The sequence below is a fragment of the Trichosurus vulpecula genome, chromosome 2 (genome assembly GCF_011100635.1).
Source record: "Trichosurus vulpecula isolate mTriVul1 chromosome 2, mTriVul1.pri, whole genome shotgun sequence".
Taxonomy (NCBI): Eukaryota; Metazoa; Chordata; class Mammalia; order Diprotodontia; family Phalangeridae; genus Trichosurus; species Trichosurus vulpecula.
The window spans coordinates 135,540,609-135,612,697 of record NC_050574.1 but is presented as its reverse complement, the minus strand read 5'-3'; positions in this window follow the sequence as shown (position 1 = coordinate 135,612,697).

Below are 72,089 nucleotides of genomic sequence, written 5' to 3'. Positions count from 1 at the left end.
CCTAAAATTAGTGCTGGAATATGATTATTGAGCCAGTAAGTTTTCCAGTGCAGGGTGGGAGGGTGTGGCAGTGATTGTTAGGTAAGACTCCAACCCTCTTAGGATGGTTCTACTGTAGTAGTTTCATGTTTTTCTTACTTTCTCCAGTGTTTGTTCTGTGTGACCCTGGCTTCTGGCCCTCTGTGAAAAGCAGTGAAGAGCTCATGTAGCATGCCTGTATTTGGTTGTCTGTGTGTGGACTGGGAACAGGTCCTGTGCTGCCCCGTATAGTTCCCACACAGAGGATATCTCTGAGGAGATCTGAGTAATGGGGTAATGTTTTATAGATTTGGACTACAATCCAACTACCTGCAACTGACCACAGTCCTCTTGTCTCTCCAGAAGTGGGAATATTTTTTTGTGGGCGGTTTAATATGACAAATATACCAGGCTCTGTGTAACCTCCTCCTTCTTGTACAGTTCACCTGGGAAGGAGTAGTGCACGTGTTGAACACGTTAGAAGAACAAGTCAATTGGAATCAACAAACTTTTATCAAGTACCTACTATGTGCCAGGCACAGTGTTAAACAGCAGGATTACAAAGGAAGGCAGCCTACTCCTCCAAAAAAAATCCCTACTTTTAAAGAACTCATAATTTAATTGGGGAGACAGCATGCAAACAACTATATACAAATAAGATATATACAAATAAATTTGGGGAAAAATTAGAAGAGTTGAAGGTATTAATTGTAAATGTTGTGTCTCAGCCCATATGTATGATCATGAGAATCTTACCTTTTCCTCCTATGGCAGTGACCCACCCTCGCCTTGACCTTTTGTCAATTTTCAACCAATGGAGTGAAGAAACATCCTATTTTTTGGGCCAGCCTTAGATACTAATCCAAATACCTTTGAAACTAATTGGGTAAGAGCTACCTTTGACTTTGGGAAACTAGATGGCTGTACCTTTAATCAAGTGGTACCACTAATGGAGAAGAGACATCTCTTGATGGTGAACTATTACTACACTAAGGCTGAGCTACTGAGAATTTATCGACAGATGTAGAAAAGGAAGGATATGACAATATACTAGGCCATCATTGGATTATGTTAGTCAATTAGTAGTCCATTTGAACTGGAAGGAAGCCAAGCTGATCAAGATTTTCAACAGAAGATAAAACAATGATCTTTTTTTGTTTTGTTTTATTAATTTATTTTTAGTTTTCAACATTCACTTCCACAAGACTTTGAGTTCCAAATTTTGTCCCCATTTCTCCCCTCCCCCCTCCCAAGACATTGTGCATTCTGATTACCCCTTTCCCCAATCTGACCTCCCTTCTAAGACCACCCTCTCCCCCGCACACACACCCACACCCATACCCACACCCACACACCTCTTATCCCCTTCCCTTCTATTATCCTATAGGGCAAGATAGATTACTATATGCCATTGCCTATATATCTTATTTCCTGTCTGCATGTAAAAATAATTTTTAACATTTGTAAAACAATAATCTTTTTTTTGGAGGGGTGAAGGCAGGGCAATTGGAGTTAAGTGACTTGCCCAAGGTCACACAGTAGTAAATGTGTCAAGTGTCTGAGGCCAGATTTGAACTCAGGTCCTCCTGACTTCAGGACCAGTGCTCTACTCACTGTGCCATCTAGCTGCCCTCAACAATGATCTTAAGGATCAAAAAGCAGGGTTCATAGGATGCCAGGATTTGTCTGTACCAGCAGCAAACATTATAGAGTTGATGGTACAACTGAGGGCCAAGTTAAAAGAATGGAAGTGGTGTTAGAGTTTTACTAGAGATACCTGAAGGAACTTAAGGGATGAGCAAGAGAACCTGCATCTAATAAAAATGGGAACCAGCTAGAAGTCTCCCCAGTCACTTGGGCTGCAAGAGAATCAGTCCAGGTACAGACTTTGTTTTTAGGGGTGTTGAACACAGTCCCCCAACAGGATGCCAGAGGACAAAGACTCCATAAGTAGATGGAATTAGCACAAGGACAGAGCCAAAATTGTTCATTAATTAAGCAGGCATTTTTGGAAAGACTTTTTTGTGGACAGAGCCCCAAAAAATTGGAAAGGAATTTAAAGGAGAATAAGCACTTCCTTGCTATTCTTACCCTGTTGGTAGAGAAGTTTTGGGGTCTCAAGTAGAGGGCAGACTAGTGTAGGCAAAGCAGGTTGAGATAGATTCTGGCCTATCAGGGAGCTACAGTGCTAGGAGCTTGGTAAGAAAATAGGGAGTAGCTCTCTTTGATAAGGCAATGCTTGCCCATATGGCGACTAGGGCAGGTGAGTAGGTGGGTAGAGGTGGTCTGATGTGGTATGAAACCATTCAACTCAAGTGGCAAGGAAAAGGATTGTAGTAGAATAAGAGTTTGAAGAAGGATAACGAATATGAGGATGACTAGGTGACATTTGGATTTTCATGGTTATTATGACACAGTCACCATATTTATCAGGCCATGAGCATAGTTTTCCCATGTAATAATGATATCATCAGAGTCAGGCATAATAGAACTGCCAGAGGCAATTAAAGGCCAAGAGGACCAAATTTCTTTGGATTACCGAGACTTTCAAAATGTGCTTGCCAAAGAGAGACCAGTTCAGTAGCCATCCCACAGGGATTATAATTGCCCAGTTAAGAAGCTTCGAGGGATATTACTGCCCCATTAGTGGATTTATGGCTTAAAAGTACAATACAATAGAACTTTCTCTGTTTTTATTTGTATACACACATATATACAATACATATATGTGTATATATATATATATATACATGCATATATGTATACATTTCTCCCTCTCTCTCTCTCTCTCTCTCTCTCTTTCCCTCTCTCCCTCCCTCCCTCCCTCTTTCTCGCTGAAATGTGAATAAGTAGTTTGTTAAACCATCTCAGTTGCTGGCAAGTGTGTCCCCATTCTGTGGCCTTAAGAAATCAAGGGAAAATAGGGTCTTGTATTAGCCACAGGACTTTAATTGGAATGAGGTATAATAGAAGCTTCTTGAAATCATTATCAAATACCTACTGTGTGCAAAGCTCTGTGTTACATAATGGGAATATGAAGACAACAGTGAAATGATTCCTTCCCTCAAGAAACTCACCTTCCACTGAGGAATGCAACATGTATACAAATAAGTGAACACAATAAGAAATCCAAAGTAATTTCAAGAAGATTAGAACTCAACAGAAAGGAAGAGAGGAATTTGGAAAGGTCTCGTGTAGGAGATGACACATTAGCTATATAGGGATGAAAGCTAGGAATGTAAGAAGCAGAGGTGAAAAGGTAGCACATTCAAGGCATGAGCAAACACTTATGCAAAGAAATAGATGGGAGATGGAATGCTGTGTGCAAGTACCAGCCGGTAGGACACCTTGCCTTGAGCGCAGAGAGTGTGAAAGAGAGAAATATGAAATAAACCTGGGAAAGAAAGTGGAAATCAGACTGTGGAGGGCTTTAAATCAATTGAAATCATTTGGGGTGCCATAAATCTCAGATACCTAAAGTTGTAAGAGATACTATAAATACCTCCTGGGTTGGTCAATGACTCAGCAATATTTCAGGATGCAATTAATGATATTCTCATTGACTTTCTGAAACAATTTGTCATCATTAACATTGGTGATATTTTGTTATACCTACACCAAGACAAGTAAGGGAAGTGTTAGCTAAGTTGCAACACCATAATCTGTATTGTAAATTGGACAAATTCCCTTTTAAAATTAGGTTTGGGTGACATTTTGCAAATTTATTTCAGGACCAATAGGTTATATCCAGAGACCACACAGAACTGGGAGGTACCTCTTAAGTAAGCGTTCTCAACCTGGTGTCCAAGGAATGGGGAATGGGGAATGGGGAAAAAATTACTGCTAACGTCTAACTGAAATTTAGCATTCCTTTCAACTATTATAAGGCATAATTCTGAGAAGAGGTCCACAGACTTTCTCAGAATGACAAAGGAATCATGACACAAGAAAAATTAAGAACCTCTGGTCTAGAGTCAAAGTCCTGAAGTATTGTGACAGTATGAAGTATTTCCTCAGAAATTCCACTTTCTAAAATTTTAGAACATATTGCTAAATGGACAATTAATGAATATATAGAAAAAGAAGCAGTGATCACAAAAAAATATGGTTTCATTAAGAACAGGTCATGCTAGACTAACCTTGTTTCCTTTTCAGATCAGGGAAATTCTGTTACCTAGATTTTAGTAGAGCATTTGACAAAGTCATACTATTCCTATAGAAGAGATGGAGAAGTCTAGTCTAAAGAGACTTATATGGACTTGACCCTGGTTTAATGGCTAGAATTGAAGAGCTGTCATTAATAATTATAAGTCAACTTGTATATTATCCATTAATCTAGCAGTTATCAATAGAGTATGGAAACCTTTTTTCCCTGTTCCTTGACATCTGAAACCAGAAGAGCTCACAAATTTTCTTTCCACGATGCATATGTTCATATTTTTCTAGGATTTAGAGCTGGGAGGGACCTTAAAGAGCACATAGTCCAATCTCCTCTTTTTGCAGAGCCCAGAATAAAGTGACTTCCTCCAGATCATGAAGGGTATAAATAACATGAAAAAGGATCCCAAAATCTCAGGCTGTCTGACTCCAAATTCTGTGTTCTTTCCATTGGATCACACTGAAATCAGAGACCTATGTTCACTTTTGGTTCCAACCTCATGTCTCTGAACACGTTAATGATCTCATTGTAGTTATTCAGAATGGTGGTATTAGGATTTTAGGGTTGAGAGAAAAGGACTTCTGCTAGTAATAGTGTGAAAGGGATATAAAACCATCTATTCATGTTAGGAAAGAGATGAGAAAGACATGATCAGAGCTGTCCATTACAGGGAGATTATCTTGGCAGCAGTGAGCAGAATAAATTAGATAGGAGTAAGCCTGGAGGTAGGTAAGTATACTGTCTGAGAGCCTTTTACAACAGTCTGACCTTTCTTTGACCTGTTTTCCAGTCCAGTTGTTTTTGAAAAAAAATGCATATAAATATATATGTATATATATGTATTACATTTTTTCTTTTTTTTTTTTTGCATTTCTTGTCTCAGAGTTATTGTTTCCTGTTCAATTCTTCATCAAGGTTTACTATCATCTGTTCTAATGTATTTATTCTCCTTACAATTTTTTCCACTTGTTTTATTCAATTTTGTTTCTCTTGTTTCATTTTTTCCAACTATTATTCCAGTCCTTGTGGCAAGATGTTCTTTTTTCTGAGGCTCTTTTTGCAGTTGTAGAGTTACTTCCTGCATCCAGGTCTACCATATGGATTCTTTTGGTTCAAGGTACTCAACATTTTCTTCTGTTTGTTCATATCTCCAGCCTCAATTTCTAGATAGAGTTGTGCTTGGGGCAAACTCTCCTCCTTAACTCTTGGATGGTATGGCTTAGGTACTGTTTGATTATTAATTTGGTGACTAAAACTAGGTCCTGCCAATTGCAGAAATTACTTGAACATTTCTTTTTCTTTTTTTTTTTTTTGACTTGAATAGAGTCGCACAGTCAGCAAGCGTTAGGGATTGGCCTTTTTTTTCATTTTTATTTTTAGTTTACAACACATGGTTCTACATAATTTTGAGTTCCAGATTTTCTCCCCTCTCTCCCCCCTCCCTCCCCAAGACAGCATGGAATCTCATATAACTACCACGTATAACTTCGCATTGAATTAATTTATACACTAGTCAAGTTGTGGAGAAGAATTATGACCAATGGAATGAATCATGAGAAAGAAGAAACAGAACCAAAAACAAAAACAAAAGAAAAGAAAAAAAGGCGAGCATGAAGTGTGCCTCAATCTGCATTCAAACTTCATAGTTCTTTCTCTGGATGTAGATAGCATTCTCCATCATGAGTCCTTTGGAGTTGTCCTTGCACCTTGTGTTGCTGAGAAGAGCGAAGTCTGTCAGGGTTGGTCCTCGTGGAATCCATATATCTGTGGTTGTGTATAATGTTCTCCTGGCTCTGCTCTGCTCACTCAGCATTATGTCGTGTAGGTTTTTCCAGGTTGTTATGCAGTCCGTATCATCCCCATTTCTTATGGCACATTAGTATTCCATTACCTTCATATACCACAGCTTGTTCAGCCATTCCCCAATTGATGGGAATCCCTTTGATTTCCAATTCTTGGCTACCACAAAAAGAGCTGCTATAAATATTTTTGTACATATGGGTCCTTTTCCCACTTGTGTGATTTCTTTGGGATACAACCCTAGAAGTGGTATTTCGGGGTCAAAGGGTATGAACATTTTTATGTCCCTTTGGGCGTAGTTCCAAATTACTCTCCAAAATGGCTGGATCATCTCACAATGCAACAATGTTCCAATTTTCCCACATCCTCTCCAGCATTTATCATTTTCCTGTTTTGTTATTTTAGCCAATCTGACAGGAGAGATGTGGTATCTAAGAGTTGTTTTGATTCGCATTTCTCTAATCAGTAGTGATTTAGAACATTTTTTCATATGCCTATAGATAGCTTTAATTTCTTCCTCTGAAAACTGCCTGTTCATATCCTTTGACCATTTCTCAATTGGGGAATGGCTTGTATTCCTATATATTTGGCTCAGTTCCCTGTATATTTTAGAAATGAGGCCTTTATCAGAGATACTAGTTGTAAAGATTTTCTCCCAATTTTCTGCTTCCCTCCTAATTTTTGTTGCATTGGCTTTTTTTGTACAAAAACATTTCAATTTAACATAATCAAAATTATCCATTTTGCATTTTGTAATGCTCTCTATTTCTTGTTGGGTCATGAATTCTTTTCTTTTCCATAAATCTGATAAGTAAACTATTCCTTGCTCTCCCAAATTACTTATAGTATCAGCCTTTACTCCTAAATCATGAACCCATTTTGACTTTATTTTGGTATATGGTGTAAGATATTGGTCTATGCCTAGTTTCTGTCCTACCATTTTCCAATTCTCCCAACAGTTTTTGTGAAATAGTGAATTATTAGCCCAGAAGCTGGCCTCTTTGGGTTTATCAAATTGAACATTTCTTATGCTTGGTTCAGGCCCAAGCTTCCAGGGTGCTGGTCTGTAAGTCCAATCAGTAAGTGAAAGATCTTTTGAATAGGCCTCAGGTGGGTCCAACAAAGGGAAGCCTGATTAGAGGCAGGTCCACACCCTTTCACTAACTAGATGTGAAGCTCCAGGCCCTCAGGGCCCTAAGGGGAGTTGCTAAAACCAGAGCCAATGGTATATGCCCTAAGTTCTAGTCAATCAGATGCTGGCTAAGGCAGTATAAAAAGAAAGCCCAGAATGGAGAGCATCAGAGCAGAGGAACTGAGAGGGGCAGGATTGAGAAGCAGACATCAAGAGGACATTGAGGCAGTAAGAGCCACAGGAATCAGAATTCAGACAAAGGAGAAGGAACAGGAACTCAGAGTCTACAGAGCTGCAGAAGAGAGTGCTAACTGGAGAGTTAGGATTCATGAGTGATTGTTTACAGGAAAGCCCTAGCAGGGGTGGAAGGTCTACAGGATGACTTGGCTCCTTGCTATAATATTGTGTTATAATTTCTTTGTTGCCACATTGAGGTGGCTTACCGGCTTTGGAATATTATTGCTACTATATGGAATTGGAATTACTGGTCCTGGGATTGGATTCTCTCATATCTAAATAAATGTTGTACTTCCTCTGCTTTCTTTCTAGAGAATTTCTCATACTTCTCAATTCTGAACCATTCAGACATGTTCATGGTCATCTTTGAGGTCCTGAATCTTGCCCTACTGATATATGGTCTGGTTGTCTCTTGCCACAGATTGGATCCCTCTAATTCCCAGCACTGGGTGCTTGTCTGACCCTGAATCTTGCAGGATAGAGATGAGGACTCTTGTTCACCCATGCTGGATAATGGTCTGGCTCTGTCTCCTTTCTCAGATGGGGCCATCCCAGTCACTTCATATTGTTCCTGAGTGCTGGTCTGGCTCTGTCTCCTGCCACATCTCGAGCCTCTGGGCTGCCTGTACTAGTAGCTACTCTGGCCCTTTTTGTCCTTTATTTTCTACCTATTCTACTTTGTCTCTGTTTTCTACTTCTACAAGATTCTATTAGTCTTCTTGTGCAGTGTGGGATTGGATAGAAAAATTTATAGCTATTTCACTTCTTTATCATTGTTTCTTTTAGTGGGGTGTTTAAGGAGGATTTGGGCTCCTGTAGACCCCAGCATACACCCATCTTCCCACAATTCCCCACAATGATCAAGTCACAAAAGTCTTTAAGATGGGGACATCTAGGGAAGTGGTTATCCCAGTAACAGAAAATTTAGCAATATCCTTTCAAGTCATTTATAGCTCTATGGTTCTGTGAATGTATAAACTCCTTTCATGTAATACACTAAGGGTCTGCTTGGCACACAAGATACCAAAACAACTGGTTAATTTGACTAACAGATAACACACACACACACGCATACACATATACACATACATATACACATACACATACACATACACACACACATACACCGCTATTTTGTGGAAAAGAATCATTCATCCATCCCATTTTTGGACTAGTTTAAGACTAAGGGAATTCAAGAAAGGCAGCTCATCTGATAACCCCATGTTGAAATACTCACAGGTTCCCCTAAACACCCCTCCCCCCCAAAAGAAAAAGAAATAAAAAGAAAACTCTAAGAAAATCTGAGAAAAGAAGAACAGTGAATTTTACAGCCCATTCCCCAGGGCCCACACTGAACTTCCTTAGGCTCCAGGCTGATACTTATTTTCATTTCTACATTGCCTACTCAAGTGGGCAGATGTAACCATAACATTGCTGTGGAATGGATTTTTTGATGAAAGATTTAATAGGATCACCTCATATTCTTCTTTATGTACCTTAAGAAACAAGGCACCACTTTTCAATATCTTCTTTATTTTTCAAAGACTTAATCCTACCAAAGTGGTAGGGGGGCAATGGGTCATAGAAAAATGTTGGAATCTTACCCAACATAGATGCAGATGCTCAAGGGCTGTTGGTCAGTTGATATCTGCGAGTCGTTACCATTGATGCTGAGTCTGAACAGAGATAGGCGTATGAGAGCTATAAAAGAAGAGCTATAAGAAGCTGGGCTTTATGTGTAAGGAATGTTGGGTGTGTATGTGTGTGCAGGGGGAGGTGGAAGGGGGGAAGGAAGGGTTTGTGAAAAGAGAAAGACCAAAGAATTCATGATGAGAATATTTCTCGGGCTAGTAGGCTACATGAGGGACTAGATTTGAAGAACCAGGAATCAGTGGTTTGGATCATCCCATAGAACACAAAAATCATAACTGGATTTATATTTATAGGTTGATATCAAATTGACTAATATGACAGAAAATGAAAATGATAAATGCCGAAGGGAATGTGGAAAAATTGGGACGCTAATGCACTGTTGGTGGAGTTTTGAACTAATCCAACCACTCTAGAGAGCATTTTGGAACTATGCCCAAAGGGCCATAAAACTGTGCATATTCTTTGACCCAGCAATACCACTACTAGGCCTGTACCCCAAAGATATTAAAAATAGAGAGAGTAAAGGACCTATCTATATAAAAAAAGTTAGTAGTTCTTTTGGTGGGGGCAAATAATTGGAAATTGAGGGGATGTCCATCAATTGGGGAATGGCTGAACAAGTTGTAGTATATGATTGTAATGGAATACTATTGTGTTGTAACAAACGATGAGCATAATGCTTTCAGAAAAACCTGGAAAAACTGACATGAACCGATGCAAAGTGAAGTAAGCAGAAGCAGTAGAACCTCGTACATAATAACAGCAATATTGTATGATAATCTAATGTGAATGACTTAGCTATTTTCAGCAATACAATGATCCAAGACAATTAATGAAAATTAATGAAAAATGCTATCCATCTCCAGAGAAATAACTGGTGGAGTCTGAATGCAGAGCAAGACATTGTATTTTCACTTTATTAATTTTTTTTCACATTTTTTTCTTGGTCCATATTTTCTTTCATAATATGACTAATATGGAAATATGTTTTGCATGATTGCACATGTATAACCCATATAAAATTGCTTACTGTTTCTGGGAGGGAGGAAAGGAGAGAATTTGAAACTCAATTTTTTTTAAAAAATGTTAAAAATTGTTTTACACGCAATTGGGGAAAATAAGATATCAAAAAGTTATTTTTACAACATATCTGCAGGTTGAAATCCTTTTGTTTATTCATTTTCCTGCTTACCAAGGATTACATGTCAACCTTGCATTCTGCACACTCATTTAGGAAGAACTTCACTATGCCTTTGAGAAAGCCAGGCAGCCAGACAGTTTGCAGAAGTGTTATTTCACAATTTGCATATCTGTTATTTCCCAATGCCTCTGACAGTGGTCCCCAATATATCTGTCATCAAGCTATGGAAACAAACAACAAAAATATCTTCAAAGCTGTTCTTTGGATAAAGTACTGGGTAGTGTACTTCATATCTCTTTGCTATCTATCAATTTGTGAGTCAGGTGACCTTTCCTTATTGATAGCAGGGCTAACTCCTCACTTAAAGGGATATTAATACCCTGGCCATTAAAGATTAAGAACTGTTTGCATTTGAATGGGAAAAAAACCATGTCACATATCAGCTTGAAGCCCTTTTGATGAGTACATTCTGCTAAGTCTGTGGAATGGAAGCAATGGTCCTGGTAACATGGTTTTCAAACCATTTAAGTGTCAGAAAGTTAGTGAAAATTCCTGATAAAATAGGAGTCCTCTGTCAAATGCTTATACATAAACATACATGGTCTTGTGATTCATTGTCCATTCACCTACAATCTTAAAGGACCACAGCTTTAGAGTTTAGAAGAACCTTTGAGTTTATTGAGTCTCATCCCCTAAATTACAAATTAGGAAACTGAGGTACAGAGAATTTTAGTGACTTGCCCAAAGCCAGATGGATAATAGGTGGCAGAGTGACCCTAGTCCCTCTGGCTCCAAATCCAGTCCTCTAAAGTATTACAAAGGAGATTTAAATGCTCATGGACCACATTGTTGAAGGCAGATAGCCCCTCGGAGTGAATGTTGAAATTCTTAAGTGTGAGAGATAGCATGACATAGCGGAAAGAGAACCAGGGGTGGGGGGAGAGTCAGATGACCTAGGTTTCATGCTTTCATAGAGGTGGAACTGGAAGGAAATTTAGAGGCTGGTTAGTCCACTCTCCCTCCTAGCACAGTTGAGAAAATTAAGGCCCAGAGAGGTTTAAGTCCCTTGTCCCAGGTCACCAGAAGAATTTGAATCCAAATCCACTGACTAGAGTCACACTAGAGACTTCATTGGTGCGAGGGGCTCGAGGATAAGGAGCCTCCCTTTACCAATGCAAGTGGGAACTTTCCTTGCATCTTATGGTCTTAGAGGTGTCTGGGACACTGAGGGAGGTCAAGACACTTGCTCAGGTGCATACAACCAAGATGTGGCAGATTAGGCTGGACTTGAACCCAAGCCTTCCTGACTTTAAGGAGTGCCCTCTACCACATTGCCTCCTAAATCCTAGTTCTGCTACTTATTATCTGTGCCATCTAGATCATTTAACTTCCCGAGCTTCAGTTTTTTCATCTATAAAATGGGGCTAACATAAATACATGTACTACTTGCCATACAGGGTGGTTGGGAGTATGTCACAAGAGGATATGATATAAAACACTGTATTGACCAGTGTGAGTCATTTTATATTGTGGCCAAAATTATTCGCATTGAAACATATTACAAACTACAATAGAAGTCCAGAAGAAAATGAGAACTGTTGGTAAAGAACTTTACATATAATGGTTTTTAGGGATATGAGTTCATGTGTGTGTGTGTGTGTGTGTGTGTGTGTGTGTATACATGTATATATACGTATACATGCATAGGATACATGTATATTATATGTTTTATGATACAAATACGTATGTATGCATATATATACATCTATTAATTCACTTAACCTGTAAAGCAAAACCAAGTTCCATCTTGAAAAAGATGCACAATATCCTGCCATACTATGATTCATTTCAAACTTATATTAATGCTTTGCCTTTGCAAAATGCCATATTCTTCTAAAGAAGTACTATCACCTGTGAACCTGGGATCCAGGGAAATTCACCAGGAGATTGTTTTTAACTGGTTTCCAGACAACGGTAATTCGGGTTTAACATCAATAGATGTTTATTATTTGTGAAACATTTGGTTTAAATATTAAACACTAAAGCTACCCTTTCTGAAGTCAGAAAGAATGAAGAGCCAGATAGAAATGTTTTTACCATACTCCTCTGGTCTTCTTCTTCGAGAGCTCCTGTTACCAAGGTTGCTGCTTTCAGCTGAGGACAGTGTCCCAAGCCAGGAATGTCAGCTAGGATTAAGAAAATGACGCAGGACACTAAAACCCAAGTCAAACTATGCTCCCCTCCCTCATACCAGCTACACAGAGCTAAACCAGAAGTCTTACTTTCATTGCTGCCCTGACTTTTATTGAGTCATAGAGTTGAAGAGATAGAAGGCATCATATATGTATATATACATATTTGTGCATATATGCACTCATACGTACATTAAACTTAGGGCCTCTTAACATGAGATCCATGAACTAGTTTTTTAAAAAAATTTTATAACTATATTTGAATATAATTAGCTTCCTCTATAATCCTATGTATGTTATTTTATGTATTTAAAAACATTATTTTGAGAAAGGGTTCATAGGCTTCACCAGACTGACAAAGGGATCCATGACACAAAAAGGACTAAGAACTCCTGATCTAGTCCAATTTTTTCTTTTATTGATGTGGTCCCTGGGACGTAGCATCACCTAGCTATGCCCTAGTGGTTCATGGTTTGTTAGTGACAAAACTAGAACTCATAGATCCACAATAACAACTTACATTTGTATAGGCACTTTAATTAAATTAACTAATGTGAACCTCACAATTACCCTGACAGGTTGTTATTACAGATATCATTGTTCCATTTTATGGATGATGAAACTAAGGTTCAGAAAAGTGAAGTGATAGTCTGTGGTCCCGAAGCAAATTAGTGTCAGAAGCAGGGTTTGAATTCAAATTTTCCTGATTCCATGTTCAATACTTTATTCATTGTATTACACCATAAGCTACAAGGGATCTCAGAGGCCATAAGGTCATAACATCCTACATCTAGAGCTGGGAGGGTTATCCAAGGCCAGCTAGCCCAAACCCCTCATTTTCCAAAAAAAAGGAACAGATGCCCAGAGAGGGGAAGAGATTTGCTCAAGTTCACACAGATGATAAGTAGAAGACCTGGAATGTGATCTCAGGAATTCTGACTCAAATCTCTCACTATTCCTATCTTATTCCAAATCAAGTGTCCTTGTTCCCAGGTCAATGTCCTTTGCAGGTCAAGATAGAACATGCTTTTAGCCTGCAGAGAAGGTAGAGCTTCTACTGGTCACTGAAGAGCACTTCCTAAGGCATAGATAAGAGGGATGAGAAAGAGAGAAAAAGAAAGAGGAGGGAGGAAAAGAGGAAGGAAGGGAAGGAGAGGAGGGAAACAGGAAAGGAGGGAGAGAGGGGAAGGAAAAGAAAGAAGGAGGAAGAGGGAGAGAAAGAGAGAGAGGGAAGGATAGAGAGAGAGAGACAGAGAGACAGAGGAATAGAGATAAAGAGATAAACAGAGATAGAGAAGAAAAGGAAGAAACACAGAGAGCAAGAGAGAGAGAGACAGTGAAAGAAAATAAGACAGAGAGAGAGGGCAAGAGACAGACAGTAACAAAAAGAGATACACGGGAAGAAACAGAGACAGAGAGACAGAGATAGAAACCGAACAATATGTGTGTATGTAGTTCTAGATATACCATATATGTCTGTGTAATATATATATATATATATGAGCTTATACACATACATGTACATATGTGTATATAATCTGTTCATACATAGACACATATACATATGTACATTCCAGGTTCTACTCTTGACCTCTAAAATGAGCTTCTCTTGTAGAGAATGGGGGAGAAGGCATGACTGGATAATCAATAGTTCACATGAAAGGGATCTAGTGATTTCAAGTGAATTTCAAGTTCTGAGTCAAATGACAAGGCAGTCACAAAAACTAATGCTGTCCTAGGCTGCATTGAGAAGCTAGTGTCTGGAATGAGGAAGCTGCTAGTTCTATGGTCCTCTGCCCTGGTCAGACCAAATCTCAAGTATTTTGTTCACTTCTGGGCACCACATTTCTTTTAACAAAATTGGTCCAATGGAAAACACCGGATTTATTGTCAGAGGACTCATACTAAAATCCCTCCTCTGCCATTTAGTATCTGTATGACCTTGGACAAGTCATCTAGATTCAGAGGTGGAGACGTCTTTCCTGGAAGTGAGCTGGTTCCATCTCCACATTTTTTAGATGAAGAAAGTGAGGCTGAAGGACATTATGTGATTTGCCCTGGGAAATGTAGCTAGTAAGTGTCTGAGGAAGGATGTGAGCTTCACTACACCACCTAGATGCCATAATTTAACCTCTTAGAGCCTTAGTTTCCTTATTTGTAAAATGATGAGGTTGAACTAGATGGCTTCTAAGAGTTCTTGTAGCTAAGCTCCTCAGCAACAGTAGGTTGCTTACAAGAAGAGGAGGGGACTGGAGGCCATGCCACAGGAAGATTAATTGAATGAGGCGGTATGGTGAGCCTGGTGAAGAAAAGACTCTATGAGGAAACATGATAGCTATCTTCAAAAACTTAAAGCCCTAGGATGCAGGAAAGAGAGACAACGTGTTTTGTTTGGCCTTTTTGTTGTTGTTGTTCAGCTGTTTCAGTCATGTCTGACTCTCCATGACCCTATTTGGGGTTTTCTTAGCAAAGATACTGGAAGAGTTTGCCATTTCCTTCTCCAGCTCATTTTACAGATGAGGAAACTGAGGCAAACAAAGTTAAGTGACTGTCCCAGAATCACATAGCTAGTAAACAGCGAGGCTGGATTTGGCTCATGGAGATAAGTCTTCCTGATTCCAAGTCCAATGTTCTACCCACTACACCATCTAACTTCCCCTCTTTGATTCTAAAGGGCAGAACTAGAAGAAATGGGAGATAGTCATAAAGAGATACATTTTTGTTCAATGTACAGAAAAATCTTTCTCCCCATCAGAACTGTGTGAAAGTCAAAGGGGTTGCCTTGGCAAGCAGTAGTCAGATTCCCCTTCACTTCAAGTTCTTAAGAGGAGGCTGGATGGCATTTTCTCCAAAATGTTGTGGTCAGACATGGCTTTTGATGTCTCCCAACTCTGAAATTCTATGATTCTGTGGAAAAGAGTTTCTTCTCTTCCCAGATGATCTCCATATAGCAGGCTAAGTGGGTTCCCATGAACCCAGGCTCCTGAGGTAAGTTTCATGACTCACCATTCACAGTGATCTCCCTAGGTCAGTCCCTGACATCACTATTCATGTGGACTATAGTAATAGCCTCCTCATTGGTCTTCTTGCTTTATATCTCTCTCCATTTCAAACTATCCTCCTCGCAGCTGCCAAAGGAATTTTTACTAAAGTACAGGTCTGATCATGTAACCCTTCCACTCAACAAACTTCAGTTGTTCTTTATTAACTTTTGGCTCAAACGTAATCTTCTTGTTTTGTCATTTAAAGCTATTTACCACCCGGCTCTCCCCTCCACACGTTCTGCTCTTTAGTCATACTGACCTTTACTGTGAGTGACGCTGACTGCTCACATGGTATCCTCTTACCTCAGTTCCTTTATATTAGCTCTATTTTATGCCTGGAATGTTCTTCCTCCTCACCTCCTTAGTGTCCCTGGCTGTCTTCAAGACTTGGGTCAAACATTACCTCCTATAGGAAGCCTTTCTCAGTCCCCTTGGTTTCTTTTGCCAGTCCGTATATAGCTGCTTTCCATCTCCTACGTATGCCAGCACCATGCCAGGAAACTGAATTGCTTCCATTTGAATTGTCTTAGGAAGATTTTGAAGAACACCTGGCAGGAAAAGATACCAGACACTGAGGTCCTTACTCGAACTAAACTGTCAAGCATTCAAACTCTTCTTCAGAGAGCACAACACTGATGGGCTGGCCACATTGTTTGAATGCTTGCCTAGAAGACTGTTTTACAGAGACCTCATGCAAGGAAGGTGCTCACATGGTGGTGTTGCAACAGTTTGGCTAGCCGCTACTGTGGGGGTGAAAGACCAACACAAGCCCAACACCAAGAACGCTGCCAGCACGGATTCTTTGATCTGCTTTACTAAGGAAAGTAACATTAAGGGGTTAACAATCTTACTTTAATCCAACATATACATATAAACTCACTTAGTTCAGGAGGAAAAGCCAGCAACCTGAACTTCAGAGCAAATACAAACAAGTTATAAACATACACAATATAAACAGACCAGATCACAATTCATAGTTACCAAGAAACCATCAACATCTGAGTTGACAAGCCAGGAGGCTCTTAGAGCAGCTGCCCAGAGTCCCACGCCAACACTCCTCCACTAGTGAGAGCCTCAAGCAAATAGCTCTGTTCTCTCTTTTTATACAGTCTTTAGACATCATCAAACATCACCTGAGCAACCAGAATTTAGGCGCCTACTATTGGCTCTGGTCTTAGCAACTCCCCTTAGGGTTTCATGCCCACATGGGCTTAGCACCTAGTAAATAGGGGTTTGGGCCTGGGGCTTTGCACCTAGTAAGGCTCAATCAAGGACACTTAATTAATTTAGCATTCTAAAACAGGAAAAAGGCCCCACCTTAACTAATATTACAGGTGGTCAGAGGAAGCAATACAAGAACATGCTCGTGGTCTCTTTGAAGAACTTTGGAATTGATTGCATGACATGGGAGACACTGGCAAAGGACCCCACAGCATGGCATGTACACATGAGAGAAGGTGCTGTGCTATATGAGCGAAGCAGAACTGAAGTAAATCAACACAAATATGAGCTGTGCAAATTTAGAGAATCCACCCCAAATGTTCACATGGACTATTTGTGTCCATTTCAAATTCAAGTTGGTCTTATCAGCCACAGCTGAAAACACTGTAATTTGACTCTAACATAGTAATGTTATTTTGGTCCTCTTCAAATATGAAGGACAATAACCAACCAACCTATTTATATGTAACATTAACTACCCTGTCCCTCACTGCCTAAAGGCTAGGTAGATTACCTTTTACACCTTCCCAAGATTCTTCTGTACTCTTGAGGGGTTTTGAGGTATATAGGCTCATTACGAATATCTCTGTCCCCAAGTGACAGTGTTCCTCCAAGTTTACAAGAGGTTCTAAACTCCATTTAGCCACTAAGTTAGAATAGCTTTTATAAAGGAATATTTATTTCAAAAAGTGTAACAACAAATACACAAACAGCGTAACTCAGTTTCTACCGAGTACAGTCTCAATTCCAAGTACAAAGTCCTCCTTGGGCTCGAGTTTCATGCACCTTGGCTTCTCAAGGCTTCCTTGCCTGGCTGACTGATTGTGACATCCTTCCTTCAATCTTGGCTACAAAGCTTGCCATGGCTTGAATTCTTGGGTTCAGTGGGGTATCACTGTCAGCATCTAAAACTGAAAAGGGCAAATACTGAGGAGAGATGCCAGGTCCATCTCTCAGAGCCGGAGCCAGAGTAAAAAGAGAGGGTAGGGTGGGGAAAGTCTCATTCCCTTCCATTTCAGTTCATGGCCTCCGTGCTGTGGGTGAACTGTGATCTTCACCCTCTGGAAGTTACAGGAAAGAAAGCATGGAAAAGAGAGAAGACTGTCCTAGTATAGCTAGTATTAAGAACACAGCTTCCTCCAATTACACAGCCTATTCCAGGTACGGAGCCAATCAAAAGAAGATATCCCTCCTCACTTAGCAGGAAAAAGCAAGATGCAGGGTGCTTCCATGTTAGGCAATCTGGGCCTATGCTGGGCAAGCACTTTTACATATATACACACATGTTCTCTCATCCACCCATTGGAATATATAAGCTCCTTGAGGACAGATAATGTGTTTTTACTTTTTCTTTGTACATGCTTAATAAATGTTTGTTGATTGATTGAACAGATCTCTTCTGAACCTTTAGTAAAGCTATTCAATAAGCTGCAGGGCTAATAATGTCTCATTAGCACAATGCCTGACACAGAGTAGGTGCTTCATAAATGCCTGTTGACTTCGTTATCCTAGATACTGCTCTGACAAATGAAACAAATAATATGCATGACCCAATTCACAGCCTCTGATGAAAATCTAGGTTTCCAAACACTTATCCAAATAAAGTCAGCACTTAAGCCTGACGAATGTGAATCAAACATAGTTTAGGATTAACAAGGAAGGTGGTTGTTTAAAGATACAATTTGAGTATGCCAGTGGAGGGTTTTATAGGGGGAAGTTCCGTCACTGCAGAGAAGTTACTCCACTACAGTGATTTATTATTGTTAAGTGGAGGTGACCCTGGGCTCCTCAGTTTTGTGCCAGCACACTAGCTCTTGTGATTCTTACCAAATTAGAAAACCTTCAGGCGCAATCCTGGTGGATGACTGTACACCTGCAATCTCAGCATTCATCTAGTTAAGCATAGAGTGCTTGTTCCCAAAAGGATGACTACTAGATAACAATATTTTTCTTTTTTAGTCACAGTGATTCATGAAGACAATCTACTTAGGTACAGGGAGAATTCTGTCAAGGGTACTTTCTATTTATGAAATCATAGATATTTATAATACTGAAATAAGAATAAGGGAATCAATTGAGACCCTCTGAGGCCTTCTGACTGTCTCCAGGAGAGGTTTATTGGGAAATGCAGATGACTAAGAATGGATTCTAACCCCAGCTCCTCCACTAGTCAGCTGTGTGACTTTGGAAAGGTCACCTTGCCATTCTGGGTCTCAATTTCCTCAACAGTAAAATAAGGAGATTGGGAGGAATCTATAATCTCTTAAGGTACTTTCTAGTTCTCATACTCTATAATTCTGGGAGCCTCTGAGGCAGATCATACCATATAAGGCTATTTATCATGTTAAAACCCTCCAAATCATTCTTTTTTTTGTTTGTTTCAGGAGGTAATGGGGTTAAGTGATTTGCCCAGGGTGACACAGCTAGTAAGTGCCTGAGACTGCATTTGAACTCAAGTCCTCCCAGCTCCAGGGCTGGAGCTCTATCCACTGCACCACTTAACTGTTCCAATGAGCTCATTACTACTTCCAAATGATGAGACTTGAGCAGAAATGGAAGGTGAGCTAATATTTAAATCAGTCACTTCTGTTCCTTATTTTGTAAGATTATTCAGCTGTATGACACAGTGTATAGAGTGCTGGACCTTGAGTCAAGAAGATCTGAGTTCAAATCTGCCTAACACTTATTAGTGTGTAATCCCTTACAAGTCACTCTGCCTCAGTTTCCTTATCTGTAAAATGGAGATGATACCTACCTCCCAGTGTTTCTGTGAGGATAAAATACAATAATATTTGTGTAGCATTTTGCAAACCTTAACACTCTGTATAAACGCAAACTATTATGATTGTTATTGGGAGAGAAGGTTGAATTAGCAGCTATACACATTCCCAGGGCAGTAGACAAGTCAAATGCTAATCCTGCACTAAGAAGGCAAGAAGAGATATAATTCTGCAACTTGGCATATAGTACATGATGTGTACTTGTCAGAGAAGTGTATGCATGTGTGTGTATTGTGTGCGAAAGCATGCATGTATGTGCTTATGTGTTATAAAGATTCAGGCAAAAGTTTTACTGTGATAGTCTGACCCTTATCCATGGTCACACAAGGGTCCAGATGACACCTGCCTTTCCTGTACATTATATCACTTGTCCCATCCCCCAGGCTCATGTCTTTGCCCCCTGATGCCACCTTCAGGGGTTAAGCTACCCCACTCTTCCTTCTTTACTAGTATCCCTCAAAGCTAGGTCCTCTATAGGAGAAGTCCACAGGGTTTCTTTTGCCCCATGCCTTCCTCTGTTCCCAGATAATAAGTTCTGTGAAGGTGAGGACTATTCCATTTTTGTCCTTACATTTCCAGCACTCACTCAAAATGCTTAATAAATACATAGCAGATGCTATTAATGAAGGTGTGCTGATTAGTTGATGCATAATACAAGGGTTCTTAACCTTTTTGGTGTGGAATGAAATGCTTTGGTGATCTGGTGAAAACTATGGACCCCTTTTCTGAATAGTGTTGCTAAATGCATAAAATAAAATACATAGTATTAAAAAGGAAATAAATTACATTGAAATAAAGTTATCAAAATCAAAAAGAAAAAGAAAAACAAGTTCATAGACCCCAGGTTAGAACTTCGTAAGAGCGTATTGATCTCTTCAATATTTAGAAAGGATTTACTATGAAGTCCTAAAGGGGAACATACAAGGTGATGAATGGGAGGAGTAATAGGTAAAAATAAATAAACATATCACAGTTAGTGGTGGCTTCATCCTAGTCCTCAATATCAACTTCAAGACATTTGCCATTTTCCTTGGCTATCTCTGGACTAAAATTCTGTTTTGTTCTGGACCTTGATATTAATGCAGTTCTAGTTTCACAGTCATGGAATTGTTTTGCCAAGTCTAGAATGGGCTTCTCTAGCCCTCACTGTGGCTCTGAGAGGGGTTGGGGCTACTCAGAGATTTCAGACCTACTGTCCTTTCCCTCACCAGCTCAGCCATCTTGGTTAGCTTCATCCTTACTCTTTTGGTCGAGGTCTATTAGCTCAACCCCCAATAAGCAATGACTCTTCCCTATCTGGGTCCCAAAGATACCATCTCCCCAATTACAAATTTTAGAGATTGACATTTTCCTCAACTGGTATGGATGCCCATGTACTCTGGCCCCGTTTGAAGCTACTCACCCTCTCATTCGGCCAAGGTCACTGTTTTGGCTGTTCCTTTGAAACGAGATTTCCAAACCAAATCCTTCGGGCCATTCTGCCCTGGATAGATTGACTAGTTACCCTTTCCACTCACGCCCTTCAAACTATACAGCATGACCTGGGAAATAGAATTAGAAGGAAATTTGGCTATGCGTATAGAGATACACATAGCTGCCCATGCCAGCTAATTAGGAAACATAACCTTGACACCAATAGAAAAGGTAAAGAATGAAGAAAAGCTTCACTCTAATCATGCAAGGCACGTAGTAGACACTACATAATGTCAGTAGTAGTGGTGGTGGTAGTGATAGTAGAAGTAGAAGCAGTAGTAGTAGTAGTAATGGTGGTGGTAGTGGTCATCATAGTGGTGTGGTAGTAGCAGTAGTAATAGTAGTAATAATGGTGATGGCGATGGTGGCGGTGGCGGTGGTAGTAGTAGTAATAGAGTAGTAGTTGTTGTTGTAATGTAAATGAGTGGGAAAAATAAAACACTGTGAATAAAAATGAGCTTATGTCAGGATGCGTCAGGCATTTAGGAGCTCCAGTGTTTGTACACAAGCAAAGAGTAAAAGGAATCCATTTGTTTATGAGAAAGAGAATGAAAGCATGTCCGAGAACCTTGGGACTAGACATAAATTGAGAGTGGCTGAGACCAGGCAGGTGGTTGCTGGGCTGAACTCTAATTCCTAGATCTCTAACGCCGCTATCCTTCACCAATTACCATCATACAATAGTGCTATATATTTTTTAAATTAATAGCTAGCATTTACATAGTATCTACTGTGTGCCAGGCACTTGAGAAGCACTTTACAAATATTATCTCACTTGAGCCACACGAGAAAACAGCCCTGTGAGGGAGGTGCTGTTATTATTCCCAATTTACACTTGAGGAGACTGAGGCAGACAACGATTAAGTGACTTGCCCAAGGTCACACAGCTAGCAAGTGTCTGAAGCCAGGTTTGAACTCAGGTCTTACTGACTCCAAGTCCAGTACTCCATCCACTGTGCCACCTAGCTCCGCATTATTGGGGATAATGATCTAGAGCTGAAAATGAACACAGAGAACATATGGTCCGACTCATTCATTTTATAAATGAGGAAGCTGAGGCTCAGCTTAAATGAATGGCCCAAGGTCTCACAGGTAGTGGGCATTAGAGGTGGAATCTGACACCACCTCCAGACTCTGATTCCTTCTTTCCCCTGTGCTGTGTTGCCTGCCTCCTAATCAGACTCTATGTGAGGCAATAACAAGTGTGTGAAATGCCTATAATCTTATTTTTTTTAGATTTTAAAAAAATTATTTTATTCTGAACTTAAGATACAAGTATTTCCACAACATAGAAGAATAGAAAAAAAAGATGATTGTATGTGAAACTGCTAATCTATTATATATAACTTGCTATTCCTTTTAAATATATAATAAAGTTATCATGTAACTTTTTTCTTTTTTCTTTCCTCCACCTGCCCTCACTCTAGAGATGGCTATCATTAGGCACAAATGCGTATATGTATATGCATACACACACATATATGTGTATATGTACATATATATATATATGTAAAACCATTGTATATGTCTCTTTATCAGTTCTTTCTAATCTTGACATAGGAAAAGAGAGAAATGGAGAAGAGAGAAGGAGACCTGGAAGTTGGGGTGTGAATACATACCAGTGGGTCTATGACACTGGCCTGGCTAGGTCTCTTTGAGTCTGCACTTCTTCACTACATGGACACTTCCCACAGACTAATTGGCTGTCTAGTTCTGGGCCTATACTCCCAGATGACTCTGTTCCTAGTTCCGTACTCTTAGCTAAGGGGGCTGTCGCCAGTCTTGATCTATATCTTGCCACAGGATTCTGATGACTGTGGAGGAGAAAGTGAGGCTGATAACTCTGCACAGCCCTGCCTCACTTTAATCCAGTTCACTTGCAAGTCAAGACACCACCTTCCTAATGTCATTGGTCTTCTTCGAGAACAAAGGATGAACACCAACCACTCCTGGCTAAGCCAAACTAACAGACACACTAGAAGACCAGTAGAGACTCAATCTCTTTCCATAATCGTCCCCTAGGGATTCAAACTCCTCACCATCTAAGGGTCACTACCTCTAACCCTGTTTAGGGACCCTCCTTTGGGGATGGGTCTCAAAAAAATGACATACTGTTGCCAAAATTACAAATGGGAATTTGTAAGCAAATTAAAATATCAATATACTCTCACCACCTCTCCAGTAAATGAGCAGGACCATGTCATCACAGTCCCCAGCCTAGCCCCAGACTCCCTTACCCTTTTGTCTGTGCATGTAGCCAATGGTCATCTCTCCTGGCATCCCAGATATGGCTATCTTGGGTGCATGTTGCTTGAAGGATCCATGCTATGAATTCCCCATGTCTATGCACTGTTAGAGGCAATATAACTGCTCCTCAGGTACACAATGCCAGTACACAGTGTCATTAGCTTTCAGGGTCTCCCATCACTTCCATCTGTAGCCAGAGTTCATAATTCTTGAACTTTAATGTGTTTATTAGTGTCTCCATGACCCTTTCATCTGAAAACAAAGTTATTCTTCTTCTGACACTATCAGCACATCACTCTGTTTCCCCCACACTCATTTGTTTTTAATGGGCTGATGGTCAGAGCAGAAGATAGGACTCAAGTTCTCTTCCCAGCATTTATTGATGTTGGCATGTTGTTGGTTCATGTCAGCCAAATGGAAAGGCTGAAACTAATATGCTTTTCTAATGGGACAATTTACTGCCTATCCCAATCCTTCCAGTCCTCCTGAAAATCAGAGAAAGAATTAACCTAGAAAGAACCACAAAAGTCCCTACCTCCCTTCAGGGCATAGCTCAGGTGCCTTCTCCTCTGTGAAACCTTTCCTGAGCTCCCAATTTGTGCTTTCTTCCTCTTAAAATTACTTTGTATACGCCTAATATTTATGGGGCACCTAAGTGGCACAGTGGATAGAATGCCAGGTCTGAAGACAGGAAGGCTTGTCTTCCTAAGTTCAAATCTGACCTCAGACACTTACTAATTGTGTGACCCTGAGCAAGTCCTGTTTGCCTCAATTTCCTCATCTGTAAAATGAGGAGCAGAAGGAAATGGCAAGCCACTCCAGTATTTTTGTCAAGAAAACCCCAAATGGAGTTACAGAGAGTTGGACACAACTGAACAAAAACACATATTTACCTATCTGTATGCAGATTGGAACTCCCCAGGAAAATGTAGGTTCCTTAAAGGCAAGGATTATTTCATTTTTTCATTTATGTCACCAGTGTCTAGAACAGTTCCCTACCCATTATAAATATTGGATAAATTTCTGTTAAGAAACTTTTGAATTGGCTTGAAAAAATTCATATATTATGTTTCTAATTTTTTTCTACTTTCTAATTTTCTGATTTCTAAATTTTTCTAATATCTGATTTCTAATTTTAAAATTTCTAATATGTTTCAAAGTCTAGTTTTTAGAGATACAAAATATTTTGATACATTATATCATGTTTTTTGTAGTACCCTTGTGAGTTATCTGGCTTATGTAGTAATAAATTCTCCCTACCGGCAGCAAATGGGGCTGGGGCTGGGGCGAGTTGATAGAGGGCTGAGGCTGGAGAAAGGAAGATCTGGGTTCAAATTCTACTGCAGATACTTACTAAATGTGTGAATTTGGGTAAGTAGCTTAACCTCTTTCTGCTTCAGTTCCTCGATTATACAATGAAATAACAGCACTTATATCAACCAGGTTGTTGTGAGGATCAAATGAGATAATTGTAATAAATAATTTTAAAAGGCATTTAGCACAGTGTCTGGCATATAGTAGGTGCTTAACAAATGTGTGTTTTGTTCATCTCGTTGAAGTTATTCAAGAAAAGACTGGTTACATACCCCTTTGTTGGGCATAGCTTAGAGGAGATTCTTTTTTTAGGTGTGGGTTGGACTAGCTGACCAGCAAGGTCCATTCTAATGCTTTGATTCTGTGGTAGCCCAAATATTTGTAACCAGTTGCCAGAGTCTCCAGCTATGCGCTTACGTGGATGGACTTAATGTAATCTTGAAGATGTCAGACAAAATCAGCCTTATTATCCTCTTGTAAAGCTGTCCCTGGGAAACTTCAGAACGTAGCATAAATGTGTTTCATATCTAGGTCTTCACTTATGTGGGTCAGGTCCCCAGCTACCATACAAGCAGTCAAGGCAACAATGCATAAATTCACTATGGAACAACCTGGATTCCATCCCACAGAAAATGCATAAACAACATAAAAGATTCATGGTAGCCTATAAATAGTCAATATTTCTCTTTCCTTTTCCAGAGAGTTCTATCTCCCTCCCGGAGTCTATGCACTTTTCCGGGCTCACCCTGTCATTTGGATTCTCCTCAGCAGGAAACAAACTTGGAGTTGCTAAAGCTCAATATTCAGGTCAGTAGCGCTTTTGCCTCAGAGATCCCCATCTAGGAACCCTGACTCACGGCACTTCCATGAAGACTTGGACGCGCAACCTTCTTCCTATTACCGTTTCATTGTCCGAATGATTTATGGTAATAGAGGAGGGGAGCATCCAAGCTTTCTGCTCTCTTTTTGAAGGTTTGGATTCCTCAGTTATACCTACAGCTGTGGGATCCACATGAGTAATTTGCCTCTCTCTCCATGCAGCTAACACTGCTTGGGAGCTTTCCGCTATCTGGAAGAATGGCTTCTGGAGTCTTCATCTCTCTCCTATGCTTTAGTACTGCCCAGAAATGCCTGAATTTAGATTTACTAGCAGGGCCACTCCAGGGACTCCCCTCTTCTGTCCACAAACCCAAATGTAATGTCTCATGCTACCCCCAAACTGTCCCTGACCTCCTCAGTGCCACTGCTCCCTCAATCCAGGGTTCTCATGAGAACCTGTGTACCTCTGAGCCCGACTCTTCAGGCCTGGGTCTACATGCTCAGAGAGTAGGCACTCTGGATACTCCATCACTGCTCTGACTGCTGACATTTCTGAGGCTGAGTGGGTTGGGGTGGGAAATGGCCAGCCAGTCCCACGGGGGCTTTGCTACAGTACCTCCTTTGCCCTCCTACCTATGGATAAAACCACGCTGTTTTGGTATTTTACTTGTGCTCAGGAAAAAAAAAAGAAGGATGAAGCCTATAACTGATCTCCTTAAAAATAGGCTAGCGGCTTTATTGCACAACGGTGCGACCTAGACAATCTATCTCCAATCAGTGAGACCCATCTTTATGAGGAGTCAAGGAACATGCTTTCATACTCTTCATAGCCAGTAGGTATGGGCAAAGTCACAAAGGTTGAACTTCCTGTGGTCTGATTCCACTGATACAGGAATTCCCCTGATCAGTCACCTATGTAATATCATCCTTATTTACAGATGAGGAAATCAAAACTCAGAGACAGCTTGCCTGAGGTTACATAGCCAGTAAACAGAAAATGTTGTCCTTGAGGACAGCTAGGTGGCATAGTGGATAGAGTGCCTGGCCTGAATTCAGGAAGACTCATCTCCTTGAGTTCAAATCTGGCCTCAGACACTTACTAGCTGTGTGACCCTGGACAAGTCACTTAACCCTGTCTGCCTGAGTTTCCTCACGCATAAAATGAGCTGGAAAAGGAAATGGTGAACCCCTCCAATATCTCTGCCACCAAACCCCAAGTGGAGTCCTGAAGAGTGTGACAACTGAAAACAACTGAACAACAACGAAAGACCTTGAACCCGGGTCTGTCAGGCTCTAAGTGCCAGGTCCTTTCCACCACACGATACTGCCTCCCTAAATTCTCTCCCTTCCTTCATTTGCCCAGTTGGGTTTCAGTACCGTGAGTACATATGCTTCAAATCACTCATTGTCTCAAGAGCAGTGCAGGGAGGCCTGAGCAAAGGGAATAGATTCTGCCAAATGCGTTTGACATCACAATGCCCTTGGAAAGCCTATTGTCTAAACCCATACATATCCATATCAACAGCTCTGTTTCATTAAGCCCGGAACATTTCCACCCAATTTAAACCGACTGCCTCAGCCCCCATTGTGACAGGTTTGGGTGCTGGTTTTGTTTCCAGTTGGCTCTAAGCATGTTGCACTGAGCCCAAACTGTGTTCAGATGCCAGATCCATGATTAGATTTCTCCTTCCACTGGGGGCTCTTGTGTTTTCTTTATAGATCTGCAATACAGGATACAACCTCCCTTGGGAGGGGAGGGGGTGTTTATGTGTGTATCGGTGGGGGTGGGGCAAGGAGACAACCAACAAGTCACTCTGTATTAAAAAGAGGGAAGATATTACAGAAAAGAGAAGAGGTGTGTAAAAATGACAATTAAATCCCTTCTGAATCAGAAAGTGGTTGCTATTTTTAACCTTAGCTATGTATTTACAATGGATAGCTGCGTGCTTACATTCAAAACTCAGTAGGGCCTCAATTACCCAAGTGTTGTGTTTGCCCAAAGTGAAAAACATGGTGACAAGGTGACAAAAACATACCAGGCATCTTGTAGCACAGGCTAATGTTGTCTCATTAATGGAGTAATTACTGATAACTTCCCATTGCAGGGGTGAGACAGAGATGGGCAGACAAGTGTCTCAAAGTAAGACTTAGCCTTTCTACTCAGCTACCTTATTGCTCCCACCTCCCATGAGTGGTCTCACATCTTTTGAGACTGGGCCAAAGACCCCTGGGATCTTCACTTACGTCCTGATCCTTGCTAATCTCAGTGTGAGAAACTCCAAAGAGCTACCAGCAGAGAAAAGAAGCAATGTAAATGTAGGTGTACTGACTGAGTGATGACTTCTGAGAGTGAGGAGAGAACTAGTGAGTAAGGGATCACATTGGAAAGAGCTTTCCAGTCCTGGGCTCCTTACCTCTGTCCTAGGATTTCTAGTTTCAAAGTATGGGCTAGATGGCCTGTGCAATGTACTGCCCCATATTTGGAACTGAGGCAGTTCTTGACAAAATGGTGAATTAGGCTGTCCTACCCATGGTGTACCCTCCTTCTACAGGCTCTTTCCTTTTCCGTGGTGCTCTTTATAGTCAGGTGACCATGTGCAGGTGTGAGGAAACTCTACTCCATAAGCTTCTCCAATGTCTTAGTAGTATTTCAAAGGTTAAAGAGGGAGTAGCCCCTCTTCATAATCCTATTACATCTACCAGATTTCAAAATATGAGAATAACATTACATATGTAATTGACTTGATGCCTCTCTTTTTAACCAAGAGATAGAACTCTTTAGAGTTTATGTTCTTGACCATATCCCCAGCCCTAACCACCTCATTCCATCACCCCATTTAATTCAACAAATAAAAACTCTGAATTTGGAATCACAGGAACTGAGCTCAAAACTCTCTAGTCTGGCTACTGATTTCATCAGTCAACTGAAACTGCCTCTCCAAAGATAATAATGATCTCTTCAGGTATATGGGGTGTTCAGGGAGGGCTGGTACCTCTGGTGTGAGGGCTATCAAGCTGTTTTCAAGGCTTCCTATCCATCTTTGGTGTCCACCTTTCACCCAGCTCTCACATCTGGCTCCAAGAAGCTGTAGCATGAGTAGCAGCCACATCCTGATAGAACCATTTTGGCAGACAGGCTAAACCAGATTGAGAGTAAGCACAGGGCTTCAAACTTGGCAGTGAGTTAGGGGGGTGTCTATCCTGAGTGCATGAAGACTTTCCCAGCAGAATGGTGTGACTTTCACACCAGAGTAGGCACAGACTATCAGCCATGGCAGAGAGTCCTTGGAAAGAATATAGTGGAAACAGCAATCCCAACAGTTGCTTGTAATCTCATGACCACAACACCAACACTGTCTTCCATTTACCTAAACACAACAAAACTTCATGGATGCACCCCCACAGCAAACTTTGGCATTTAATAGACTATGTCAATGTAAAGAGAAGAGACAGGATGTGAGAGTGATGAAGGTGAAGTATGGTACAGAATGCTGGACCAATCATGGACTTATCCTCTCCAAACTAAACATTCACATTCAACAAAAGTGGCAATCACAAGGCATGATGACTATCAGACGACTCAACACCGACAGATTAGAACATTTCTCCATGTGTAAACAGTTTATTGCTGACTTGGAGGGAAGACTGAATTAACACATGGTTGGTAACAGTGGACCAGAAAAGAAATTGGCAATTTTCAGAAATTTTGTGTACAGCGCTGCATTTACTCATCTGGGCGAGAACACTTACAAACATCAGGATTAGTTTGATGAAAATGATAGAGAAATTCAGAAGCTACTAAATTAAAAATGAGAACACCACAGGGTTTGCCAGCAGGATAGTTCATCTGTCTCTAGAAAGAGTTTAACTCCATCAAAAGTAAAGTTTAAGTAAAACTTAGAGAGGCAAAGGATTCTTGGCTCAGTAAGAAGGCAGATAAGATTCAGCTTTATGCTAATAACAACAATCCAAAGCACTTTCATGATGCCCCAAAGGCTGTCTATGGGCAAAGGCCTATGATGCGTCTCAGCTATTCAGTGCTGGTGGAGCCACATTGATTAGTGATAAGGACGTGATCCTAGAGAGATGGGTTGAACACTTCCATAGTGTTCTCAACAGACTGTCATGAACCAATGCTGAAGTCATTGACCATTTACCTCAGGTTGAAGTCAGTCCCTCTCTAGCTGAATTTCCAACTGAAGAAGAGGTTTTGAATACCGTTAGGCTCCTCTCATGTGGCAGAGTGCCTGGTGCTGACTCCATTCTAGCAGACACCTACAAGGCAGGGAGTCCACTAGTCTTACAAAAGCTGACAGAAATCTTTTGGGTTAGATGGCAAGAGGAGGTTATTCCCCAGGAGATCGAGGATGCCTTCATTGTCCATTTCTATAAAGGAAAAGGACAACTGGGGAAGGGGTAGTGGTTCTCTCTCTTAGTCATTGCTGGCAAATTCTTATCAGAGTCCTCCTTAATAGACTGATCCTTCATCTGCAAGATGGTCATCTACCTGAGAGCCAATGTGGCTTCAGAAAGGACCAAGGAATGATCAATATGGTGTTTGCAGCCTAACGACTGTAGGAAAAATGCCAGGAACATGATAAAGGTCTGTACACAACATTTAGCTATCTAACCAAGCCTTTGATACCATTAGTTATGAGGGCCTGTGGAAGATCATGGCCAAATTTGATTGCTTTGATTGCTCATCAGTATTATGTTCCAGTTCCATGATGACATGCTTGCCCAGGTTCTGGATAATGGACAATGCTCTTGCACTTTCCTGGTCATCAAAGGAGTGAAGCAGGGCTTTGTGCTTGCTGCTATGCTTTTTAACATGATGCTCTCAGCAATATTGTCAGACCCCTTCAATGAGAATGAAAATGACATCAAGATAAACTTCTGCACTGATGGTAAATTATTTAGCTTGAAAAGTCTACAAGCCAAGACTAAAATGGAGGGAGAGTTGGTGCATGACATTTTGTTTGCAGATGAGTGTGCACTCAATGCAGCCTCTGAGCCTGAGATGCAACAAAGTATGGATTGATTATTATTTTATTTTGGCCTAACAATTAACACCAAGAAAACAGGGCTTCTCCACCAGCCAGCACCACACCATTCATACATGGAGCCATTGATTACAGCAAATGGAGAAATTTTGTATGCTGTGGATAAGTTCACTTACCTTGGCAGTATACTTTCCAGGGATGTACACATGGATGTTGAGGTTGGCATATGCATTGCCAGAGCTAGCTCAGTGTTTGGGAAATTCCAAAAGAAAGTGTGGAGGGAAGAGGTATTAGGCTGCATATCATACAGAAGATCTACAGAGCTATTATGCTGACTTCACTTTTGAATGTCCATGAAACCTGAACTGTATACCAGAGCCATGCCAGAAAATTGAACCATTTCCATCTGAATTGTCTTAGGAAGATTCTGAAAATCACTTGGTAAGATAAGGTACCAGACACTGAGGTCCTTTCTGGAACCAAACTGCCAAGCATTCAAACCCTTTACAGAGAGTACAGCTCAGATGGGCTGATCATGTTGTTCAAATGCCAAAGATATGTTTGCCTAAAAGACTATTTTATGGAGAATTCACACAAAGCAAGCCCTTACATGGAGGTCGGAAGGACACTCTCAAGGTCTCTCTGAAGAACTGTGTTATTGATTGTGAGACATGGAAGATATTGGACCATAGTATGCCCATATCAAAGAAGGTGCTATGCTTTATGAGCAAAGCAGAATTTCAGTAGCGCAAAAGAAATGAAAGCTGCAGTAATTTAGAGACGTTAATATCTCAAATGTTCATATCGACTCTTTGTGCCCTACCTGTGGTAGAGCCTTCCAAGCTCGTATGGGTATGATTGACCACAGCCAGACACACTTACGTTGATCCCGACATTGTGATGTCATCTTGGTCCTCTTTTGAGAATGAAGGACGAACAACAACAATGATTTCTTACTGCCAAATCTACTGGCCTTTTCTCAATCCATATATCGGTTGACGTCTTTGCAGCTGATAACACTGTCCATTACCCCTACTTTGCTCCAGATTTTCTTAACGTTGCTCTCTCTTGGTTTTCTTTCTACCTATCTGTTCTTAGTCTCTTTTGTTGGAGCTTTATTCAGGTAATGCCCTCTAATTATGGGTGTCCCAGAGGGCTGTGTCCTAGGTCTTTTTCTCTTGTTCTCTTTGTTTCACTTGGTGACCTCATTAGTTCCTGTAGATTCAATTATCATCTCTGACTTAATACTTTTAAATCTATTTATCAGCTCTAACCTCTCTGCAAACCTCCAACTGCCTTTTAGACATCTTGAATTGGATGTCCTGCAGACATCTTAATCTCAGCATGTCCTAAACAGAACTCATTATCTTTGCCCCCAAAACCTTCCCTTCTTCCTAACCTCTACTATTGAGAGCACCACCATCCCCCCAGTCACCCAGGCTATCATTCTTCCCTCCTCACTCTCTCTGTTCTCCCACATAAAATGTTTTTCCAAGGCCTCTCTATTTCACCTTTGTAGCATCTCTTCCTATGACCCCTTCTCTCCTCTGACACTGCCTCTGCCCTGATGCAGGGCCTCATCACCTCATGCCTGGAGCATTGCAATAGCCTGCTGATTGGTCTGCCTAACCCCACTGCAGTTCATTCTCCATCAAAGTGATTTTTCTAAAGTGCAGGCTTGACCATGTCACCACCCTACTCCATAAACTTCAGTATCTCCCTAACAAGTCGAAGATCAGATGCAAAATTTTCTGTTTGGTGTTCAAAGCCCTTCACAGTCTGCACCATTCCCCCCACCATTCCAGTCTTCTTATACTTCGAACCTCACCCTCTCACATATTCTAAAACACAGTAACACTAGCCTCCTTGATGTTCCCAAAACAAGACACTCCATATCCTGATTCCAGGCATTTGCACTGGCCTGGAATTTTATGCCTAGAATGTTTTCTCTCCTCATCTTCATGTCCTGTCTCCTTTGTCTTCTTTAAAATCAGCTGAAATTTTACCTTCTACAAGAATCCCAATTCCCTTAAATTCTAGTGTCTTCCCTCTGTTGTGTTTGTTTTTTTGTTTTTGCTTATTTTGTTTTTTACTTTTAAAATTTTTTTCCTTAATTTTTAACAATAAATTTGAGTTCCAAATGCTCTCCCTTTCTGCAGCCCCTCCTCAACTCTCTGAGAAGGGAAGCAATATGATATCAATTATACATATGAAATCATACAAAACATATTTCCATATTAGCCGTATCACAAAAAAGCAAGAAAAATAAAGTGAGAAAATGATACTTCAACTGGCACTCAGAGTTCATCAGTTTTTTCTCTGGAGATGGATAGCATTTTTCATCATGAATTCTTTGGAATTGTCTTGAATCGTTGCACTGATTAGAACAGCTAAGGCTTTCACAGTTGATCATTACTGTTTTTATTACCTTTATTACTATTTTGGGGTAGCTAGGGTGCACAATGGATAGAGCTCCAGGCCTGGAGTCAGGAAGACTTGTCTTCGTTAGTTCAAATCTGGCCTCAGACACTTACTAGCTCTGTGACCCTGGGCAAGTCACTTATTCCTGTTTGCCTCAGTTTCCTCATCTATAAAATGAACTGGAGAAGGAAATGGCAAACCACTCCAGTATCTTCGCCAAGAAAATCCCAATTGGGGTCATGAAGAGTTAGACACAACTGAAAGATGACTAAACAGCGATAGACTATCTACAATGATCTCCTTGTTCTGCTCGTTTCACTTTGTATCAGTTCATTTAGGTCTCCCCCTCATCTTCACTTATAGGACGATAGTATGCCATGATGATCATATACCACAACTTGTTCAGCCAATCTCCAAATGATGGGCATCCAATCAATTTCCAATTCCTTGTCACTGCCTTTTCCTTTTTCTGTAATCTCTTTCAGATACAGACCTAGTGGTATTGTTTGTTTAAAGGGTATGCACAGAGAGAGAGATCCCCACAAGGATGGCATTTATTATGCCACCAATATCAACAAAGGTAGAGAGATTCCCAGAGTCCTTGGGTCAGACATGAGCCATATTAACGATTTAGAGGGGCAACCAAAATAAGGGGCTATAACTGACAACCTTGATCAAAGGGTATGCACAGTTTTATAGCCAGCCCTTTGAACATAATTCAAGTTGTTCTCCAGAATATTTGGACCAGTTCATAATTCTACCAACAATTCATTAATGTACCTATTTTCCCACATCCTCTCCATTTCTGACAGGTATGAGGTGCTACATTAGAGTTGTTTTAATTTGTATTTCTCTAATTAATAGTGATTTAGAGCATTTTTTTCATATGACTATAGATAAGGGGTCAATATGGGGAAAAGAGAAGATAATGGGTAATACAGGGAAGACACTCTAAGAGAGAACTGAAGGATCCAGAAATTGGAGGTCACGATGTGAACAAAAACTAGGATCTGGTAAGTGAAGGCAGAGGGAGATGTGGAAAGCCGATAGAATGTGTTTAGGTAAGGTGATTTCAGAATTCTTCAACATGCAGCCAATTCAGCTCCTTTTACTATCAGACCTGCAAGGTTTTTTGTTTTTTCTCTTCAAAGAGCCCTCACAGAGCTCTTCCTAGGAAAAGTGTCCCTGGTTTGTGGGTTGCTCAGCAGGGTTCCCAGAATCTGCCACTCTCCAAAGCCTGGCTCTCTTCTCTGCTTTGAAGGGTCACATTCTTCAGTGCTACTTCCTCCCTCGGGTAACTGTCTTTCTTTTTCTGTGTCTGTTTGGAGTGTGTGTCCCTGCTCTTCATTAGATGCAATGTTTCCCACTGGTTGAATAGCTCCCCTTCAATACTATATGGCCAAAGTGGGAGGCCGAGAGGAAGGGAAAGAAATAATTTCTTCCTCTCCCCTCCCCCAAAGGTCTCCTCCACAAAGTACTCCGAAGCCTGTACTCTCTTAAAGTGAACTCTGTTCCTAGGGCTTAGCTCTGTTTGTCCAATGAGATTATTCCCCTTAATTACATCAGAGAAGAGAGTTTCCACATCCTAAAGAGATCACAGGGTGTTAAACTATTAAAACGTGAAAACATCACCATATAACATTCTATGACTGTATCAACTAAGTCAGGATGGGATCACGTTCCTTATTCTTTCATTATTATTATTATCTCCATGGAGAGTCAGTATGATGTGGTAGATGGAGATCCAGCCACGGAGCCAGGACCAACAAGGTTCAGATCTCATCTCTGATACATATTGACAGTGTGAGCCGAGGCAAGTCACTTGCTCAATGCTCTAGCCATCTCTCTAAGCCTAGAAGTTGCAGAAAAAGGGGCCCACCTACAATGGTAGAGAGAATTCTAATACCAGTGAATTCACAGGCCCAGTTCTGTTCCTGTACTGTTGAGCTACAAGGCCATATCACTATCTCCCAAACAATCTTCATCAAGAAGTCCCATAGGTACCTGAAACCCAAAATAATATCTACTGTCTTGGTCCCTAACAAACTCTTGTTCCTAATATCCCTGTTTCTGTTAAGAATGTCATCATCCTTCTGGTCAGCCAGGTTCGCAATCTCAAAGTCCTCATCCCAGTCACTCTCTCCCCCTCACCCCTCATATCCAGCCAGTCTCCCTAACACCTCTTCCATCCATCCCCTTCTCTGTACTCACATAGTCACCACCCTCATTCAGACCCCTCATCACCTCTCACCTGCATTATTACGAAGTTTCCTCATTGGTCTCCCTGCTGTCAGTCTCTCTCTTCTCTAATCCATCATCCACAGAGCTGCCAAATCCTTATTGCTAAAGCACAGGTCTGAGCCCATCACTTTCCCTGTTGCCTCTAGGATAAAAACAAACACCTCCATTTGGCATTTAATAACTCCCTTTATAATTTGGCTTTGATTTCTCTTTCCAGGCTGATGTAATCTAATTCTGGCTAAGCCATTCTACTTGCTGTTCCTCATAGAGGGCATTCAATCTCCCATTTCCATGCTTTTGCACAGTCTTCATCCCTTGCCTTGTAGAAGCTCTTCCACTTTGCCTCCATCTGCCTCTTGGAAGCTCTAGCTTCCTTCATGGTCAATTCAAGTGCCATCTTCTAAATTAGGTCAAATCTGCCAAACTGTTGGCACTCCTTCCCACCAAAATTATTTTGTTTGTATTTGGTGTATGATTTGTATCTATTTATCCACATATATTATTCCCCTTTTCCTTCTCCTTCCCCCTTCCCCAATAGAATGCAGGCTTCTTGAAGTCTGGAACTGTTTGGCTTTTTGTTTGTAGCCCAGTTTCCTAGTGGCTGGCATATAGTAGGCACTTAAAAAATGCTTGAATACAAGTAAATTGAATTAAATTGAACTTCAAGGAGTTTGTGTGCCACCTGTGTAGCATAGAGGTGGAGGGGTGGGGTGGGTAAAGAGACTTTAAATTTGGCTGGTTGAATAAAGCAGATAAAGACAAAAATGAGAAAGGTTTGGCAGGTTTGTCCATTTGTGTAATAACTTTAAATTCTATGACTCAGAAATATCCTAAATTCAGAAATGGGGCAAGTCATATCAGAGCCTTCATCATGTTAAACACTAAAACAGTCATTTTAAAACCATCTCTGGGGATGAGGCAGTACATTTTTCACACCTCTGTCACTTTGGGTTTGTGGATTCCAACCACATGGCTCAAGAATAGATCATAGCCACTCCTCAAAGCCTATTGGGATGTGTGTGTGTGTGTGTGTGTGTGTGTGTGTGTGTGTGTGTGCCTGCGTGCGTGCGTGTATGTGCGCAGTCTCACATGCATATCAGAGCACTCATGGGTTACACAGAGAGTCCACAGCACATACCATTGCAAGCAAAACAAGTTCAGGATATTGAGAGTTAACATTCTTTCTGCCTGCAGTTCCAATGGCGGTCCAGCCTTAATCTCCACATTCCTGGTCTGTCGTCGGCTTGCCTCACCACTCCAGCATGCCTCAGTGTCTGTTTTGTATTTAACCTTGCCTAGCACATAAACACCATATGAGATCTATCTGTGGTTTTTACTATTAGACAATAGGTAATATTTGAAGGGGGTAGATGCCCTCACCAATCCTTCCCTAGGGAGATACTGGGCTGGAAAGACAATGATCGACTTCATAAAAGAAAACCACACATGCATAGAACCCAGTAATTTGTTTTTAAACCCCGAGCCCATGAGGGACCCCATATTTTCACATTAGAAGGCCTCTTCTGTTTTCCCTAATCAGTAAACATATGTTCTTCATGGAATCAGCCCAGCACTTTCTGAGGCCGTTACTATTTCTGTAAGAGAGGGGGGTGGGAATGGCAGAGGTCAGGAATAAGTGCTAAATTGCCGTCTGAATGCAGCACTATAAATATTTACCCAGAAAACCCTATCATCTCTCATCTTCATGGCCCATACCAGAAAGACAAAGTGTGACTCTTTGAACTGATGCATCTTTGTCTCTGCCCATGTCTGAATTTGGGCAAAGAAAAAGCATGAACCATTTTCGAGATGGAATGCCGGCTTGTAAAGCTTATGCAACTCAGTACACAGTTCCAAAGGGATGGGCTTAATAACGTCCTAAGTAACTGTATATTGGCCTTGGGTTAATGTCTCTTCTGATTACTGTAAAGGCAAAAAGAAAATCCATTCATTTTTACAAGCATTCCAAAAGAAGGATATTTGAGCTGTTTGTGTGATTTTCTGGGGCTTCCTTTGAGTGTGTGCAATATTTCTGGCACTTGGGTAGAAAAGATGTCAGCACGTGGAGGTTTTTCATTAGATGGATCCCAGAATAGAAGGTGTAATCTTATAGAAAAATGTTAATCCCTGGCAAAAGAGAGAGGAACATGAAAGAGAGATAGCCAAGGGGTGTGTGCTGCACCTATTTGTTTGGAGGCAAAGGCAGGGCAGGGTTGCTGGGTCCTTCTTTTCAAAAGCTAGCCAGGAGCCAGAAATTCTAAGAGATGTCATATATGGCCTAGGGTTCATTTTGCAGCCCTTGTGGCAACTATTTCGAAGCATTTATAGGATTGTTTTGTTTGCTTCCAACTTCTTATCATGGCCTGAGAAGAAAGCCAGAATAGGAACATCATAGGTCTTGGGAGGACGGCAAGAGGCAAAGAAGTTCAGGATATTGTTTTTCGCCCTGAAGGAGTATAGCATTTAGTTAGGGAGACAAAATGTTAAGCTAGCATGTTATGTGTTGTAGTTACAAAGGCTACCCCCCCCCCAAATATCTTCACTATTGGCCCTGTTGGACTGTCTCCAAAATCCTTCTTCATTTACTTCTTTTGGTTAAAATATGAATGTCACCTGGAAGATATTATACTTCCTCTGTATGTAGCTATACATAAGGCAACTAGCATCCCTGAATGGAAGTTAAAAGTAGACAGATTTCAACTAATGAGTAGTGCTTTACAATAATGGAACAAATCAGTTGCCTTCAGAAGCAGGGATTTCCCTGTAAACACTATTTTTAAGCAGAGGCTTAATGATCATTTATTAAGGATATATCATGAGGCAGAGGATCGGATTAAATAAATCCTCAGGCCCCTTCCAACATAGATTCTATGATTCTACAAACAAGTTTATTAGGCAAGCTAGCCAGTCACTCAGAAAGACTCTAAGGGATGAGACATAAGACAAATGCATTTTAATTGGGTGGAAGTAAAGGGAAAGGTCCAAGGTGTCATGGCAGGATCCAACAGTGGGAAGTAGTATGAGACATTGGAATACCTGCGGGAAAGTGAAACTAACAATAATGGTAGCATTTATACAACACCTTAAGGTTTGCAAAGCACTTTTACAAATATAATCTCATTTGATCCTAACATCCCTGGGAGGTAAGGTGTTAGCATTATCCTGACTTTATAGATTAAGAAACTGAGGCAGCAGAGACTTGTCTAGGGTCTCAAAAAATCTTGTTGGAGAAGAGCCCTTAGAGCTATCTTTTACACTACCAGATAAAAGCTTTTCTGTAGTTGAAAGAAAAAACCTAGCACCTGATGCTGAATTTGAACTCAGGTCTTCCTGCCTCCAAAGTCTATCCACTGTACCACCAACTGCTTCTGAATGAGACTGAAAAAGAAGACATAATCACAGAAAGAAGGAATGGAAAAGCACTGTAAACAAGCCACTAACATCATGATCTCCCAAGAGCTGTCCCTGAAGATTGCAAATATGTGAAATAATTAAAAGACAAAGCAAGACAGCAAATCACCAAGTGCTAGATTGTGTGATACAGACCAAAAGTGCTGGACAAATTCAGAAAATGAAAGGACTGAGCAGTGAGGTCTACCTTAAAGTTTTTCTCTGGTAGAATAATAAGCTCCATGAAGATTGGACTCTATTTTTGTCTTTGTGCTTCTAATACCTAGCATATGGTGGTTAATAAATGTTTATTGATTAACGAATAGTGGGAAAATCATTGGACTAGGATTTAGGAGATCTGGGTTATAGTTCCAGCTCTGCTATTAATTAGCTTCTGTGACCTTGGGCAAGTCACTTGTCCTCCTTTGTCTTCAGTTTCCTTGCCGATAAAATGAGGGAGAGGAGTAAATGACTTCTGAGCTTCCCTCTAGCTCTGAGCCTATGATCCTAAGATCCTGTCTAGGATTCAGTAATTCCCTTCTTCAGAACTAGGGTATAATCAGCGAAAGCTCCATAAGGGACTTGAGTAGGGCTTTTAAAAGAAGTTTTCAAAGAATTTGAATTATTTAAAAAAGGAGGGGTAGACATTCTAGAAGAGCACACATAAGAGAGAAATTATGTAACACTTAGAGAATTTGCCTGTCTTCCATTGCAAAGGAAGTAATAGCTGTTGAGGCTCTGAAAGGGAGATAAATGTAAAATCTTCTTAAGTGGACCCAGACACTCTCTAAGCAGCCAATGAAGATGCGATTATTTGGCATACTTCGGGGATCCCATCCTGAGGCCATTAGCCAGGGTAGAAAGGCAGGTGTCAAATTTATACCCATTTTTAAACTCCACAATACACTCAACACATTACATTTTCCCCTGCTTGAAATGTGAGAATGTCAGCACTATATATTCCAGTATGTATGGGAGGAGGGGACAATCTTAAACATTTGTTGACTTGGACTCAAAGTTGCCACAAATGGAGAAGATAATCTTTGTCTTTGCCCCTTTATGGCTACCTTTTCCTCCCACAAGATAGAGTTCTGGTGGAGCAACAGTCATGTCTTGACATAATAGCAACCAACACTCTCTGGGATACTTCAGAAGATGGTGCCAGAGGCATTTATTCTTCTGAAAACAGGAATTTTGACACAGAAATGATCATACCTTGAGTACTTAATCAGGTCCGGGAAGAGTATATTTGCCTGGAAACTTATGGGTCTTATGCAAAGAGCTTTAACTTGAATGGAAGTGGGGGCAGGGGGGAAGGGAAGTTTGCTCCATACAAATGCTCAGCCAAGCAGTTGTCCTTCTTTCTCAAAGAGGACCAAAACAACATCACTATGCTTGAGTCAAGGTTCAATGTGTTTGACTGTCGCTGATCAGGCCAATATGAGCTTGGAATCCTCTACCACAGGTTGGGCACAAATAGTCTGTGTGAACTTTTGGGGTGGATACTCCAAACCTGTGCATCCTGCATTTCCTTTGAGCTGTTTCAATTCTGCTTTGCTCATAGAGCACAGCACCTTCTCTGATGTGGGAATGCCATGCTGAGCCAATGTCTCCCATGTCACAAATCAATTCCAAAGTTCTTGAGAGAGATCCTGAGTGTCCTTGTATTGCTTCTTCTGACCACCATGTGAATGCTTGCCCTGTGTGAGTTCTCCATAAAATAGTCTTTTTGGTAAGCATGTGTTTTGTATTCAAACAACTTGGCCAGCCCATCAGACTTGCGCTCTCTGAAGCAGAGTTTGAATGCTTGGCAGTTTAGTTCGAGTAAGGACCTCAGCGTCTGGTACCTTATCCTGCCAGGTGATCTTCAGAATCTTTCTAAGACAATTCAGATGGAAGTGATTCAGTTTCCTGGCATGGCGCTGGTAGACTGTCCAGGTTTCATAGGCATACAACAATGAAGTCAGCAGAATGGCTCTGTAGACCTTCAGTTTGGTAGTCAGTCTAATACCTCTTCTCTCCCATACTTTCCTTTGGAGCCTCACAAACACTGAGCTAGGCCTGGCAATGCATGCGTCAACCTCATTATCAATGTGTACTTCCCTGGAAAGTACACTACCAAGGTAAGTGAACTTACCCACAGCATTCAGATTTGCTCCCTTTGTTGTAACTGATGGTTCCACGTACGGATGGTGTCGTGGTGGCTGATGAAGCACCTGTGTTTTCTTGGTGTTAATTGTTAGGCCAAAATTAGCACAAGCAGCAGAGAAATGATCCATGCTTGGTTGCATCTCCGCTTCAGAGGCTGCATTCAGTTCACAATCATCTGTAAACAAAAAATCATGCACCAACACTCCCTCCACTTTGGTCTTTGCTTGTAGCCTTTTCAAATTGAAGAATTTACCAGGACATCTAAGTGCAAAATAGAGAATTGGACTGGAATCAGAAAGACCTGAGTTCAAATCCTGCCTTAGACATTTCCTAGGTATATGACCTTGGCAAGTCAAATGACTGGCAATCTATTCATCTGTAAAATGGGGATAATAATAATAATTCCAAGGCTTGTGGTGAGAATCAAATGTAATGATGTATGTAAAGTGCTTTATAAACTTAAAATGTGGTTGTTATTATCATGGGTAGTTAGGTGGAACAACGGATAGGGTACTGGGCTTGGAGTCAGGAAGACTCCTCTTTTTTAGTTCAAATCTGGCCTCAGTTAATTCCTAGCTGGGTAACCCTGGGCAAGTCACTTAACCCTGTTTGCCTCAGTTTCCTCATCTGTAAAATGAGCTGGAGAAGGAAATGGCAAATCACTCCAGGATCTTTGCCAAGAAAGCCCCCAATGAGGTCAGAAAGAATCAGCCATGGCTGAAACAACCTGACAACAAAACACATTATTATTATTGCATAAGAGGTATAGCAGTGGAGATGTCACATGATTCACCCAAGATAAAATAGAGAAAGAGGACCAGTAAAAATATCCACGGCCTTAGGTGATGCCATTCACACTTCTCTAATCAGTAATGATTTATATAATTTTATGACTATGAATTGTTTTGATTTCTTCATCGGAAAACTGGAAAACTGCATAAGTGCTTATGAAGTACCTACTATGTGTCAAGCACTGAGGTAGGTGCTTGAGATACAAAGAAAAAATCAAGAGTCTCTGAATAGCAAGGGAAGAATACATTTTATTCCTTTTAGGGGAAGCCTAGAATTGCTAGGCTGTTCTGCCTTTAGAAACCCTTGCAGATGATTGGTCCTTTATCAGTGCTACCTCTGGCGGCATACCATGCTTAGGAACTGCTTCTAGAATTCTTCATGCATTTCCTGCTGTCCAGGATGTTCTTCTTGTTGTTCCATTGTTTTTCAGTAGCATCTGACTTTTCACGGCCTTTTTGGGGGTTTTCTTACCAAAGATACTAAAGGGGTTTGTCATTTCCTTTTCCAGATGAGGAAACTGAGACAAATAGGGTTAAGTGACTTGCCCAGGGTCACACAGTTAATAAGTGACTGAGGCTAGATTTGAACTCAGGTCTTTCTGACTGCAGGGCCTGTACTCTATCCACTACGCCACCTAACTGCCCAAACATGTTCATATGTTCTTATAACAACGTTGCCTCTGTTTCTCCCTCCCTTGGTTCTGACTCAAATCCTCTCCACTATGGATCTATAAGTTTATACACAGGAATATATATATATATACACACACACATGTATATATATTAATATATAAAATACTACACTAACACTTTCAAAATATCCAGTCTTTTCCTTTTGAATGAGATGTATTCTTCCAATGCCAGCAACTCACCAAACGCATGTTCTCCCAGATCTGAGCCTCCCTTGACCAGTCTTGTGTTACATTATCTGTAGGTGAAGGAAGCACTGAGAGGGGCTGCAGTGCTAGACTTGATTCTAACTGCTGATGGGGAATGGACTACTGGAGTAGAACTGGCAGGAATCTTGTGAGATAACAGCCATGCCAGCTTAGACTATGTCACAAACAAAAAATGAAAAAACAGGCAAATTTGACATATACTCTACACAAGGAGTACAGATTTCAATGAAATAAGACAAACGACAGTCAAGGTATTGTAGGATAGAACTGAACAAGGCTGGACAGCTCAAGAGAGATAAAAAATTCTCAAAAATGAAATTCTGAGGCTAAAACAGAAATGAACCCATTGAGGAAGAAGAGGGGTAAATGGTCTAAAGAGATCAATGTGGCTACACAAGGAACCTGTTGACCAATTTAAGTTCTATGTATAGGTGCACACACATATATGTGTGTGTATGTATGCATATGTATGTGTATATACATACAATTTTCCCTTTCACATCATGACTTTCCCCATTGTGGTTTTAATATGTTGTAGGTTGGCATAAGAAATTAAATGGGAATTTGGGGGGGGGAGTTTTGCAGAGGCCACAGATGACATGTGAAGGCCAGCAGATGACATAGAAAAAGTTTAGAAACTCAGAAATGCATAAAATACATGTATAGTGTTATATAGTATTAACCCAAATTTTACAATAAGGTACTATAAACTCCCCATAAAATAAAAATAAAAAATTCAGGCTTCTTCTCTGGTACATAGGGAGGTCCAAAAAATTTTATGCAGATTTTCCAGTTTACAGCAGCCCCATGCCTCTAACCTCTACAATGTGGAAGGAATAACTGTGTGTGTGTTTGTGTGTGAATATATACACACATATATATGTATATATACATATATGCACATATGTATGTATGTCAGAGGAGGAAAAAGGGAAAGAGAAGGCCTTAAAATCAGGAAGACCTAAATTCAAGACTTTCCCCCCACATATATTGGCTATGTGACCCGGAACAAATAAATTACCCACTTAGTTCTCTATTCAACTCTCTCAGACTCCAAGTTGCAGAGAAGATGCCAACCTGCATTTGTAGAGGGAATTTCCTCACCTAGACATTCCCCATATTAATGAAACTATCACAAGTCCAGTCCCTATCTATGTATATGCAAACACACACATAACACATTTATGTATGTGTGTTGTTGTTCATGAGGACCAATGACATCATGAGGGTGATGTCTTGACTTACATGTAAATTGGATAGAAGTGAGGCAGAGTTGTGCAAAATCATCAACCTCACTCTCCCCTACAGAGACATCAAAGTCCAGTGGCAAGACAAAGGTCAATACAACTGATGATGGCCCCATGGCTGTGTATAGAAGATATAAGGAAAGACAGGTAACTGAGAAAATATAAAAAAGTATCATGATCATCTATTAATAATGCCAGGAATTTGAAAGCCCAGAATTATCTGAGCTACTATAATAAATGTAAAGAATAAACAAAACGAATCTTAATTTTAAAAAAATCTCCATGAGTATGATCAAAGAGATGATGAGACTGCCTTTTAGGGAAGATGGAATGAAATTAAAATTGACCAGGAGCCAGGAGAATGCAGAACTATTCAACTCCTATTTTATTTCTATTTTCTCTATCAAGGAGGATAATCTTTAGATTGTAAAGAACAAAACAAAAATGATTAATAGGGAATTGAAACTCAAGAAAAGTGAGTCATTACTAAGAATGAGCCTAGCTATTCACAATGAATTTACGTCACCAGACCTGGAAGGATTATAGCAGTGTATTTGGAAAAACTGTATGTAGTTCCCCTCTCTGGGAAAATATTTCAATTCCTGTTTCAATGGTTGGGCAAGGTCTCCAGAAAGCATGTAACTACACCTTCTCTCAGAGTTCTCAGGCTAAGCCCTGAGGGGTTGTGGTTTCTAGTACTGTCACTCATAAGACCCTACCTACAGACTTTAAATTTTCAGCCAGTAGCCTCACTTAGCTCTTAGGAAAGAGTGTTATTAAGTAAGTATAGCATGTTTAGTTGTTAGAAAAGCAATGGCCCCAAATCAAGGGCACATTCTTCACTTGCCCACATAAGATCAGTGGAGAATGGCTCAACCTTAAAGTCCAAGGAATCTATTCTTCCCATGCTGAGTCCTCATAAAGTTCTCCTTAAGCGTAGCTCTTTGCTCGGTTCCAAGGATTGGTGTCTTTCTAGAGTTCATAGTCTGAACTTCTTTCAACATGAAGGCAATCCTTCTCAGAAGGTGTCACCATCTTTGAGTGACTGTCTTTCTATACTTGTCAACAGGCACTTTCTCTATCAATCCTTGGCCACTAAAACTCTGGCTGCCACTTTCCAGTGGCTGGTGGAGAACTCAGCTCTGAGGGATGTCTCAAACTTAACAATCTCCTCAGGTTTCAGGAAGGGGAAAAACACTGAGAGAAAATTCTCTTTGCTTCCCTAATGGCAATTCCCCCTCAAGAGTCCCTTACCACTGGATTCAACCTCCTCTCAATTGACCACTACTAAAATAGTCAAACTCCCAGACCATTTTGAAGTGGTATCTATAGACCCATAGGATGTGACTTTTTTCTTTTCAGCTAATCATGAGATATCCTGTATGTCATTGTGTACTTTATGCAATGACCTAATTCCCTTTTGATCCTTTCAAATTGATTATGGATTTTTCACACCTACTTACTTTTTACGTTTTTATTTATTTTATGGAATAAAAAATTTCCATAACATAGTATAATAAATACTTAGTTTACTTTTTTTTAAAAAATTGATTCAATCAAGTTGTCTGGGCCATCTGTCTTTAAATGCAGTAGAAGTGGACTTCCTCCCTTGCCTTTAGGAAGTAGAAATGCTGTAGGACAGGAGAAGAGCATATATTTTCTACATTGTCCAAAAGGAGAGGAAGGTTTATTCTTTAAAATATAGACCAATGAGCTTGACTGTGATTCTTGGAGAAATTTTTAAAAGACATTTTCACCCAATTCTAAAGTCATTGAATTTCATTAGTGGAAGCCTTAGGCAACTCTGTAGCACTATAAACTGTAGAGAAGTTCAAATCTGCGTCAGTGATGGGAGTTCCCACATAGTAGAAATCATAGATCTCTGAATTACTGACATTCTTGACCCATTTTATCTGGAACCTGAGCATCTGAAGGTTGAATGGCGTAGTAGGTACAGCAGAGATGGAAAGGGACTAAACAGTCTCATGGTCCAATCCATATAAGAATCCCTTCTATATTCCCAAGTGATCCTTTGAGGCTTTGCTGAAAGACATCCACTGAGAAGGAACTTATTGTCTTCTGGGGCAGTCTATTCTGCCTTTGGCTAGGTCTACCTACTAAGAAAATGACCTATTAACAAATCTTTATACTTTCTTCCCATTACTAATAACTCTGTCTTCTAGGGCTAAAGACAACATCTAACCCCTCTTCTATGTCAATATTTTTCAAGCCTTTGAAGAGAGCTATCTTTGAAGACAGCCACTGAAGATACCTCTGAATCTTCTCTTCTTCAGGTTAAATAGTTCCAGTTCCTTGAAGAGCTCTTCATATGGAACAGTCTTGAGGCTTGTCACCATTCTGCTTACACTTCTCTGAACATTCTCTAGTTTATAAATATCCTTCCTAAAATGGTGGGCTTAGAACAGAGCATAATATTCCAGATAGAGTCTGGATAGACCAGGACAGAATCCAACAGAAATATAACACCAACAACATTTAAGGTTTGCAAAGCATATTATCTCATTTGATCCTCACAACAACAATCCTGTGAAATAGGCTCTATCAGGGCAGCTAAGTGGCACAGTGAGTAGAGGACTGGCCCCTGGAGTCAGGAGGACCTGAGTTCAAACCTGGCCTCAGACACTTGACATACCTACTAGCTGTGTGAGCTTGGGCAAGTCACCTAACACCAATTGCCCTGCCTTCCCCCCTCCAAAAAAAGAAATAGGTTCTATCATTATGCCCATTTTATAGCGGAAGAAGCTGAGGCACAGGGAGATTAAGTGACATGCCCAAGGTCACACAGCAAGTAAGCATCTAAGGGTCTAGTTCTATTCCATTATAGCCGGAAACTCCACCACCAGGAGAGTGATCACTGAGTCAACAGGAGTTCAGCTAGAACAGGTTATGTCAGACGAAGCTTATTTCCCTTTCCAGGCTGGGTAATTAGATGATCAGATCAGGGGAATGCCATAGCCATTGTCTGCCTGGCTTTCAGGAAGGCATTTGTCAAAGCCGCACTGGATCCTTCTGGACTAGAAGGAGAGACCTATGAGTTCAATGAGAAGAAATTCAAATAGGGAATAAACCACAGGGAAGTGGTTGAATAATGCCAAAAGGACAATGATTAATAGAGAGATGTAAATCTGGAGGGAGGCCTCTGCTAGGGTGAAGTAAGGCTCTGTTCTTGGCCATGATCTATTCAAAATTTTTATCAATGACTTGGATGAGGTTTGTAGATTACGCAAAACTGGAAGGGAAAGCTAATATATTATATGACAAAATCAGCATACAAAAAGTCTATTTCAGGCTAGAGCAGAGGGGTGCGTGTAAAGGGATTAACTATAATAGGTATAAATGTAAAGAGCATGAGCTATTTTTAAATTTTTTAAGATTAATTTATTTTTAGTTTTCAAGCAAGATTGAGTTACAAATTTTCTCCTCATCTCTCCCGTCCCCCCACCCCAAGACAGCATTCTGATTACCCCTTCCCCCAAGAGTCAATTTTTTTTAAATCAGCTATTCAGTAAAGTATGGAGAAGGCATAGCTAAGCTAGATGACAGTTAGGATAAGAAAAGGATCTAGGAGTTTGAGTGGATGGCAAGCTCGATATGGGCCAACAGCATGACATGATTCACCAAAAAAGCTAACATAATCTTAGAATGGAAGGAAACAAGCATTCATCAAAGGCCTGGGGGGGGCAGTGATGGGGGAGGGGGGAAACCTTTAGGGTTGCACTTGAGGACCTATAGGGCCACATGTGGCCTCGAGGCACCAGGTTCCCCACCCCTGGATATACCAGGTACTGTGTATTAAGTGCTTTATAATTATTATCTCATTTGATTCTCACAGCTCCAGGCCCCAGCACTTTATCCACTATGCCACCTAACTGCTTTTAACTACACTTACTCTCAGAAAATGGACCAGAGGTTTAGAAAGATGCCTGGAAAACACTCCTCTACTGAAAATGATTCTGACAATGCAAGCACAAGTGAACGAGAAAATGGCAAAGCTGACACTTTTCCTACTTCTAGTATGAGCTTTTTGTCAACCATATTATGATACACATTTGATCTGACAGGAAGTTCAGCCCCCAAAATCAAATTACAAGGAAATCAAAATATAGATTTGCATCCACTATTGTAAATGATGACCCTTACCCTAAGCATATATTATGCCTTGAGATGTTAGCTAATGAAGGTATGACTGTTGTAAAACATTTAAAAATTAAACTGAAAATGATGGCTGTAGTCTTCTATAAAAACTTGTATCTACATAGTTAAAAGCTTAGAAAAAATAATTTTAACCTCTTTTTAAAAAAAATCTTTCAAACACAGAATTTTAATAGGGTTTGAGCCTACTTGAAAATATAAGAATGAAATACCAAATTGGTTTGCAAGAACAACTGACTGACATCAGGAAAGATGGGAATATACTAGCCAGATTTCAAAAACCTTTGCCTAATGGTTGGATGGCACTGAAAAATGAGTACTATGATTTAGTTAACCTAGTCAATGATCAACTTCCATTGAGTTATGTGTATTTTCATGAAACTTCTTTTTCAGCTATGACAGTCATTAAAAGTGAGTATGGAAATACAGTTGGAAGCAAACCTTCAAATTACATTATCACGAACTATTAAACCAAGATTTTCCAAATAATAATATATATTCAATCACATTATTCTAACAAAATACCGGCTATTAATATTTAGAGAGGCAAGTAGCCTCTTGTGCCATTAAGCAAAAAAAGTTGTAAGTATTTATTTTTTCTTTTTCTGAAATTATGTGTGTAATATATTAGTATAGACATAACTAAAACTAATTGATAAATATACATATATTGAGGATGCTGACTAAAAGAAATTACTTTTAATGGATGTAGTCAAAAAAATTGGAGACCGCAGTTATAAATCACTATCTTTCTTTTTTATTGATATATTTTATTTTAACATCACCATCATTTTAATATCTATCTCTTCCTCTATTCTATACAGTTATGATTTTGTTGTTATTGTCCAGTTATTCAGTTGAGTCCTACACTTTGTGACCCCATGGACCACATACTGCCTGTGGTGTTTTCTTGGCAAAGATATTGGACTGTGTCATTTCCTTCTCCAGTGGATTAAGGCAAATAGAGGTTAAGTGACTCGCCCAGGGTCACACAGCTAGTGAGTGTCTGAGGCTGGATTTGAACTTAGATTTTCCTGATTCCAGGTCCACCACTCGATTGAGCTACCTAACTGCCTCAGCCACGTTATGATACTTTGCAATTAAAAAAAAAAGTTCAACAAAGCCGAACAATATATCCATTGTTTATGACATTATATTATGTTACACGTTCATAGTTCCCCATCTCTTAAAAGAAGGAAAAGAGAGACATTTTCTTAAGCCTTCTCCAGGAAGAACAAAGTTTTCTCCAACCTAGGCCATTAAAAGTCTTCCTTCCTTCCTTCCTTCCTTCCTTCCTTCCTTCCTTCCTTCCTTCCTTCCTTCCTTCCTTCCTTCCTTCCTTCCTTCCTTCCTTCCTTCCTTCCTTCCTTCCTTCCTTCCTTCTTTCCTTCTCCTCTTTCTTTGTCCACTGCATGCATATATATTGATGTGCATATTGTTCCCCTAACTCTGCTTACTCTGAAACTGTTCATATAAGTCTTCTCATGTTTTTCTTAATTTTTTATGTTCATTTTTCATGGGGCAGTAATACTCCAATATATAATTTACAACAATTTGTTTAGCCATTTCCCAATTATAGTATCATAGATTTGGAGCTAGAAGGGGGCTTTAGGGTTTGTCATGTCCACTCCACCACCACCACCATTTTACAGATGAGGAAACAGAAACTAAGAGAGGTAGTAAGTGACAGAGACAGGATTTGAACCCATATTCTTTTATTCTAAAACATATACATTTTCCATGATACCACCCTGCCTCTCAGTGTGGTATATCAATGGGCATCTACTTTGTTTGCAGTTCTTTGCTACTGCAAAAATTTCTTCAGTGATTGCTTTAGTGTATATGGGACTTAGTTTCTATCTTTGAACTCCTTAGAGTATATACCCAGCAATGGAATCTTTAGAACAAGAAGTGTGGGCATTTTAGCCACTTTTTTTTAAAAGGCATCGTTTCAAATTGCTTTCCCGAATGGGTATACCAATTTGCAGCTACACCAACAGTGATAAGTAATTAACTCTCTTTCTGTATCACTATACTACCTGTTTTTTAAATGAATTGTTTACAGTCTGTAACTGTTCTCTTCTCTTAAGACACATCTAGAAAACATTGGATCCCTAATCTAATAATGATACTACTTGTATTTATACTTGAGCTTTATAAATTTAACTACTCTGATATCATCCTTACAACATAACTTCTCAAGCAAGGTGGATGTTAAAAAATTATGCAGAATGGGTGACTATAAATTAGGCAATGGCAAAACTACTTGTGGTTTATGAATATAGCAAAATATTATTGTAATAAAAAATGAATGAGAGGAATTCGGAGAAGAATTGTATGAACTGATGCAGAATGAAGAAGGTAACTCCTAGGATAATGTTATGTACAATGACTATGACGTAACCAAGAATCATATGAAAAGGAGCCTCTACTCATATAGCAATGGCCAATCTTGGCTCCAGAGAATAGATGATGAAACTTTCCTTTTCTCAGTAGCTAAATGGAAGACTATGAACAAGGCATATTGCATACGCTGTCAAATGAAGCAATTTTGTTGATTGGTTTGCTAAACTCTTTTTATTTGACTAGAAAGAACAGTTCAATGGGGGGAACAAGGAGGATAATGTAGATTAATGCTATAATCCTGGCCTAATTTGTATTATTTATCTACATTATCGTATCATTAACATAATTCTTTACATTCTTAGTACAAACTCCAGCTAGGGCTGTAGTGGGGGGCGAGAGGAGAGTATTTCTTCATTACTCTGGTAACAATCATGCTACATTAGGGTATCAGTGAAGAGAATAAGCACCTATGGGGCAGCTAGATGGTGCAGTGAATAGAGCACTGGCCCTGGAGTCAGGAGGACCTGAGTTCAAATCCGACCTCAGACACTTGACACACTTACTAGCTGTGTGACCTTGGGCAAGTCACCTAACCCCAATTGCTCTGCCTTCCCCCCTGCAAGAGAGAGAGAGAGAGAGAGAAAGAGAGAGAGAGAGAGAGAGAGAGAGAGAGAGAGAGAGAGAGAGAGAGAGAGAATAAGCATCTATAAGTGCCTACTATGTCCTAGGCATTGTGCTAAGCACTTTACAAATATTATCTCATTGGATACCTATAACAACTCTGTAAAGTAGGTGCTGTTATCATCTCCATTTTACAGATGAGAAAAATGAGGCAAATAGAGATTAAATGAATTTCCCAAGTGAATTTCTCACATAGTAAGTGTCTGAGCTAGATCTGAACTCAGGTCATCTTGATTCCAAGCCCTGCATGCTATCCACTGTATGACCTAGCTGCCTCAAAGCAATCAGTGACTCAAGCTACCTTCTGCTTACCTTGACCTGGACTCTGCTGATTCTGTATTGGTGAAATCCCCTTTTGAATATATTCCTCCTGTTGTATGTATTCCTCCAGTATGAAGAATTCAAGAACACTATTCTTCCTGTCTGTCCTGTCTTCCCTGGCCTCCTTAATATAACATGCTTTCAATTATATATTCTTTAAACAGAACCAATAAATAATAATAATAATAAACCAATAATGATAAAACCCAACATTCATGTATGCATGGAGATTTGCCATGTACTTTTCATGCATTTGCACATTGCATCCTCACGATCCCCTGAAGGTAGGTAATACAGGTTTAATTACACATTCCTCACTTGACAGATGAAAAAAACAAGGTTAAGTGACTTGCCCAGAGCCATAAAGCTAGTTACCCTCAAATGTAAGATATAAACCCAGGTCTTCTGACACCATGTTCAGCACTATGTCCATCATGCCACAAGGCTCCTCCTCAACAGTGCCCATACCATTGACAGTCCTATTTCTTTATATCCCATCCTGGGATTCTGAACCAGGCAGCCTCTCATCAGGTCTCCCTCGTTTCAGTGCTTAATTAGTTAAACCTTTGGCTACCATAATATTTCACTTTCACTTTCAGAGCGCAGGGACCTCTTACCTAAATTTTGCTTGTGTCAGTTAATAAATTTTTATTAAGGTCCTATAATGTGCCAAGCATTGGGCCAAGCCTGGAGAGACAAAGAAAGGCAAAGGACAGTCCCTATCCTCAGAGGGGTTGAAGTCTAATGGGGAATTTCCATCTGTGTGTATTAAGGTATTTTGCATGCAATTCTCTAGAGGCTTAATAAATATTTCTTGAATCAATGAATGAGTGAATCATTCACGACCTACTTAGCTTAAATGTCACCTCCTTCACAAAGCCTTTGATACCTCAAGTTGGAAATCATCTTCCCTTGCTCGAAGTGTTTGTGTAAGACCTTGTACCTACTTTTCTTAAATATTAGTCCTATACTGTCTTGTATGAGTGATTTTTGCACGTCATATTCCTCTCTTAGACTGAAAGCACCATGAGGGGAAGGTCTGTGTCTTATTTCTGTTCATATATCCCCTAGCAAACAATACAAAAAAATCCACCATCAAAAGCATCTGGGATCTTACCACCTGTAAGGACTCCCTGTTCACCTTGGAATCTGTAATTTGGGCTGAATCTTTTTTTATGACAATGCTGTACTATAACCTGGACCATTGCAGAGCCTTCTGGATAAGATCTAAAACCATTTAAAAAAAAATTTTCCTAACCACTCAACCAAGAAGAACCAAGTGGGTGAAGAATGTTTGTTTATATTATGACATACAGTCAGGTATACAACCTATAGGTATATGTGTATAGCTATAGAGCTAATCCATCAATACACACATGCACATATATATTTTTTCATACATGTAACTCTTTTGAGTGTCTATCCAAGAGATATAGATATCTATATATCTATAGAGAGATGCAGATATGTAGTTACATATCTATTTGAGTGACTGTCTAAAATATATGTGTATATATATATATATATATATACGTATGCATACATAGGATGGATAGATAGATAGACAGATAGATAGACAGACAGACAGACATCTCTTGAATAGACACTTAAATGGACAATGAGTTGGGCTCTGAATTGAGCCAGAGGAAGAAAGAAAGTCAAATAGCCTTTGAGAAATTAAAAAGTTCTTTTTATGACTACAAGTTTCTCCTGAAAATCAAAGTCCTGAAATAAATACTAGCATTCTTCCAGTGTTATCGTGTGAGTCATGAATCATTACAATCATCAAGGAATTGAAAATTAATATCACTCAGAAGACAATCAAAAGATGTATGGTAGGTACCAGTAAACCATAATACTTTATAATTAGTCAAACAACAAGGATATATTAAACACCTACTACATACCAGGAGCTGTGCTAGGTTCTGGGGTACACATACTATATATATTCCAAGGGTGACAACAAACTCATATATAGGTATATACAAAATAAATATGAACAGAATCAATACAAAATAAATACAAAATTGTTAAATATAAGGCAGTGTGGGAGGGAAGGCATTCCAGGGCATTACCATGAAGTAGAGTAGAGGATGTCATCAAAGAAATATATGAGTAAAGAACAAAAAGATGGCCTGGTTGCATGTCAAGAGTGAAGGATTACTTATAGACAGACATTCCTTGTTCTCTAGTGGTATACAGTTATCTCTTCCACATCATGAGGGACAGGGGTACAGTATCCCATGATCTGGAAACCCAGATAAAGTTTTTTGGCCCTCTATTCATGCCAGAAAAGAAGTCTGAATTTTTTCTTTTATGGAGTGATTACAGTACCTTACTGTAAAATTTGGATTTAAGTATTTGACCATAGGCTCTGTGTCATCTGTTGGCCTTTGCTCGTCATCTGCTGGCCTTCATATGATGTCTGTGGCTTCCACAAAACTCCCCACCCCCAAATTACCATCTAATGTCTCTTGCCAACCCATGGTATATCAAAACTGCTATGGGGAAAGTTGAGATGTGGAAGGCATTACTGTACTTCCATTATCAAGAGAAAGTAAGGAAGGCATCTGGCCTGTCAGATGGGCCTTTCTATGTTGAACTTATGGGAGGTACAGACTAGAGTTGTACAGGATAGACAGTCACAAGTGGGTAATGATCTGCCTCCCTGGAGGGAATACGCACTTCTATTTGAGTGAGTCCTTCTAGTACTTAGCACTGTGCTATACCCAGACTAGAATTTTGATGCCAAGTTGACATTTATGGAACCTAGATAATGCTTGAAATTTACCATCCCATCCTCATCCCATTTAAAAAATGTTTACTGTCCACAACAGGAAGACTCACAGAGAGCAGAATTTTCTGGAATTAAAATATATGCCTTAAAAAGTACCATAGACACACACATATGAGGGTATATAGATTAGATATTGATACATACACATACATACATATGCATACCTATGTTACATATAGAGGTAGATATAGATATAAATATATTCCTCTGCATGTTAAGCCCTAATTCCTTTCTTTCCTAATCTTAGCTCTTATTGATCTTAAGAAAGGTTTGTTTGAATTGAATCAATTTGAATTGAATTCTTGAGATTCATTTTCTAAAGACAGGATCTAAGATTTGTCATGGAAGAATTACCTTCCGGGATACAATTCTTCTCTGAGGAGTGGAGGGGTTTTCTTCACACCATTACCACAGCAAAATTCTAGTAATATTAGCTCCCTGGAATACAGGGTCCCTGGGTTTCTTCATTTTATACAACCCAGTAGAATGGAGAATTCTAACTGACTAGAGCATAGGTCTCTAAACTTTTCTGATCATACCCCTAATAGAAAAAAATTGAGCACACATTCTAAGTATGTATATATTTATTTACCTACAAATTACATACCTGCACTACTGTATTAATAAATTGTACATTATAAAACATATACAAAATTAAAAGGGATGCAATAAAAATGAAATAAGTTTTATTTTAAATGCTTTAGTTTTATTTATTAACAGTACAAAAATATTTTTGTTTTCACCGAATGTTAAATGTCGATAAGTTGTGTTCTTAATACAAGCGATGTGATTAAATATATTTCATTATTTTTAACAACTCTGTGTGTGTGTGTGTGTGTGTGCGCGCGCGCGTGTATATGTGTGTGTGTGTGTGTTTGTCCTAGGCTGTAGAGCAGACTTGTAAATAATAATTGTTTGATAATTATTTAGGTAATTTGATCAATGTAGCTGGCCAAGCTGGTGAATTTTATGTGATTCTGCTTAATGAATTCTTTTTTATTTTGGTCATCCTACTTAATAGATGGTATCCTAGCTTAGTTTTCTATTCACATTTGTATGTTTTAATTGGTTTTTTGTTTAAGGGTGAGGAATAGCAAGATCAGTTTGGCTGAAATACAGAATGAATAAAGGACATTAAGTATTATAAGGCTGGAAAGGGAGGAGGGAGTCAGGTTACGAAGGGTTTAAAATGCCAAACAGAGCAGTTTATATTTTGTCCTAGAGTCAGTAGGGAGTGATTAGAGTTTATTGAGTAGGGGGCTGATAAGGTCAGAACTATGCTTTAGGAAAATAATGTTGACAGCTATGTGAAGGATGAATATTGCAATAGGGAGGGATTTGAGTCAAGGAGTCCAATTTGGAGACTATTGCAAGAGGTGATGAGGGCATATGACCCAGAGTGTGAGTGTTGCTGAGGAGGTAGAAAGAGATGGCAACTGATTGGAGATGTGGACTGAGTGAGAGGAAGGTTGAAGCTTAGCTGGTGAACCTGGGTGATTAAGAGGATGGTGATGCCCTTGACAGAAATTGGGAACTTTGGAGGAGAGGAGGATCTGAGGGGGAGATAATAGAATGAGATCTCTGATGTAAATTTCAACTCACTTTGGATTTTGAATTTAACTATTTGTCCTGTGCAACTCACTTTGTGAGTGAGGGAATCATTGGTCTAGAGCATCCAGAGGCAATTTTCTATACCACAGTTCTCAAGTCAAGAAATCACCCTTCTTCTATGGATGACCTTGTCCTTACTTATAAATATCCAAATGTGAATAGAAAATTAAGATAGGATATCATCTATTAAGTAGAATGACACAAAAAAAGAATTCATAAAAAAAAGAATTCACACAACTTACTTAGACCTTAGTGACCCACCTTATTCATATGTAAAATAGGTAACTACTTGCAGGGATAAAATTCAAAGGATAAAAGGGTGTCCTGCTCCAAACCCTCCCCCCAAAAATCCCTACCCTAACTTTTATCTGTAGGAAATTCTTTATTTTGACTCACTAGTTGAAATTCTACCAATTAAAGATTCCCTTGGCTTAACAAGCCTTATTTTAAAATGCCCAAAAGATTGCATACTTGAGTGTAAATCTGATATCTTTTGAGGTGTTTGCAAGTGTTAATCACACTGCTTTCCTCCTGACACCTCAGAGAGATTATTCTTACTGAGGAAGTGGGAACTTTTTGCAGGGCAAGGGATTGGTTATGCTGAAGCAAGAGTACTCTAGATCAAGAAGAATAGGGACAGACATGGGTGGGGCACTGAAACAGACAACTTTGGCCAGTCAAAAGACAAAATTATGGCAAAAGGAACCATGAAGAAGATGGAAAAAAGGTAATATGTGGTGAGAGAGTGACTTCACATCTTTGCCGTCCCCAGTTTGGATGTTGTCCATCCAAAATGCAGCTATAGTTTAATATAATCAAATCTGTTGATAAGGACACATCATTATGCCAAAGAGCTTCAAATTCACTTTGCAATTTTCATTTGCCTCTTCATTCCCTTAAGTTTCAAATGCCACTGCTTTGTTTGCTTGTTTTTAATGTTTTTTTTCCTTTTTACTGATTTCAGGATCATGAGTGTATGTCCAGAGGGCATCAGAAATGCCCATATATTGAACTGACACAGCTTGACAAATAAGGCTTGAAGATGTGTGTCCCTAAGGATCATTCCAAGCACTTACTGTAACTGAGGTCTAAGAAACATGATTCTGTTAACGCACAAACACTAGTGATACTAATCACCCATATGAGTTATAAAGGACTTTTGGCTCCCTTGCAGGAAGTAGCCCTTTTAAAGATGAAGACAATGGTAGTGCATGTTTCTTAAGAAAAGTGTTTTTATTCTGTTTTAGGATTGGTTGGTTTTTTGGGGGGGTGGGGCTAGGTAAGGTGGTTTTTTTTTTCTAATTCTCAATTCTGCATAAAGAACAACAAAAACCATTCTAGGAGGAAAGGGACTATGGGCAATGCCTATATATAGTGCCTACCAACAGAATACAGCTGTACACCAGGAAGTCTGATTGGGAGCTGCCCAAGACAGATTGATTAAAGTGAGAAACAAGCAGAATTTGCCATCTGCAATCATCTTGCAAGTTATTTCACTTTCTCCTTTATTCATTTACTCTCTGAGGCTTCCCTAAAAATAAATAACCTAAAATTGAAAAAGTCCCATGTCAGGCAGCAAGTAGGGGTAGAGCAGAAGAGGAGAAGGCCATCGGATTTACATATGTGCCAGCTCCAGCCAAGAATGTTGACACAACAAACTGGTAACTAAGAATTCCAGAGGTTACCTTTTCCCCAGTGTGGGCTGACAGTAACATTACCCCGTAATCCTAGAATACTGATGAGTCTGTAATGTGTTAGTCATCCTAAGGAGTCCTCTGTTGCCAAGAGCACACGGCTTAAACTTGAAAATGAAAAATAAAGACAAACAAAAGGGGACTCAGGAATGGGCTTCTCTAGAAGGGTGTGATCTCCTTGGAGAGGCCTCTGGCAAGATCCCCAAGACTCACAGCCCTAAGCAAGAAGTAGGTGCTTATAGAAAATCATGGAAAGATTTATTACTATTAGGAAAGCATCTTTCTTTTTACTGGCATTCTAAAGCCAGTTGAGCAATCACGATAACCATTTTTCTCCCCAGCAATCATTATTGCTCCACCTCTAGATGTTAGGGAGCCTGTGGAACAAAAGAATTAAGAGACTTAGTCCCTGCCTTCAAGGATCCTTGAACCTATGTATTTATGGACCAACACTGAAAGACATCTGATCAAATATAAGGTATACGGTGAGAAAAGTGTAGGCTCTGGGGTGAGGAAAATTTTAGTCCCACTGTTTCCTTCTCAGGTCAGAACACATATGGCATATTTGTGTTCGGTTTAAGTATTGCTCTTTGTGAAATACATAGATAAGGTTAAAAATGGCTTCAAATATAGGCAAAAAGATTAACTTGAGGAATTGAGAATAATAGGTGGAGCCAAGATGGTAGAATAAAGGCAGAGACTCCTTTGTGCTCTCCCTGCAACCCCTCCAAATACTTGTAAAAAATGACTCTAAACAAATTCTAGAGCAGCAGAACCCACAAAATGATGAAATGAAACAAATTTCCAGCCCAAGACAACCTGGAAGGTCAACAGGTTGCACCAGTCTGAGAGAAGAGCACAGTCTAGTGTGGGCTGCACAGGCAGAAAGGGCCCTAGCAAACCCAGAGCAGGCCTCAGGGCACTGAATCACTGGCAGCTGTGGCAGTTTCCAGACTTCTCCACCAACAAAGGCCAAAGGCAACTTAGAAGGTTAGTAGGAAAAGTCTGTCAGACCTAAGTGAGAGAGGAGTCCATTCTGGTCCCAGGTCCAGGGCAGTGGTGGCAGCAGCAGCATCACCAGCAGTAGCTGCCCTGCTTCCAGAGTTCTCAGCCCACAGATGATGGGGAAGTCAAGCAGATGATCAGAGGGGGATTACAGGGATCTCTTTGCTGACTCTGAGGCAGGATTCTCTTGCTTTGTCCATGTTTCCATCTGGGTCAAAGTCCTGGGATGAGGAGTGCTGGTGTGGCAGAGCTTGTGGCAGCAGTAGAGAGGGAATCCTCCTCACAGTTCCAAGGCAGAAAAGAGTGCTTGAGGTCACTCATAGACCAGAGCACAGACCAGGAGGGGAGTAAACACCTCTTCTTTGATCATACCATCTCAGAAGAACTGAAAATTTACAGTTCCCTAGAAGTATCTCTGAAAACAAGCTTGGGACAGTACACCCTCCACACTAGAAGCAGAGCCCTACCTTAACAAAGGGCTAAAAAAACCAAATAATTAGCTGGGAAAATGAGCAAACAGTGGGATAAATAAAACTATAGACTCTTACTTTGGTGACAAGGAAGATCAAAACATACAACCAGAAGAAGACAATAAAGTCAAAGCTCCTACATCCAAAGCCTCCAAGAAAAATATGCATTGGTTACAGGCCATGGAAGAGAGCTCAAAAAGGATTTTGAAAATCAAGTCAGAGAAGTAGAGGAAAAATTTGGAAGAGAAACAAGAGTGATGCAAAAAAATCATGAAAAACAAGTCAGAAGCTTGCTAAAAGAGACCCAAAAAATGCTGAAGAGAATAACACCTTAAAAAATAGAATAACCCAAATGGAAAAAGAGGTCCAAAAAGCCAATGAGGAGAAGAATGCCTTAAAAAAGGAACTCAGAGTGTAAAGCCTAAAGACTAAAGACACTGGCTAGATATTTTCAAACATCAAGAGCTCTACAATCAAGTAGTGAGGGACTAGATTGGTTCTTTTTTCCCATAGGGTAGAATGAGGAATAATAGGTGGCAGTTGGTGAGGAAAAGCTTCCCAAAAATTAAGTTGGTAAAGAAAAGCTTCCTAAAAATTCCACTGTTGAAAAGTGGAATGTGCTGCCACAGAAAGTTGTGGGTTCCCCTTTACTGGAGAAAAGTCTGGAGATCATTTGTTGAGAACATTACAGAGTAGATACTTGTAGATACTTAGAGGCTACTTCCTTTATGGGAACAAGAAAGCATCAGCTGATGTGAACCCATCCGTTATGTTTGAACAACTAGAACTGTTATTCTTCCACTATCCCAAATCAATGAATTTGCATCTTCCCTATCACATTATATTTAACAATACACCCATGGAAGTATATGGATTTCACTAAGCACACCTCTGTCAAAAGACCATCAAGGAGTGTGTCAATTACATATCTAATTGAAAAATTTTGGTATAGCCATTGGGAAAGTTTCCATATATTCTTTCTACCACAGGGTGGGGTAGGGTGGGTGTATGCGGCAGAGGGAGAAGAGACATCAAAAAGTAACTTCTATCCTAGTCTCAATTTCTCTTAAAAAGGACTTGGTAGTCCTTTGGACAGCAACCACTGTCCAAAAGGTTTTTTTAAACCTTTTTTTAAACAAATGGTGTAAATTCAGAAATCACCAAACACATGCAAAAAAAAATAATTCTAGCAAATATCTTGAAAAGAATATTTGAGTCAGTCTTACTCTTCTCCTCTCCTTCTGGCTATCAGTTAGGTTAATATTTAAACCTTTCCAGTTTCAGGAGAAACTATGTTTAAGGTAGTAGGTAGGAAAATACTGAGAGCAAAGTCTTATGTACAGCAGGATTAGAGGTGGTCGGGAATCGGTGAACCATCCTGGCAGTGAGGGGCAGAGCAGGCACATTTTCATAATGCCTGGTGATAGGATCTGACAGGAAAACACTCAATTTTCTCATAAAAGTCTAGGACACATTGGAACCCAAACATTTCCATACCCAGAAGCCACAATGTCTTAGCGTTTAAAGAACTTATCCTTTAATGAGAGGTAAAGGGAGAGAAAAGCATGTATAAAGCACCTGCCCTACACCAGGCTTTGTGCTAAGGGCCTCATGAATATCTCATTTGATTCTCACAACAACTCTGTGAGGTAGGTGTTATTATTATCTTTATTTTACAGTTGAGGAAACTGAGGCATAGAAAGGTCATTAAGTTCGAAAGTACCTGAGGTTGAATCTGAACTCAGGTTTTCCTGACTGCAGGCCCAGTGCTCTAACCATTGTGCTACCTAGTAGCTGGGTAGCATAGTGGATAAAGCATGTAGAAATACATACTTGTACATATGTATGTATACACATATGTATATGTTTATATACACATATACAATACATATACATATATGTTTTGTTGTTATTTAGTGGCTTCATTCTTGTCCAACTCTTCATGACCCCAGTTGGGGTTTTCTTGGCAGAGATACTACGGTGGTTTGCCATTTCCTAATCCAGCTCATTTTACAGATGAGGAAAATGAGGCAAACAGGGTTAAGTGACTTGCCCAGGGTCACACAGCTAGTAAGTATCTGAGGCCAAATTTGAACTTAAAGATGAGTCTTCCTGACTCCAGGCCTAGTACTCTATCCATTGTGCCACCTAGCTGCTGATAGATGGATATATATACAGACAGATATATGTATACTCAGAGCCTGGCACAGTGCCTTAGGGTGTGTCAGGCACTAAATAAATGTTTATTTTATTTTGAGTTTTCTTTTCTTCCTAAGATTCAACAACTAGAGAGACTTCCTGTATTCTTCATATTTGCCATTTCTTATTTTGCAATAATATTCCACTGCATTCATATGCTATAATTTGATTGGCTATTTCCCAGTTGATGGACATATATTTTGTTTCAGATTTTCCCACTTCCTTCTAAACTTTCTTCCAGGTCTCAACCTCTATGTGTCTTTTTGAACAAACCACTCATAGAAGAGCTAAAACTAGAAATTCTGGAGCCTGAAGCAAGTGGTACAACACCAACCTGGCACAAATAGTTTAGAGAGAGGAAGATGGCACAGGAAAAAAAGAAACCTGGTGGAAAGACTTATGACCCCAGGATATTCATGAGAAGGAGAGAGGAGGGAAAAGCATAAACTGATAGCTCCCTAATTTAACTAATTATTCTTGCTAGCTAACTGTTAAGTTCAGGTATTTCTGCCAGCTGAAGTAATGTAAGTACTGTCAGTATCCTTTTCATTTCAGTTCCTGATGGAAAGCACTGGTTACCTTGACGTAGTTTCATCTCTAACTGAAAACTGCTCCATAACTTATGTAGGACCAGGAGGTAAAATGACTCCCTTTCTCATGAATATCACTTAGCTTAGACATCTGAATAGATGTGTTCCTTTAAAGTCTTCACCTGGATCAGGCCATGTTTTCCAGTGTTGCTGCCTTTGCCCAGAATACATGTCTTAGGGAATTGCCTTTGTAGCCAGTTTATAAGCTGCACAAGATGACTAGTCTCATTTTACGGTCACATCTCATCTCTTTTTTTTTTACCCAAAATGGTATTATCCACCTTATTCACAAGACTTGGCTCCAATGGACAATTTGCCATTTCCAAAAATCATATCCATCCTCAAAGGACAAAGATTTGTCACCAAGGAGGAGAACCAAAAGAAAGTGCTTCAGACTCTGAAGAAAAGGCCCACAGAGAAGGAGGGACATACTTTTTTTAAGCTACAGAAGCACCGCCCCTAGAGTCATTGCAAAGTCCCAAGGTGACAGTTTGGAAGGACTGAAACTAGCAACATGTAAAACTTAGGATATGATTGTTTTGTATAAACAATCACATTATTCTATGGCCACTCCCTCTACATCCGGGAGAACAGAGTAGTGGTTGTAGGCTGAATGAGCATAGGACAGTCATGCCTCTGGGTAACAGTGTTCTTGCCACATGCAGACTCGGGGAGGTTCAGGGGGTCCCCTCCCACTGCCACTGCCCTCCTTCTACTCCATCACGTCTGTACACAATTGTTTGTGTCCTGTCTCCTCCATTAGAACATGAGCTTCTTGTAGGCAAGGATCGTATGTTTCACTTTCTTTGGATCTCCAGTGCTTAGCATTATGCCTGGCACACATTAAATACTTAATAATTGTTTCTCGACTGCCCAACTAACATGAATAATAATAATTTGTCATCCAGTCATGTCTGACTCGTTGCGACCCCATTTGGAGTTTTCTCGAAAAGACCCTGGAGGGGTTTACCATTTTCTTCTCCAGCTCATTTCACAAATGAGGAAACTGAGGCAAACCAGGTAAAGTGAGTTGCTCAGAGTCATACAATTACTAAGTGTCTAAGGCCAGATTTGAAGTCACAAAGATGAGTCTTCCTAATTCCTGGCCCAGCATTCAATCGGCTGCCCTACCTAGCTGCCCTGTTAACAATAATAATAGCTAACTTATATAGCACTTACTACACTAAATTTTTTATAATTATTATCTCATGTGATACTCACAACAAACTTGGAAGGTAGGTGCTATTATCATCCCCCACTTTACAGATGAGAAACCTGAAGCAAACAGAGGTTAAGTGACTTGTCTGGGGTCACACACCTAGTAAGTAGCTGATGTGGGATTTGAACTGAGGTCTGTCCTGACTCCAGGTCCCATGGTCTATCCCCCACTTAGTTGCCTTAATATCGATTGACTGACTCCCAAGATTTCTTTGGGGCTCAAGTCAAGGGATGCTCATTCTTTTATAGAAATACAAAAGTGTGGTGATTTTTTGTTTGCTTGCTTTTTGTTGATTTTTTTTTTGGTGTCTGCCTGTCCTGGACACTCATGGTGGACATTGCCTGTCCTGGAGGACTGATGGTAGTGTGAAACAAATGTCTTCCTCCACTGCAACACAATAAGCATCTATTGAGTGCTTGGGTAGTCACAGCAGTGCAAATGCCAGACGAAAGAATGCTGGGTAGGGTGGTCCAGTCTGGCACCCATTGAGATTGGATAGCAAGGTAGACAGAGTCCAGAAGAACTGAGTTTGTCTCTTATAGGGAGAAACAGGGGGAGGAATGTGTTAAGCAAGTAAAATCATTACTACCACTTCCAACCGCAGTGAAGATATCCTAGGACATTGAACCAAAGAGACTGACAGATAACAATGCCTCCCAGACCACTAGCCCTACTTCCAGCCCAGCCACCAAAGTTCTCTCCACCAAAGTCTCTGACACTATCAAAGAGCTCAGCATCAGAAATTCATATGATTTTTATTAGTTGAAGTGCCATTAAAGAAGATTCATTTCTACCTTTGCCGCTCATCCCTGAGAATCATGAGATCTTTACATCTGGCTTGCAGCTAAAACTTACCATGTGTGTTTTCCCTCCCTATTAGATTGTGAGCTCCTTGTGAGCAGGGACTGTCATGCTTTTTTATTTGTTATTTCCAAGCCCTTAGCACAACACTTTGTACACAGTTACTGGGGCAGATATGTGGCACAGTGTATAGAGTGCTGGGTCTGGAGTCAGGAAGATCTGAGTTCAAATTCAGTCTCAGGCATTTACTAGCTATATGACCCTAAGCAAGTCATTTAACCCTCTTTGCCCCAGCTTCTTCATCTGTAAAAGGAGCTGGAGTAGGAAACGGCAAAGCATTCCAATATCTTTGCCAAGGAAACCCCAAATGGGGTGATGAAGAGTCAGATACAACTGAAATAACTGAACAAGGCAAGATTGTACACAATAAGCATGTAATAAATGTGTTTTCATTCATTCAATCAAAGCCCAGAACTTTCTAGAGAAACTGGTTTGAAAAGCTTTAGTGAAAATAAAAAAAAAAACTAGAGTATGGCCCATGAGGTGAATGTTTAACTTCCTTTGACTAATGAGAAGACTCTTTTCCCATAGTATATCGTTTCTTCCCACATTGGAATAAACAAGTAAAGAAATAACATTTTATTGGGTCCAATAACAAATTCTTTTCCTCTATGTCAGGGGCTCTTAACCTTTTATTGCGTCATTGACTCCTTTGGCAATCAGGCGAAGTCTACAGAATCTCAGAATAATGTTTTTAAATAATCGAAGGGAATGCTAATTTTCGATTAGAGATTACTAGAAATAAATATGCATTTTTTCCCCTTCCAAGTTCATGGAACCACTGAAATCTACCCAGGGGCACTTGGAGGTCTGTGGATAACAAGATAAGAATTCTGTCATATGCTAACCAATGCAGAGCCTATCTAAGTGTCTTTGAGGGAAGTCACAGACAGTTGAGTGAAGGAGTGGCCACTGATTTTTGCAGCCCTCGACTGTTGACCCACATGTCAGGGTCCTTTGTCCTCTAACTGGAAGAGTTTTCCAACCTCTGACACAGACACCCCAAGGGAGAGGGAACAATTCCAAAGGTAAAGTCAAAGACATAGCCTTTGAAATTGTGTGATACAGATATATCACTGTCAATCCCTCAGGCATTCTTTGTACCTCAGACCCTGGGCAGCTTGGCAGCATGGCCTGGCATGTAAGACACATCCATTCTGCCCCCACATAAAACATTTCCATTCTACCCCAAGGAATTCTCAGTACAAGAATAATACAGCCATAGACAGCAAAGAATATTTCAACCACAACCTAGACTGTTCAGTTACAATGACCTACTTGTCTTTCTCCTTCTGCCATTGTATAGTTCTTTACACAGAGAACTCTCATTCATGAGGGCTAGTCTGACCATCAGCAACAATTTCCTATTGCTTCCTGTATTTATATGTTGGTTTCAGGTAGCTCCAGTATGTGAGGTTAAATATTTCTCAGGGTTACCCCACAGTTCAGTGGCCTGCTGATTTTGCTCTGCCAACACTATGATACTGTGGTATTCTGGTTATTGAGGTAATTAAGGCAGCTAGACTTTGTCTTAGATTTTAAATAATAATACAACACTTTATATTTACTCAGTCCTAACTTTTCCAACTGTCTTCAAATATCTAGTCTCTTATATGATTCCCCAAATAACCTAGGTCAATCAAGCAAAATCTATCATTCTCATCTGATAGATCAGGAAACAGATATTGAATGAGATTCAGTGACCTGTCTAGGTCACTGAGCTACTTCCTAAACCTAGACTCTTCCAAAGTCTTTCAAATGAGGAGATCATCCAAGTACACTTCTTTTTTATTAAGATTTTTTTATTTTTAGTTTGCAATACTCAGTTCCACATAATTTTGAGTTCCAGATTTTCTTCCCCCCCCCCTCCTCTCTCTCCCCAAGACGGCATGGAATCCCATATATCTTCTACATATAACTTTGCTTTGAACTCATCTACACAATAGTCAAGTTGTAATGAGGAATCATGACCAATGGAATGAATCATGAGAAAGAAGAAACAATACCAAAAAACGAAAAAACAAAAAAACAAAAGAGAAAAAAAAAACAAAGGGAAAAAACGGTGAGCATAAAGTGTGCCTCAATCTGCCCTCAGACTCCATAGTTCCTTCTCTGGATGTAGATAGCTCTCTCCATCATGCGTCCCCCAGAGTTATCCTTGCACCTTATATTGCTGAGAAGAGCAAAGTCTATCAGGGTTAGTCATCACAGAATCCATGTATCTGTGGTTGTGTATAATGTTCCCCTGGTTCTGCTCTGCTCACTCAGCATTATATCATGTAGGTTTTTCCAGGTTATTATGAAGTCCGTATCATCCCCATTTCTTATAGCACAATAATATTCCATTACCTTTATATACCACAACTTGTTCAGTCATTCCCCAATTGATGGGCATCCCCTTGATTTCCAGTTCTTTACTACTGCAAAAAGAGCCACTATAAATATTTTTGTACATATGGGTCCTTTTCTCACTGGTGTGATCTCTTTGGGATACAACCATAGAAGTGGTATTGCTGGGTCAAAGGGTATGAACATTTTTGTAGCCCTTTGGGCATAGTTCCAAATTGTTCTCCAGAATGGCTGGATCAGTTCACAGGTCCACTAGCAATGTAACAGTGTTCCAGTTTTCCCACATCCTCTCCAGCATTTATCATTTTCCTATTTTGTCATTTTAGCCAATCTGACAAGAGAGATGTAAAGAGCAGTTTTGATTTGCATTTCTCTAATCAGTAGTGATTTAGAGCATTTTTTTTACATTTTCTTCCTCTGAAAACTACCTGTTCATATCCTTTGACCATTTCTCAATTGGGGAATGGCTTGTATTCCTATATATTTGGCTCAGTTCCCTGTATATTTTAGAAATGAGGCCTTTATCAGAGATACTAGTTGTAAAGATTTTCTCCCAATTTTCTGCTTCCCTCCTAATCTTGGTTGCATTGGCTTTGTTTATACAAAAACTTTTCAATTTAACATAATCAAAATTATTTACTTTGCATTTTGTAATGCTCTCTGTCTCTTGTTGTGTCATGAATTCTTTGCTTTTCAATAAATCTGATAGGTAAACTATTCTTTGCTCTCCCAAATTGCTTATAGTATCAGACTTTATTCCGAAATCATGAACCCATTTTGACTTTATTTTGGTATATGGTGTAAGATATTGGTCTATGCCCAGTTTCTGCCCTACCATTTTCCAATTTTCCCAACAGTTTTTGTGAAATACTGAATTCTTAGCCCAGAAGCTGGATTCTTTGGGTTTATCAAAGAGTAGATTGTTGTAGTTGACTACTACATCTTGCGTACCTATCCTATTCCACTGATCCACAACTCTGTTTCTTAGCCAGTACCAGGTAGTTTTGATGACTGCTGCTTTATAGTACAGTTTAATATCTGGTATGGCTAGGCCACCTTCCCTAGCATTTCTTTTCATTAATTCCCTAGATATTCTAGAACTTTTGTTCCTCCGGATGAATTTTGTTATTATTTTATCCAGCTCTGTAAAATAATTTTTGGTAGTTTGATTGGTATGGCATTGAATAGATAAATTAATTTAGGTAAAATTGTGATTTTTATTATATTAGCTCGGCCTAACCATAAGCAACTGATATTTTTCCATTTATTTAGATCTGACTTTATTTGTGTGAAGAGTGTTTCATAATTATGTTCATACAAGCCCTGTGTTTGTCTTGGCAGATAGACTCCCAAATAATTTATAGTGTCTACAGCAACTTTGAATGGAATTTCTCTTTCTATCTCTTGCTGTTGGGCTTTGTTAGTAATGTATAGGAATGCTGAGGATTTATGTAGTTTTATTTTATATCCTTCAACTTTGCTAAAGTTGTTTATTCTTTCAAGTAGTTTTTTACTTGATTCTCTAGGATTCTCTAAGGAAATCATCATATGATCTGCAAAAAGTGATAATTTAGTTTCTTCTTTTCCTATTCTAATTCCTTCAATTTCTTTTTCTTCTTATATTGCCACAGCTAACATTTCTAGTACCAAATTGAATAGTAGGGTTGATAATGGACATCCTTGTTTCACCCCTGATCTTATTGGGAATGCATCTAGCTTATCCCTATTACAAATAATGCTTGTTGATGGTTTTAGATAGATGCTACTTGTAATTTTAAGGAAGGCTCCATTTATTCCTATGCTTTCTAGTGTTTTTAATAGGAATGGATGTTGTATTTTGTCAAAGGCTTTTTCTGCATCTATTGAGATGATCATATGGTTTCTGCTAGTTTTGTTGTTGATATAATCAATTATGCTGACAGTTTTCCTAATATTGAACCAGCCTTGCATTCCTGGAATAAATCCTACCTGGTCGTAGTGTATTATTCTTGTAATAAGTTGCTGCAATCTTTTTGGTAATATTTTATTTAAAATTTTTGCATCAATATTCATGAGGGAAATTGGTCTATAATTTTCTTTCTCTGTTTTGACTCTACCTGGTTTGGGTATTAGTACCATGCTTGTGTCATAAAAAGAATTTTGTAGGACTACTTCTTCACCTATTTTCCCAAATAGTCTATAAAGTATAGGAATTAATTGTTCTTTAAATGTTGGATAAAATTCACATGTAAAAGCATCTGGCCCTGGAGATTTTTTCCTAGAGAGTTATGGCTTGCTCAATTTCTTTTTCTGAGATGGGGTTATTTAGAAAATTTACTTCCTCTTCTGTTAACCTGGGCAATTTATATTTTTGTAGATATCCATCCATATCCCTAAGGTTGTCAAATTTATGGGCATACAATTGGGCAAAATAATTCCTAATTATTATTTTAATTTCCTCTTCATTGGAGGTGAATTTGCCCTTCTCATTTTTGATACTGGTAATTTGATTTTCTTCTTTCTTTTTTTAATCAAATTGACCAAAGGTTTATCAGTTTTATTGCTTTTTTCATAAAACCAGCTCTTGGTTTTATTTATTAATTCAGTAGTTTTCTTGATTTCAATTTTATTGATCTTTCCTTTGATTTTCAGTATTTCTAACTTGGTATTTCATAGCCATTTTCAATTTGTTCTTTTTCTAGCTTTTTGCCCAATTCATTGATCTCCTTTTTCTCTATTTTTTTTGTGTAAGGATTTAGAGATATAAAACTTCCCCTAAGAACTGCTTTTGCTGCATCCCATAAGTTTTGGTGTGTTGTCTCATTATTGTCATTTTCTTGAACAAAGTTGTTAATTGTTTCTATGATTTGTTCTTTGGCTCATTCATTTTTTAGAATTACATTATTTAGTTTCCTATTAATTTTTAGCTTATTTTTCCATGGTTCTTTATTACAAATAATTTTTATTGCATCGTAATCTGAAAAGGGTGCTTTGACTACTTCTGCCTTTCTGCACTGAATTGTGATGTTTTATACCCTAGTACATGGTCAATTTTTGAGTATGTGCCATGTACTTTTTTAACCCCATTCAGTTTTCTCCAGAGGTCTATCATATCTGCCTTTTCTAAAATTCTGTTCACCTCCTTAACTTCTTTCTTGTTTATTTTGAGTTTAGATTTATCAGGTTCAGAGAGGGAGAGGTTGAGGTCCCCCATTATTATAGTTTTGCTTTCTATTTCTTCCTGTAACTCCCTTAATCTCTCCTCTAGGAATCTGCATGCCATACTACTTGGGGCATATACATTAAACAATGATATTGCTTCATTGTTTATGGTGCCTTTTAGCAGGATGTAGTGTCCTTCCTTATCTCTTTTAATTAGGTCTATCTTTGCTTTTGATTTGTCTGACATTAGGATTGCTACCCCTGCTTTTTTTACTTTAGCAGAAGCAAAATAAATTTTACTCCAGCCTTTCACCTTTACCTTGTTTCAAATGTGTTTCTTGTAAACAGCATACTGTAGAATTATGGTTTTTAATCCATTCTGCTATCTGCTTCCGTTTTATGGGAGAGTTCATCCCATTCACATTCACAGTTATGATTACTATCTGTGTCTTTTTCTCCATCCTATTTCCCCCCTGTTTATGCTTTTTTTTTCTCCCTTTCCCCTTCCACTCCTCAACAAAGTTTTGCTTTGAACCACTGCCTTCCTCAGTTTACCCTCCCTCTTGATTCTCCTCCCTTATCTTGCCATTTTCCACTTGCTACTTCTTCCCTCCCTTCTGATCATCCCCTCCCTTTTTCCCCCCTTTCCTCTTCTACTACCCGTAGGACAAGTTAGATTTCTATACTTATCAGTGTATGTTATTCCCTTCTTGAACCAAATCTGATGATAGTAAAGCTCAAATACTGCTCTTCTCCCTCCCTTCTTTCCCTCTACTATAATGTGTTTTTGTGCCTCTTCATTTGATGTAATTTACCCTTTTCTACTACCTCCTTACCTCTTTTCCCAGAACCCTCCCTTTACATCTTTAAATTATGTTTTTTTTATCCTTATATCAGTTGTTTTATACAGACATCTACAGTCTGTGTGTATCCCTTTCAATTGTCATAATAACTGTACTATTCTCAAGATTGATATATATATATATATATATATATATATATATATATATATAACATACATAAGATGATATAATCCTATATAAAGATGTAAATAATTTGCCCTTATTAATTAATAAGGTTTGTGGAGGGTTTTTCCCCTGCTTACCTTTTTATGTCTCTCTTGAGTTTTGTATTTGAAGATCAAATTTTCCATTGAGTTCTGGCCTTTTCATCAGGAAGGTCTGGAATTCCCTTATTTTGTTGAATGTCCATCTCCTTGCCTGAAAAATTATGTTTAGTTTGGTTGGGTAGTTGATCCTTGGTTGTAGTCCCAGCTCCTTTGCCCTTTGGAATATCATGTTCCAATTTCTACTGTCATTAATGTAGAAGCTGAAAGATCCTGCTTGATCCTGACTATAGTTCCATGATATTTGAATTGTTTCTTTTTGGCTGCTTGCAGTATTTTCTACTTGACTTTGTAATTCTGAAATTTGGCTATACTATTTCTTGGAGTTTTCAGTTTGGGATCTCTTTGAGGGGGTGATCGGTGGATTCTTTCAATGACTATTTTACACTCTGGGTCTAGGACCTCTGGGCTGTTATCTTTGATAATTTCTTCGAAGATACTGTCAAGACTCTTTTTTTATCTCAGATTTCTGGTAGACCAATAATTCTTAAATTGTCTCTCCTGGATCTATTTTACAGGTCAGTTTTTTTTCCAATCAGATATTTCACATTTTCTTCTGTTTTTTCTTTCTTTACATTTTGTTTTACTACTTCCTGATGCCTCATAGAGTCATTAGCTTCCACTTGTTCAATTCTAATTTTTAATGAGTTGCTGTCTTCATTTTGCTTTTGAGTCTCCTTTTCCAATTGGTTGATTTTACCTTTCAGGGTGTCATTTTCTCTATTTAAATTCTGAATCTCCATAGACATTTGGCAGATCTTACTTTTTAAGGACTTGATTTCATCAGTGTTTTTTTTTTTCATTTTTTCCATTTTTTCTTTTACCTCCATAATTTGGTTTTTAAAAATCTTCCTTTAACTCTTCCAGTAATGCCTTTTGGGCTTGAGATCAGTTCACATTCCCTTTTGAGGTATCAGATGTGAGAATAGTGTCAATACTATCCTATTCCAAATTGGTGTTTGATCATGCCTGTCTCCGTAAAAAGAATCAATGGTCCTTGGTTTTTTCATATTCTTCTTCATGTTGGTTAGCTTTTTCCTGGCTTTACAGTGGATTTCTGCTTTTGGGGCTCAGGGGTCTCTGTCACAGGTTTCTTGTTCTGGGGATTGTGAGTCTAATTATTGTCTTTGTGTATTATAGCCTTCAGTTTCCTGAGGTGTGGGGGAGGGGTCTGGCTGCCTGAAGTCTCCTCTTCCCCTGGGGTTGCTTTCTAGCACTGTTGCTCTTCAGCAATGGTCTCAACTCTTTGTTGTTTGAGCTGATGTCTGGCACTTCCCCTGGGGGAGCAAGAGTACTTCTGGGCTCCTGGTATTGACCCCTCCTGGCTCTGCCCCTCTGTGACTCAGGAACTCCCACTGCTTGACCACTGAAGCCCCATTTCTGTCTCCTCTATTCCAGCATTTTTCCCAAGGAATTCCCTGGGTCAGGGAGGGAGGGATTAGAGCCGTTTACCTGGCCATCATGTCTCCTGGAAGTTCAAGAGGGTGCTTTTCAAAACTTTGGGCTGCAAGCCTCAGGAGTAGAGGCATTGCACTGCCGGTCGCTTTGACAGACTCCCATCCTGTGTTGGGAGGCCTGGGGATCTCTGCCAGTTTCAGGCACCCAGCTTTCTCCCAGCCTGGATCACTAGCTGGTTTCCGCAGCTGCTTCGGCTTTGGTGCTGTCTGGTGCAGCTCCACATGCAGAGAGCTCTCCCAGCCTATAGAGCCATCTTGTCGACATTTTGGCCTCTCTTGGCTTGGAAATTTTCCCCACTCAGACTGGTAGAGGCTTCTAACTCTCTCAAATCTGCTCAGATTCACCTTTTTAGAGGTATCTGACAGAACTTGTGAGAGAGCTCAGGTAAGACACTGTTTTCATGAGGACATCTTGGCTCTGCCCCACCCCCACTCGAGTACACTTCTAAGTACTCTATATCTCCAGACACCTTTTCCATGAGCCACTGAAATGTATCCAGTGTACTTGAGAATCCTTGGGGGATATATGCTCAAATTGGCAGAATCCTGTTGGGTAAACACAGTATTTTCCCCTTATTTTCCTTTGTCATTAACATCTGACAGTATAAACCACATGAATGTAAGATTGAAATCCAGTGGTTGCTGCCTAACAATTCAGGGCATCTCACACTCAGGA